Source organism: Salvelinus fontinalis, chromosome 7 (genome assembly GCF_029448725.1).
Source record: "Salvelinus fontinalis isolate EN_2023a chromosome 7, ASM2944872v1, whole genome shotgun sequence".
Lineage (NCBI taxonomy): Eukaryota > Metazoa > Chordata > Actinopteri > Salmoniformes > Salmonidae > Salvelinus > Salvelinus fontinalis.
The window spans coordinates 54,647,919-54,708,012 of NC_074671.1; the positions used below are offsets into that span (position 1 = coordinate 54,647,919).

Consider the following 60,094-nt stretch of genomic DNA (forward strand, 5'->3'; position numbering starts at 1 on the left):
CCCTTTCCTTCAACTGACACTCAGCCCTCTGTGTCAGCGTTGAACCCTCCATGTCTTCCTCCTAGCTAACAATAACTCTGGAAAATACATAACGTTGTAGTAAGTGGCGTGTTGCTAACCAAATAGTAATGCATCTCTTTACGATGTGCACACGTTTCTTCCCGTTTACTTACAATTAAGCAAGTGACAATCCCAATCCAGAGATGATTACGCAGTAGGCCTATCTGAAATACTAGTAAAAAGTTGGCTGCTGGAAAAGCGACCAAGTTCAAATGAATCGATTTTGGCTGTTCCTATCATTATGTTAACAATATCCTTCATGACATCATCATTGTGATGCAAGGCGTTGCTATTGGAGATGACAAAGTACAAAAGACTTTAAAAAGAAAACTTCAGGCTCTCTCTGTACCTTACTATTGAGCCATATTCAACCCCCCATGTAACGCCACTCCATATTGAGCCTTATTCAACCCCCCATGTAACACCACTCCATATTCAACCCCCCATGTAATGCCACTCTATATTGAGCCTGGTTCTCACAAACCACACTAATCACTTATATAATATCATTCAAAAAAGATTTTGGGGAAGAAAGTGACCCTATATCCATCATGGACCTAACTTGTTGTACAGTTTAACCTATTTTAAACACTCCAGTCTTCTCTTTGAGTGCCTCTGAGTGCAACTCAATTTAAAGAGGTACATATTTGGTACATATTTATAGCGATAATTGATTGCAATATATGTTGGGGATTAACACAGAGATGTGGTTTTCTTTCATCAATAGAATGTATTTGCCATTAGGCTGGCTCACTACAACAACTGTAACATGCCATCTCAAGTGTCAGGATGAACCATTTTCTCACAAAAAAATGGATTCAAGCAAACTGTATCTCATCAACAGTTTCTCTTGTCACCATGATTGCATGTTAGGCCTACTTAAAAGGTCATGTTAGCACACAAGTCATTTGAAAAGTAGTTATTCTACAGAAACAAAGTTAAACAGTAAGTTATATTACAACCTACCTCTCAAGTAAGCAGCGTGTTCTCTCACTAATGAAATAGGACATGAATAATCTGTCAGTGGTTAGTTGAATCAGTCTCTTTGCACTGTTCTGTTTGTCTGTGCAACAGCTAACCTCCTAGAATCAGAATCTTGTGATGTCACAATGAAGGCCCCATTGCCATGATTACCCACAGAAGCTCTCATGTCTAATCATTTTTTTACCTATTGAACACAGTCATACCTAATATTTATATTGAATCCATGTAACCACATTTTTTATTAAAATAAAATGCTCTACCTCATATCTGTGTCACTGAATTGGATTCATTACCACCAACCCGGACTGTCTTGTCTCCTTACGCACACCAGGTTCCAATTCACCCTAATTAGTATGTGTATATATGTGCCCTCTGTTCCCCACTGTCCTTGTCGATTATTGTCCCCATGTCCGTTTTTCTTGTGAGTACCTGTGCGCTGTTGTATTGGCTTTGGTGATACGTGTCGTGTCTTTGACTATGCCAGATTAATTGCTATGACATGCTATTCTATAAAATAATTTCTCCGTAATTAATATTACCTGATTGAACTAATCATGTAAATGTTAATAAACTAGAGAGGGACACCACAAAATAATATTTATAGAGCTGTTATCTTCCGAATAAACTCTTAAAGATTTAGTAAATTTTACATCCATAACAGTCACATTAATCGTCATTTTATTCAGTCTCATCTGAAAGTTGTAAATCCTTGATTATCTGCAAGAATCCTGGCTAACAAGTTGAATCAGCAATACAAAATTGGGTTTAATTATTTATTTACTAAATACCCAACCAACCACACAGAGTCACACATACACAATGAAATCATGACTTGATCACAAATTACGTCACAGAAGAACGTCCCTAGCGGGCGGAATAGATATGACAGCTTGTTACACAAAGAAAAGGGGCATGATTTTAGTGAAAGAGCGGGAGACTGGAACAGAGGCGAAGCTGTGCTATCGTAAATACAGTATCTTATGCATTCTAAATTACCGCCCATTTGAAGAGGAAAATGCAATAAATATTTACTCTGAGCTGCGCTTCAGTAGGTTGGTGGTAGATGGACCGTGTCGCCAACCCGAGTCCTCTGTCCTTTGAAGAATGTCTCTGGTGCCTTACTGGATACGTTGGAGGAACGTTGGAGGAACGTTGTGTGGGTTGGGTGCAGGAACGTCCTTCCTAACCTGCGTTTAGCTGTTGCTAACTTAACGGCTAGGAGATATCACTTCTGTAGTGAATACGAGTTCAAAGTTCATACCATTCACAATCAAAGTCCATGCGGCTGTCGGCTTAGTTCTGTAGTTATTATCTGAACCATTCTGACACCGGACCGTCATCCTAGTGTACCCGGAACAGGAAGTTATATTCTTGTCAATGGCTTTTATAGTGGAGGGAGAGGGGTGTGTCTGAAAAGTTTATAACCCATGCCTCTTCACAGGGGCGGGCCACTGTGAGCAGAGGAAAACTTATGAAAGCACAGATCTCTCATTTGGAAGCTAAAATTACATTTCACCTCTTCACAAATAATGTCATATTCAAACATTTCAATTAAACAACAATTCCATGTGATTCCGATACCTCTGACGTTTAGACTTTCCACAGTAGAGTTTATGTCATTCTATCATTGTGTCAGAGGGCAACCGAACTGACATAATATACCTTAAGTACCACCGCATATGTTCAGTTGGTCGGATTACCAGAATATAGTTTATTTCCCCCCACTTCTGATGTTCCCAGAATCTCTATGTTAACCAAGGGGTTTTCTTATGTCACATCAATTATAGTAGGGAGAGAGAAAAAGGGAGAAAGAGGTATTTATGACTGTCATAAACCTACCCCCAACCCAACGTCATGACATACGTGTGCTTGTGCAGTTGTTATTACGGGTCTCGTCTTGTGTAGTATTTAGAGGTTTACACCTTGCTCTTCTGTTTGGGTTGCATCCCTGTGTTATATAAATATTTATATATGTGTTTTTTTTGGGCTTCAACGTCGTCATTTACATTTTTTGATTTAATTTAATTGTACCTGTATTTAAGCAGGTAGGCTAGTTGTGAACAAGTTCTCATTTGCAACTGCGACCTGGCCAAGATAAAGCAAATCAGTTCGACACATACAACAGCACAGAGTTACACATGGAATAAACAAACATACAATCAATAATACAGCGGAAAAATCTATATTACAGCATGTGCAAATGAGGTAGGACAAGAGAGGTAAGGCAATAAATGGGCCATGGTGGCGATGTAATCACAATATAGCAATTAAACACTGGAATGGTAGAATGTGCAGAAGATGAATGTGCAAGTAGAGATACTGGAGTGTAAAGAGCAAGATAAATAAATACATACAATATGGAGATGAGGTAGGTTGGATGGGCTATTTACAGATGAGCTATGTACAGGTGCAGTGATCTTTGGTGACAAGTATGAAGCGAGGGCCAGCCAACGAGAGCGTACAGGTCGCAGTGGTGGGTAGTATATAGGGCTTTGGTGACAAAACTGATGTTACTGTGACAGACTGCATCCAATTTGTTGAGTAGAGTGTTGGAGGCTATTTCATAAATGACATCGCCTAAGTCGAGGATCGGTAGGATGGTCAGTTTTACGAGGGTATGTTTGGCAGCATGAGTGAAGGATGCTTTGTTGCGAAATAGGAAGCCAATTCTAGATTTAAATTTGGATTGGAGATGTTAATGTGAGTCTGGAAGGAGAGTTTACAGTCTAACCAGACACCTAGGTATTTGTAGTTGTCCACATATTCTAAATCAGAACCGTCCAGAGTAGTGATGCTGGACGGGCGGGCAGGTACGGGCAGCGATCGATTGAAGAGCATGCATTTAGTTTTACTTGCATTTAAGAGCAGTTGGAGGCCACGGAAGGAGAGTTGTATGGCATTGAAGCTCGTCTGGAGGTTAGTTAACACAGTGTCCAAAGAAGGGCAAGAGATATACAGAATGGTGTCGTCTGCGTAGAGGTGGATCAGAGAATCACCTGCAGCAAGAGCTACATCATTGATGTATACAGAGAAGAGAGTCGGCCCGAGAATTGAACCCTTTGGCACCCCCATAGAGACTGCCAGAGGTCCGGACAACAAGCACTCCGATTTGACACACTGAACTCCATCAGAGAAGTAGTTGGTGAACCAGGCGAGGCAATCATTTGAGAAAGCAAGGCTGTTGAGTCTGCCAATAAGAATGTTGTGATTTTACAGTCGAAAGCCTTAGCCAGGTCGATGAAAACGGCTGCACAGTAATGTCTCTTATCGATGGCGGTCATGATATCGTTTAGGACCTTGAGCGTGGCTGAGGTGTGCACCCATGACCAGCTCTGAAAACAGATTGCATAGCGGAGAAGGTACGGTGGGATTCGAAATGGTCGGTTATCTGTTTGTTGACTTTGCTTTCGACGACTTTAGAAAGGCAGGGTAGACTAGATAAAGGTCTGTATCAGTTTGGGTCTAGAGTGTCTCCCCCTTTGAAGTGGGGGATGACCACGGCAGCTTTCCAATCTATGGGAGTCTCAGACAATGCGGAAGAGAGGTTGAACAGGCTAGTAATGGGGGTTGCAACAATTTCAGCAGAGAGTTTTAAAAAGAGAGGGTCCAGATTGTCTAGCCCGGCTGATTTGTAGGGGTCCAGATTTTGCAGCTCTTTCAGAATATCACCTATCTGGATTTGGGTGAAGGAGAAGTGGGGGAGGTTTGGGCGAGTTGCTGTGGGGGGTGGAGGGCTGTTGATCGGGATAGGGGTAGCCAGGTGGAAAGCATGGCCAGCTGTAGAAAAATGCTTATTGAAATTCTCAATTGTAGTGGATTTATCGGTGGTGGCAGTGTTTCCTATTGTCACGCCCTGACCTTAGTTATTTATGTTTTCTTTATTATTTTGGTTAGGTCAGGGTGTGACTGTGTATGCTAGTTTTGTCCTGTCTAGGGTTTTTGTATATCATGGGGTTTTTGTAGGTCTAGGTATATATATATGTCTATGGTGGCTTGATATGGTTCCCAATCAGAGGCAGCTGTGTTTCGTTGTCTCTGATTGGGGACCATATTTAGGTAGCCATTTTCCCTTGGGTATTTGTGGGTTCTTGTCTATGTCTAGTTGCCTGTCAGCACTCATTTGTATAGCTTCACGGTTCGTTTGTTCAGTGTTCATTCTTAGATTAAAGAAGAATGTACGCATATCACGCTGCGCCTTGGTCTCCTCCTTTTGACGGCCGTGACACCTATCCTCAGTGCAGTGGGCAGCTGGAAGGAGGGGCTCTTATTCTCCATGGACTTTACAGTGTCCCAGAACTTTTTTTAGTTTGTGCTACAGGATGCAAATTTCTGCTTGAAAAAGCTAGCCTTAGCTTTCCTAACTGCCTGTGTATATTGGTTCCTAACTTCCCTGAAAAGTTGCATATCATGGGGGCTGTTCGATGCTAATGCAGAACGCCACAGGATGTTTTTGTGCTGGTCAAGGGAAGTCAGGTCTGGAGATAACCAAGGGCAATGTCTGTTCTTAGTTCTACATTTTTTGAATGGGGCATGCTTATTTAAGATGGTGAGGAAAGCACTTTTAAAGAGCAACCAGGCATCCTCTACTGACGGGATGAGGTCAATATCCTTCCAGGATACACGGGCCAGGTCCATTAGAAAGGCCTGCCCGCTGAAGTGTTTTAGGGAGTGTTTGACAGTGATGAGGGGTGGTCGTTTGACCGCAGACCCATAACGGATGCAGGCAATGAGGCAGTGATCGCTGAGATCTTGGTTAAAAACAGCAGAGGTGTATTTGGAGGGCAAGTTGATTAGGATGATATCTATGAGGGTGCCCGTGTTTATGGATTTGGGGTTGTACCTGGTGGGTTCATTGATCATTTGTGTGAGATTGAGGGCATCTAGCTTAGATTGTAGGATGGCCGGGGTGTTAAGCATGTCACAGTTTAGGTCACCTAGCAGCACAAACTCTGACGATAGATGGGGCAATCAATTAACATATGGTGTCCAGGGCACAGCTGGGGGCAGAGGGTGGTCTATAGCAAGCGGCAACGGTGAGAGACTTGTTTCTGAAAAGATGGATTTTTAAAAGTAGAAGTTCGTACTTTATGACATATTTTATTTTGGGTGGAGAAATTAAACCCAATATTACGTATTCCTGCGCCTGTCTCCTATCATTATACAGCCTGACAGAATAATCGACCCATCTAAATGGAGACAGTGGGTTAGGCCAAGCTGGCAACCACCGAGAGATAGTCCAGCATCACGATGACTGTCTCTCCAGACTCAGCAGCGCCATGGACAGCGTGCTTGCAACCATCCTGTGGTTCCGGCCCTGGACCCTGGGCCCTGGACTAGGGTGCTGTGGTCTGGGAAATGGGCGGACCTGAGGTCGAGTCCCACGAGCGCTTCACCCTCCTCTTCCTCTCTGTGTTTGATCATCCTGTGGAGGGCCGAGAGGGGGGTGAGTCCCTACTCCGACTATGCCAGGGATCTAGGACCGCCTCGGAGAGCGCCTGATGGAACGAGTCTGCTCTGGTCAACGTGTTCCGCAGCGGTCTGCGGGAGAAGGTACAGATGGAGTTAGCCTGCCGTGATGACAACCTGTCACTCGACCAGGTCATCAGCATGGCGATCCAGTTGGACAACCTCCTGCGGTCCCGGCGAAGACCTGCTATGAGTCCGGAGCCCATGGCTACACCTGCTCCGTGGCCAGAGCCGATGGAGGTGTGCTCTGCACGTTTGCCTGAGGCAGAGCGTAGGAGAAGAAGGAATCTGGGCCTCTGCTCCTATTGTGGAGAAAGGGGTCATTTTTCCTCGACCTGCCCGCGAAGGTTGCAAGATCTCCTCTCCTTTTCTGTCAACTCAACCAGTGTGTTTTCCCATTTAATTCCATGAATACCCTAGCCTCTCACTCCTGTTTGCTCTGATTGATTCCAGAGCTGACGGGAATCTTTTAGAAAGTGCACTGGCCACTGCATTATGCATTCCTTTGGTTCCCCTACAGTCACCCATTCCGGTTCGAGCCCTGGATAATCATCCAATAAGGACAGCGCTTATACATCACATCACTGTTCCAGTTTCTCTGCTGACCCATGACACACATTTAGAACAGATCACCTTTTTGATTATAGACACCCCCACGCACCCCGTTGTTTTAGGTCTCGCCTGGTTGACTTGGCATAACCCTGTAATTTCATGGTCCGAGAGGAAACTGCTGGTTTGGTCACAGGAGTGTCAGGGGAGGTGTCTCACGATGTCTGTCAACACGGCTTCGGTGGAAATTCCGGACCACGCCCCTCAAGTGGATTTACCGTAGGAATACCAGGATCTGCACCGGGTTTTATCTAAGACCCAGGCTACACGCCTGCCTCCTCATTGGGAGAACTGGGACTGTGCCATTGACCTGCTGTCTGACGCAGCCCTCCCAAGAGGACACGTCTATCCCCTCTTCTATGCGGAGACTGAGGCCATGGAGACCTACGTACAGGAGAGCCTCCAGCAGGGTTTTATCCGACCCTCTACGTCACCAGCCTCCTCAAACTTATTTTTTGTTAAGAAGTAAGATGGGGCACTGCACCCCTGCATTGTTTATCGAACACTGAATAAAGCCACCGTTAAGTTCAGCTATCCTTTGTCCCTCATCCCAACCATCATCGAACAAACGACTATCTCGAAATAACCTTTGGTATGTCTAATGCTCACTCAGTCTTCCAGGCCTTTATTAACAAAGGTTTACAGGACATGCTGGGAAGGGGCGTAGTGATTTATATAGATGAGATTTTGGTCTATTCTGATGACCGCGCCCAGCATGTCTCATTAGTCTGGTCTGTGCTGAGAAGACCGTTTGAGCATGATCTATCTGTTAAACAAGAGAAATGTTTGTTTTTCCAGCGGACCGTGTCCTTTTTGGGCTTCCTCATATCCACGGAGGGAGTGGAGATGGAGGAGCAACGCGTCAGGTCATGGCCAATCCCCAACTCCGTGAAAGCATTCCAGCGATTCCTGGGGTTAGCCAACAATTTCCGGAGGGCTTCAGCATGGTGGTCACGCCTCTTACCTCACTGCTGAGAGGATGTCCCCAGTGGCTTCGTTGGACGGCGGAGGCGGAGAGGGTGTTCGAGACAATGAAGGCAGTGGTGTGGGACATGGACTCCGACATAAGGCAGGCAACGCGCACGGAACCCGCACCTGCACAGTGCCTGGAGAACAGCACCTACATGCCCGCGGGTGTGCGGGACCGCTTCCTTAACTGGGCGCATACGGCGCCTGTGTCGGGTCATCCTGGGATAAGCCGTACAATCATCTGTCTGACTGAGAAGTACTAGTTGCCCACCTTGGCTACGCCTGAGTTTACATCTCTTCCTGCTCCCTCTGTGCCCAGTCAAAGACACCCAGACACCTCTCTTATGGAAAGCTCCTTCCCCTGCCAGTTCCACAACGACCTTGGTCTCACCTTTCGGTTGACTTTGTTACTGACCTTCCCCCCTCCCAGGGGAACACCACCATTCTCGTCATTGTGGACCGGTTTTCCAAAGCTTGTCGCCTCCTTCCTCTGCCTGGGCTCCTGTCGGCCATGCAAACCGCGGAGGCTCTTTATACGCACGTCTGTCGGCACTAAGGGATCCCGGAGGGCATTGAACACTGGGGGTCACGGTCTGTCTCACCTCCGGGTGCCGTACTCAAGCTAATGGGCAGGTGAAGAGGGTCAATCAGGAAGTGGGCTGGTTCCTGAGGTGTTACAGTCAGGACCGGCTGGGGGAGTGGGCGGATTGTCTACCTTGGGCCGAGTACTCGCAGAATTCCCTCCGCCCCTCCTCCACTAACCTCACTCCTTTCCAGTGTGTGTTGGGGTATCAGCCGGCCCTGTCACCTTGGCATACGATCCAGACCGAGGCCCCTGCTGTGGTCGAGTGGTTTTGGCACACTGAGGAGCCCTGGAACGCTGCGCATACTCGTCTCCAGCGGGCAGTGTGTCGGCGCAAGGAACAGGCCGACCGCCATCGCAGTGAGGTGCCTGTTTTCTCTCCAGACAACTGGGTCTGATTCTCCACTCTCTGCCTGCCGCTCCGCCTGCCCTGTCAGAAGCTGAGCCTACAGTTTGTGGGGCCGGTGTCGTCCCGCTGCTGGTGTAGTGCGTCGAGGAAGGTGGGAAGTACGGTCACGGATCCTCCCAGTACTACTGCTTCTCATTCCGTTCACCAGCTCCGGAGGTCTTCGTCACCGACCTTCTTGGTGTCACTGAACTGGATTCATTACAATCAACCCAGGACTGTCTTGTCTCATCACGCACACTTGATTCCTATTCCCCCTGAATAGTATGTGTATATATGTGCCCTCTGTTCCCCATTGTCCTTGTTGATTATTGTCGCCATGTCCGTTGGTCTTGTGAGTACCTGTGTTCTGTTGTATCGGCTTTCATGCTTCGTGTTATTGTGCACTTGTTTTTACGGGTCTACATCTCGCTCGTTTTTTGTGGTTGCATCCCTGTGTAATGTATTTACTTGTTTTGTGCTTCGGCCCCGACATTTTCATGATGTACTTTATTTTGGGTGGAGAAATTTAAAAAAACTATTCCGTATTCCTGCGCCTGTCTCCTATCATTATACTCCGCCAACCCTGATCTCCTAGCCGTGTCTGAATCCTGGCTTAGGAAGGCCACCAAAAAATCAGAAATTTCCATCCCCAATTATTTTCCATCTAGACAGAATAAATCCACGATAATCAAGAATTTCGATAAGCATTTCTCTACGGCTGGCCATGCTTTCCACCTGGATACCCCTACCCCGGCCAACAGCTCTGCATCCCCCGAAACAACTGGCCCAAGCCCCCACAATTCTCCTTCACCCAAATCTAGACAGCTGATGTTCTGAAAGAGCTGCAAAATGTGGATCCCTACAAATCAGCTGGGCTAGACAATCTGGACCCTCTCTTCCGCCACTGTTGCAACCTCTCTCTTTCGTATTGTCTGAGATTCCTAAAGATTGCAAAGTTGCCGCCATCATCTCCTCTTCAAATGGGGAGACACTCTAGACCTAAACTGTTACAGACCTGTATCCATCCTGCCCTGCCTTTCTAAAGTCTTTGAAAGCCAATTGAACAAACAGTTCACCAGCCATTTCGAATCCCACCGTACCTTCTCCACTACGCAATCTGGTTTCCGAGCTGGTCACGGGTGCACCTCAGCCACGCTCAAAGTCCTAAACGATATCATAACCCCCATCGATGAAGTACAGTACTGTGCAGCCGTTTTCATCGACCTGGCCGAGGCAGTCAACTCTGTCAATCACCGTATTCTTATCGGCAGACAAAACAACCTTGGATTCTCTAATGACTGCCTCACCTGCTTCACTAACTACTTCTCAGATAGAGTTCAGTGTGTCAAAACGAAGGGCCTGTTGTCTGGACCTCTGGCAGTCTCTATGGGGTTGCCAAAGGGTTCAATTCTCAGGCCGACTCTTCTCTGTATATATCAATGATGTCGCTCTTGCTGAGGGTGATTCTTTGATCCACCTTTACGCAGACGACCCCATTCTGTATACATCTGGCTCTTCTTTGGACACTGTGTTAACAAACCTCCAAACGAGCTTCAACGCCATGCAACACTCCTTCCGTGGCCTCCAACTGCTCTTAAATGCTAGTTAAACTAAATGCATGCTCTTCAACCGACCGCTGCCCGCACCCGACCGCCCGACTAGCATCATTACTCTGGATGGTTCTGACTTAGAATATGCGGACAACTATAAATACCTAGGTGTCTGCATAGACTGTAAACTCTCCTTCCAGACTCACATTAACCTCTACAGAGTACCTAACCCGGATCCGGGAGCACCCCCCACCCCCCCCACACTGATTAGCATCGCTAGCATAGCGTCACAATTAAATAGTAGCATCTAAATATCATTAAATCACAAGTCCAAGACACCCAATGAAAGACACAGATCTTGTGAATAAAACCACCATTTCAGATTTTTTAAATGTTTTACAGGGAAGACACAATATGTAAATCTATTAGCTAAACACGTTAGCAAAAGACACCATTTTCTTACTCCAACAGTTTCTTACTCCATCAGGTGCTATCACCAATTCGGCTAAACTAAGATATTGATAGCCACTAACCAACAAACAAATTCATAAGATGACAGTCTGATAACATATTTATGGTATAGCATAGTTTTTTTTTTCTAAATGTGCATTTTTCAGGTATAAATCACAGTTCTACATTGCAGCTGCAATCTGATATAGTGCTGATGCAGCTAGAACAATTACAGAGACCAACGTTATATAACTAATTACTTGTCTTAAAACATTTCAGAAAAAATACACAGCGTACAGACATTGAAAGCCCAACATCTGGTGAATCCAAACAATATTTCAGATTTATTAAATGTTTTATAGCGAAAACAAAATGTAGCGCTAAATTAGCATAACCAGGCCAGCCAGAACCAGCTGGGGGCGCCCGACCAGTTCACATGCACGACAGATATATGAAATAACATCGTAAATTGGGTCTTACTATTGCTGATCTTTCATCAGAATGTTGATCAAGGTGTCCTTAGTCCTGATGAGTCGTTCAATCCATTCACAATGGCAACTTCCCCTCTTCATTTAGCCTGGGTACTGGTCGACTGGCACGGTCCCTGTCCAAAGTTAAAAAACTCAAAGAACGGAACACGGCAAAACTCCCGAAAAAATTCTAATAATCTGATTAAACTATATTGAAAAAACATACATTAGGATGATATGGTCACATGTATCAAACAAACTTCGAGACGGAGATAGTTTTCATCCGTAATGTCAGCATAACAAAAGACAATTGCACCTCTAAAACGCGCGTTTCAGAAAACCGGAAGTTGTCGGTCACGCTAAAGAAATAGGTCTTATTTCACGTCAGTACAAGATAAACAAAAAATTTCTCCTCTGACAACTTCCTGACACCCAGAGGAAGACGAATGAAGTGTGTTTCGGGTCATAGGTGGCATGACCATATATAGGCAGAGCGTTGAAGCGAGCATACACATCTTGCAATCTTCTTCTGGCTCAGGGAAAGTGCTGTGAAATGACCTGTGTTTCACTCAGAGACAAAATTGGAACGGTTTTAGAAACCATAGCTTGTTTTCTATCCAATGGTATATGGTTATATGCATATAGTAACAGCAATAATTGAATAAGAGGCAGTTTAATCTGTAGAGGCAATTATGCTAATGCGAAACAGCACCCCCTGTATTCTCAAGAATTAAGCATCTCCTATCCAAAGTTACATCTAGAATCGGCTTTCTATTTCACAACAAGGCCTACTTCACTCATGCTGCCAAACTAATCCTCGTAAAACTGACTATCCTACCGATCCTTGACTTCAGCGATGTCATTTACAAATTAGCCTCCAATATTCTACTCAGCAAATTGGATGCAGTCTATCACAGTGCCATCCATTTTGTCACCAAAACCCAATATACTACCCACCACTGCGACCTGTATGCTCTCGTTGGCTGGACCTCGCTACATATTCGTTGCCAAACCCACTGGCTCCAGGTCATCTATAAGTCTTTGCTAGGTAAAGCTTATCTCAGCTCATTGGTCACCATAGCAACACCAACTCATAGCACGCGCTCCAGCGGGTATATTTCACTGGAAATCCCCAAAGCCAACACCTACTTTAGCCGCCTTTCCTTCCAGTTCTCTGCTGCCAATGACTGGAAAGAATTGCAAAAATCACTGAAAATGGAGAAATATCTCCCTCACTAACTTTAATGCGTCAGCTGTCCGAGCAGCTTACCGATCGCTGCAGCTGTACACAGCCCATCTGTAAATAGCCCAACCAACCTACTTCCTACCTCAACCCCATATTTGTTTTTTGTTTTTCTGCTCTTTTGCACACCAGTATTTCTACTTGCACATCCTCAACTGCACATGTATCACTCCAGTGTAAATTGCTCAAATGTAATTACTTCTCCACTATTGGCCTATGTATTACCTTAAATCCTTACTCAATTTGCACACACTGTATACAGACATCCATATTGTGTTACTGACTGTACATTTGTTTATTCCATTTGTAACTCTGTGTTGTTGTTTTTGTCGCACTGCTTTGCATCATCTTGGCCAGGTGGCAGTTGTAAATGAGAACTTGTTCTCAACTGGCCTACCTAGTTAAATAAAGGTGAAATAAAATACATGTAAAAAACAGCGTAACAATATCAAATGATTGACCATTCATAATACATGTGTTTTGCTTAATTTAAAGTCAATATGTTTTAGATATCACAACTAGCAGCCAGGTTTACTTATGTTATTTGTTTGATCTCAGTCTACCACTAACGTATAAAATACATACTGTAGGCTACCCAACTAGAATTAAACAATACTTCCATAGTCTATGCCACCTCAGTAACAAAGTTCCAAAAAAGAAATGAGGATTCAAGAAAACATCTCTCTTCAATGGCCTCAGCTATTAACCATATGATCAACAAGGTCAAATGCAGCCCTAAAGTCAACAAGCAGCTCAGCCACAAGGTTATCTTGGTCAAGTGATCGGAGCCATTGATGGGTTAAATCAGCTGTTGCAGTCGAGGGATCTTCACAGTACGCATGCTGGTAGAGAAATAAGATGTGCTGGATGTGTAATTATCTAGGCCTAAAACATTTGATTGAAGAGTAGATCAAATTAAATGTTATTTGTCACATGTGCCGAATACAAAAGGTGTGTAGACCTTATAGTGAAATGCTTCCTTACAAGCCCTTAACCAACAATGCTTTAAGAAGTTTTCAGAAAAAAAAGTGTTAGGTCAATTAAAAAAAATAAAAGTAACAAATGATTAAATAGCAGCAGTAAAATAACAACAGCGAGGATATATACAGGGGGTACCGGTACAGAGTCAAAGTGCATTGGCACCGGTTAGTCGAGGTAATTGTGGTAATATGTACATGTAGGTAGAGTTAAAGTGACTATGCATAGATAATAAACAGAGAATAGCAGCAGAGTAAAAGAGAGGTCTGGGTAGCCCATTGATTAGCTGTTCAGGAGTCTTATGAGTTGGGGTAGAAGCTGTTGGAGGTGTACCTTAATTCTGCATTGTAGTTCAATAAATTATTAACTAAGGAAATCAATATCAGCTGACTATAGAACCTGCCAACAGTGCCTATTGTTAGAAACATGTTTGAACCTGTCTGTATCCATGTTGATTTAGCCAATTAGCAACCTCTCTTTCTCAAGAGCATCAGATATTCCTCCATTCATTCTCTATCATATTCCCTCTATCATATTCCCATCTATCATATTCCCATCTATCATATTCCCATCTATCATATTCCCATCTATCATATTCCCATCTATCATATTCCCATCTATCATATTCCTGTCTATCAAATTCAGCTCTACCCTCCATCCACTCCCCCTCCCTTTCCGTCCTCATCTCAGCACAGCCCCGCTCCATCGGGTCGATTTGAAATTCAACATTTAAACAGTGCAACTCTCCCCAGATTTGTGAAAAGTAAACATTGTGTGTTTATACTGTGTTGTACAGTATGTCTTGACAAAAATCAAACAGAGAATAAACCTTTGTAATGTAATATTTTTATTCCTTTTTTCATTGCATGCAAAAATACAGTATCCCTCCCTGCTCTCTCTCTATTACCCAGTCTACTCATCCATCTTCAAGCTTTCATCCCTTCCCTGCTCTTCTATCACCCTCTCAGTTCCTTTTTCTTCTTCTCTAGTCTCTTCCTCTCCTCTTTCCTCATCTTTTCTCTCTTCTTCTCCTCTTTAACTTGAATCTTTCGCTCCATCTCCAGGAACTCAGCTTGAGCTTTCTCTCTCTTTTTCAGCTCCTCAGAACACTTCTTCTCTTTCTTAATCCTGTCTTTCATCATGTCATTATGTATCTTCAACAGCCCCTCTAACCTCGTTTTCTCTGCCTTTTCCTTCTCTTTTCTTTCCTTCTCTCTCTTTTTCTGTTCTAACTTCTCCCTCTTCTTCTCAGCCTTCATGACTTTCTTCTGCTCTTTCTCTCTCTCCTTCACGTCTTTGTCCTCCCTCTTTTTTTGCTCCTCCTGCTTGTGTTTCATCTCCTTTCTCTCTTTCTTGTCATCTTTCAACTTCTTATTCAGTTTCTTATTTTTCTCTTTTTCCTCCATCTTCAAACACGGGATTTTCTGCATGTGGTTCATGACCAGAAAGCCCACTCTTCCCAGGATGGTCTCTGCTCTCTCTGATGAAACCTTCCCATTGGAGCACTTGGAATGGGCACAGTCCACCTCACTCTTCAATCCCTCCCTCGGACTCACATCCTTGACGCTCCTCTCTTCACTCTCAATTTCAAGTCTTATCCAACAATCCTAACAGGAAGACATTGACTCTAGATGTAGTATTGTTTCAGTGTTGCACATTCAATACATATTTGAGTAATCAACATACAATGATGGCCTCATTGGACACCCCATTAGATTTTACAATACCCATAGATGTACTTCCTGAGTCCATACTAAAAGTAATACAAATGTTAACCCTAGTAAGGGGTGATGTTTTATACTATGAGCAAAGAGCAGCAGGGTTGGGGTCAATTCCAGTCAATTCAGGTCAATTCAGGAAGTACTCTAAAATTCAAATTCTCTACAACGCTTTGAATGGAAATGGAACTGACCCCCAACCTGTAAAGTAGTAGTGTAAAACAGGACACCTACCATTGCCTCTTCCAGGGTCCAGGGCCTGGGTTCATCATCATCCTCTGACCTGCATATGGAGGCTCCCACTCTAACAGGCGTCTTAGTGACCACGCAGATCAGAGGGGTGGGCAGCTCATCATTGCGGGTTGCCAGAGTTAAGTCAGCATCTGAGACCAGCTGGTGAGCGTGAGGGCAGATATCCACCTCCTCAGTAGTGCCCTTCACTTTCTGATCTGGCTGCTTGTGGTCCTTGTCATGGATGCATGCCAGGCTTGGAGGAAGTGCAAGGACAGGGCTTTTATCACCGGTCAGTTCCTCTCTCTTGACAGTGGATGTAACTGCACTTGCCTCTGTGTCAACTGAGCACTCTGTGGTGTTCTCAACAGTCTCCTCTGGCTGTTTGTGGTCAATGTTGTGGGTGCAGGGCAGCCTAAGAAGCAGAGCTGCGGGTGCAGGAGGACTTTTATCAGCCAAAAACTCCTCTTCAAGGACAGTGGACACGGAAGCGGCTGCTTCACTGACAACTGGACACTTGCTCGTACCCTCTACGGCATCCTCTGGCCGTTTGTAGTCATTGTCAAAGACAAGTGGCAGACATGAAGGCAGCACTGAGGGAAGACCTGTAGCTGCTAATGGATCCTCTCTATTAGCAACTGATGCCTCTGCGGCGACTGAGCACTCAGTGGCGCCCTCTTTCGTCTCCTCTGGCTGCTTATGGTCATTGTCCAAAATGTGTGACAAGCTTGGAGGCAGCCTTGGATCAGGGCTTTTATCCAGGTCCTCTCCCTGGACAATGGATGTGCCTACAGTCATCTCTGTGGCAACGGAGGACTCGGTGGCGTCCTCTTTTTCCTCCTTGGTCAGTTTGTGTTCAGAGTCACGGATACATGGCGAGCTTGGAGGCAGTGCTGCAGGGTCAGGAGGGCTTTGATCAGCTGCCATGTCCTCTTTGAGTTGAGTGGACACATCATTGGTTGTTTCACTGGCAACTGGACACTTGTTGGTTCCCTCTACTGTCGTCCCTGGCAGTTTGTAGTCAATGTCAAAGACTGGTGGCAGGCATGGAGGCAGCACTGAAGGAAGAATTCTAGCTGCCCATTGGTTCTTGACAGTGGCTGTACCTGCAGTGGCCACTTTGGCAACTCGGCACTCCGTGGCTGAAACAGCAGGCTGGGAGGTTTCCGGGACATTGAATGAATTGCCAATGAACCGCTGAGCCAGTGGTGGGAGAGAGAAAGGATAGAATCTGTCCTCTTCCTTGATATTAGATATTGCCACTGGAGCAACTGAGACCTCAGTGGTTCCCTCTACTGTCTGCTGTGGTGGAATGGAGTCATTGTTAAAGAAGTGTGGCAGGTATCGATGCAGTATTGAGGAAAGATGTGTATCTGTCGATAAGTCCTCTCCTTTACCAGCAGATACATCTGCAGTGGTCTCTGTGGCAACTGGGCACTCAACAGGGACAAAGTATGAAAATACAATGAACCGCTTGTCATCCTGAGCGCGTATGGCCAATGGAGAGGGGGGATGCAACATGGTTGGTATAGGCCTCCGATTGGTGAAAGCCAGTGGTGGGAGGGAGTCAATACAGTGAGCCATGAACTCAGTGAGTGGACGGTTGGTCACATCTCTCACATTCTGCAGGAGAAAAGAAACAGACATGATGAAAGTGATCACATTCAGTACATACATACTTTATGAGTGAACACTATATACTAATACATCACATATACAGTGCCTTCGGAAAATATTCAGACCCCTTCACTTTTTCCACATTTTGTTACCTCACAGCCTTATTCTAAAATTGATTAAATAATTATTTGCGCTCATCAATCTACACACAATACCCCATATTGACAAAGCAAAATCTGAATCGTTCCACATTCATTACAAGAACAAAAAAAATGGCGAATTACTTTCGTATTGAGTACTTTGTTGAAGCACCTTTGGCAGCAATTACACCATAAAATCTTCAAGGGTTTTACTCTACAAGCTTGGCATACTTGTGTTTGGGGACTTTCTTCCATTCTTCTCTGCAGATCCTCTCAAGCTCTGTTAGGTTGGATGGGGAGCGTTGCTGCACAGCTATTTTCAGGTCTCTCCAAGTCCAGGCTCTGGCTGGGCCACTCAAGGACATTCAGAGACGTGTCCCAAAGTCACTCCTGCGTTGTCTTGGCTTTGTTCTTAGGGTCGTTGTTCTGTTGGAAGGTGACCCTTCGCCCCCAGTCTGAGGTCCTGAGCGCTCTGGAGCAGGTTTTGATCAAGATTCTCTCTGTACTTTGCTCAGTTCATCTTTACCTCGATCTTGACTAGTCTCCTAGTCCATGCCGCTGAAAAACATCCCCACAGCATGATGCTGCCACCACCGTGCTTCACCGTGCCGTAGGTGCCAGATTTCCTCCAGTCTTCCTTCAATCTTGGTTTCATCAGACCAGAGCATCTTGTTTCTCATGGTCTGAGAGTCTTTAGGTGCCTGTTGGCAAACTCCAAGCGGGCTGTCATGTGCCTTTTAACAGCCTGATCGGTGATGTGCTGCAGAGATGGTTGTCTTTCTGGAAGGATCTCCTATCTCCACAGAGGAACTCTTGAGCTCTGTCAGAGTCACCATCGGGTTCTTGGCCACCTCCCTGACCAAGGCCCTTCTCCTCCGAATGCTCAGCATGGTCGGGCGGCCGGCTCGAGGAAGAGTCTTGGTGGTTCCAAACGTCTTCCATTTTAGAATGATGGAGGCCACTGTGTTCTTGGGGACCTTCAATGCTGCAGAGATTTCTTGATACCCTTCCCTAGATCTCATCCTCGACACAATCCTCTGAACTCTACGGACAATTCCTTCGACCTCATGGTTTGGTGTTTGCTCTGACATGCACTGTCAACTGTGGGACCTTATATAGACAGGTGTGTGCCTTTCCAAATCATGTCCTATCAATTTCATTTACCACATGTCGTAGAAACATCTCAAGGACGATCAATGGAAACAGGATGCACCTGACCTCAATTTCGAGACTCATAGCAAAGGGTCTGAATTCTTATGTTAATAAGGTATTTCTGTTTTTAAGTTTAATACATTTGCAAAAAAAATGTAAAACAGTTTTTTCGCTGTGTCATTATGGGGTATTGTGTGTATTATTTAATCCGTTTTAGAATGAGGCTGTAACGTAACAAAAGGTGGAAAAAGAAAAGGTGTCTGAATACTTTCCCGAAGACACTGTATATATCTATTGTCCTCTCAGATGCTCTGCACCAGTCTGTACCAACCCTGGGTCTTCTAGGCAACGAGTCAACTAAGTGTAAAAATACATGCCCCACACCCAGCATAACATTTTAGACATTTAGCAGAAGCATTTATCCAGAACGACTTACAGTTAGTGCATTCAATTTAAGGTAGCTAGGTGGGACAACTACATAATCCTGATATGAAGGTCTACGAGAGATCGCTTGGTCTTGTTATTGAATTTTTTTTCAAGACAAGGCAACTATAAGAACTGAGGACTATGTACAAAACAATACTCAGAGACATACACGATACAACACAAGAAAAGTTATCAGACAAAATACTGTTAGCTTACGTTCAATGGCATATGGCACATTTTGCCCGTATATTGACATATATTTGCTTTAATCAATATTGTTCAACAGAACTCTAGTCGACTTTGTCAAAGTTGGTCTTGTTACCTCCTCAATCAGGCTTGGCATTTTCCTCGTCTCAAACCAAATCCTCTTCATCTCCTTCTCCTGCCCCCTCTGGATCTGCCACATCAGAGCCAACCTGGCTCCCAGCTCCATCATGTAGTCTGTCTGGTTCTCCCTTTCCTTCAACTGACACTCAGCCCTCTGTGTCAGCGTTGAACCCTCCATGTCTTCCTCCTAGCTAACAATAACTCTGGAAATTACATAACGTTCTAGTAAGTGGCGTGTTGCTAACCAAATAGTAATGCATCTCTTTACGATGTGCACACGTTTCTTCCCGTTTACTTACAATTAAGCAAGTGACAATCCCAATCCAGAGATGATTACGCAGTAGGCCTATCTGAAATACTTGGAAAAGCGACCAAGTTCAAATGAATAGATTTTGGCTGTTCCTATCATTATGTGCACAATATCCTTCATGACATCATCATTGTGATGCAAGGCATTGCTATTGAAGATGACAAAGTACAAAAGACTTTAAAAAGAAAACTTCAGGCTCTCTCTGTACCTTACTATTGAGCCATATTCAACCCCCCATGTAACGCCACTCCATATTGAGCCTTGTTCAACCCCCCATGTAACACCACTCCATATTGAGCCTTAATTCAACCCCCCATGTAACGCCACTCCATATTGGGCCTGGTTCTCACAAACCACACTAATCACTTATATAATATCATTCAAAAAAGATTTTGGGGAAGAAAGCGACCCTATATCCATCACGGACCTAACTTGTTGTACAGTTTAACCTATTTTAAACACTCCAGTCTTCTCTTTGAGTGCCCCTGAGTGCAACTCAATTTAAAGAGGTACATATTTGGTACATATTTATAGAGATAATTGTTTGCAATATATGTTGGGGATTAACACAGAGATGGGGTTTTCTTTCATCAATAGAATGTATTTGCCATTAAGCTGGCTCACTACAACAACTGTAACATGCCATCTCAAGTGTCAGGATGAACCATTTTCTCACAAAAAAATGGATTCAAGCAAACTGTATCTCATCAACAGTTTCTCTTGTCACCATGATTGCATGTTAGGCCTACTTAAAAGGTCATGTTAGCACACAAGTCATTTGAAAAGTAGTTATTCTACAGAAACATAGTTAAACAGTAAGTTATATTACAACCTACCTCTCAAGTAAGCAGCGTGTTCTCTCACTAATGAAATAGGACATGAATAATCTGTCAGTGGTTAATTGAATCAGTCTCTTTGCACTGTTCTGTTTGTCTGTGCAACAGCTAACCTCCTAGAATCAGAATCTTGTGATGTCACAATGAAGGCCCCATTGCCATGATTACCCACAGAAGCTCTCATGTCTAATCATTTTTTTACCTATTGAGCACAGTCATACCTAATATTTATATTGAATCCATGTAACCACATTTTTTATTAAATTAAAATGCTCTACCTCATATCAAATGATTGACCATTTATAATACAGGTGTTTTGGCCTAATTCAGTCAATATGTTTCAGATATCACAACTAGCATCCAGGTTTACTTAGGTTATTTGTTTGAACTCAGCCTAACACGAATGTAAAAAAAAATCATCATCATTAATAAAATACATAGGCTATCTTACTACAATAAAGCAAATCTTCCATAGTCTATGCCACCTCAGTATCAAAGTTTCAAGAAATTAGGTTTCAAGAAAACATCTTTCTTCAATGGCCTCAGCTATTAACCATATGATCAACAAGGTCAAATGCAGCCCTAAAGTCCACAAGCAGCTCAGCCACAAGGTTATCTTGGTCAAGTGATCGGAGCCATTGATGGGTTAAATCAGCTGTTGCAGTCGAGGGATCTTCACAGTACGCATGCTGGTAGAGAAATAAGATGTGCTGGGTGTGTAATTATCTAGGCCTAAAACATTTGATTGAAGAGTAGGTGTCCCTGAATTCTTGCATTGTAGTACAATATATTATTAATTCAGGAAATCAATATCAGCTGACTATAGAACAGTAGTTTTAGACCTGCCAACAGAGCCCATTGTTTAAAAACTTATTTGAAATGTTTCTTATCCATGTCTTTCCAGTTGATCTAGTCAGTCAGACAACCTTTGTTGCTCAAGAGCATCACACATTCCTCCATTCATTCTCTATCATATTCCTCTCAATCATATTTCTCTCTATCGTATTCCTCTCTATCATATTCCTCTCTATTATATCAAACAGATACAATTACATACAAAGCAGAAAATATATAGAGAGCAAATGTATTAGATTGAACACATACATTTCATAATTAACAGTTGAGCTGACCTCCATTTTGTTTCACTATGGCTTTAGTCATCAATCTAGCAAGAGGGCAACATTGTATTAAGGTAGTAGTGTGTCAGGGACTGTCAGTTTAAGAAGTTTTAAATCTTAAAGTGATCTAATCAAACAAATCCTCACCGTTACATTCCACTCTCTCAATATATTCCTCTCTATAATATTTCTGTCATATTCCCCTCTATCATATTCATCTCTATCATATTCTTCTTTATCATATTATCATATTCTCCTCTATCATATTCCTCTTTATCATATTATCATATTCCCCTCTATCATATTCCCTTCTATCATATTCATCTCTATCATATTCCTCTTTATAATATTATCATTTTCCCCTCTATCATATTCCTCTTGATCATATTCCCCTCTATCAGGTTCTTCTCCACCCTCTATCCACTGCCCCTCCCTCCTCCTCTCCCTCATCTCAATGCAGCCCCTCTCCATCCACCAGAGCACGATGGAGAGCTCTTCCTCCAACCTGGAAAGTACCATCTCCTTGTCAACCAGGAAACCTTCCTTTTCCACATATTTGATTGCCTCCTGTTTAACTCTCAGTTGCTCTCTATTGATCCTCAAAATCAGCCGGGATCTGGGCTTTGAGATGATCTGACGTCTCATTTGTTTGAGACATTTCTCGTTGTTGCTCATCATATTCTAGCACACTAATGTCCTTCTTGAAGTAGCAAAAATCTGAGGCTACCTTTTTTTCAGATCCTTATGTGCTTCTCTTATAGGTTGGAATGTGTGTCCTCTGTCGTCTCTCCCATCTCTGCAGATCTCAGAGATCAGCTTACTGTCTGTCTCACAAGGCAGCTTCAGAGCCTCTCCATGTTCACGACATTCATCTTCTCTGCCGTTTCCTCTCTCGCCTGTAGCTCTCTATCTTTTAGGATCTTCCTCCAGTTTCAGCTGGTAGGCCACATTCCTGATCAGTCTGTTGATCTGGAAGTTTCTGGCTCTGACCAGAGCCCTGCCCTCTGGACAGAGCTGGTGTCCAGCATTCCGACTGTTTGGAGGCATCTCTTGCAGAAGGTGTGCTAGGCAGACAGCTCAGAGACACAGGCTCAGTGTAAATCTCTGTACAGATGGAACAGGATAGGTGCTCTGCCAGGTCAGAGGAAGCTGTGGTCATAATGGAGATGACTGTGCTCGTGCTCAGTGCGTGAGAGAAAGAGGCAGTATCAGAATACCCATATTAGCATACTAAATAGTATGCAAAAAACTATGTTTTATAGTATGTGAAATTTAGAAAGTATACAGCGTACACATGCTAGTCGGAACTAGGAAACTCTGAAATGTCCGACTTGCTGATTCGTTGAATGAGACACGTATATAACTACAACCCGTAAGCAAGTCTGACATTTCCGAGTTTCTTAGTTCCGGCTAGCACATAAACGCAGTACTCTGAATGCATCATCTAATGCACGATTGCATTGACTCTGCCATTCGTACATTTTGGTACAGTGCTTCAATTTATCTGATTAACAGCTGTTGTCAAACACGTGAGTCGGAAAATAAGTGTGAATTCTGCAAGGGTGGGCAACTCCAGTCCTCGAGGGCCTGAATGATGTCACACTTTTTCTCCAGCCCTAGCAAACACAGCTGATTAATCAAATTGCATTCTAAACCGAAGATCATGATTAGGTGATTATTGGAGTCAGGTGTGTTAGCTGGAGCTGGAGCAAAACTGTGACACCAATCAGGCCCTCATGGACTGGAATTGCCCACCCCTGTTACTAGATCAAATGCCGAAATTAGTACATACCCTGAAGCTCAGGACCTGAAGCAAGGATATGCATATTCTTGATACCATTTGAAAGGAAACACTTTGAAGTTTGTGTTAATGTGAAATTAATGTAGGAGAATATAATACTTTAGATCTGGTAAAAGATAATACAAAGACAAAAACAACCGTTTTTTTGTACCATCATCTTTGAAATGCAAGAGAAAGGCCATAATGAATTATTCTAGCCCCGGTGAAATTTAGACTTTGGCCACTAGATGGCAGCAGTGTATGTGCAAAGTTTTAGAGTGATCCAATGAACTATTGCATATCTATTTAAAATGTTGTATCAAGACTGCCCAAATGTGCCTAATTGGTTAATTCATACATTTTCAAGTTCATAATTGTGCACTCTCCTCAAATAGCATGGTATTCCTTCACTGTAATAGCTACTGTAAATTGGACAGTGCAGTTAGATTAGTAAAAATTGAAGCTTTCTGCCCATTTCAGATATGTCAATGTCCTGAGATTTTTTTTTGTTTCTTACAACCTCATGCAAATCACAGTAGCCTACGTTAGCTCAACCGTCCCGTTGACGGGACACCGATCCTGTAGTTAAAGTACACAGTCAAATTAACATTTGCTTTAAAGCCCTCACTAAGAATACTGACTGACTTCTTGTAAAGGTAGGGGCATGTGACTATCATAAAGCAAGACAGACTAAAGTTCAGTGACAGCGACAACTTTCAGTGTGGGTGTGGGGAAAAAGCTACAACACAAGTGAATAAAGGCTGGGTTTTATTACCCATACAGTATAAATAGGAAATATCTAATAAACAAATGATTCCAAATAATTCTTTGGATTGGAGATTATTGCTTTAGACTGTTGATATGAATGCACACATTCAGGACAGCAAGCACTAAATAAGTGTCTCTAGAGCATGCTCTAGAGGTTATTACAAGTAACTACACATATTACACCACAACAGCTAACATAGGGTCTCACTCCCGCTCCTCCTTTCCTCCTCTCCCTCTTGTCTCCTCTGTTCTTCCTCTATTCCTCCTCCTCTCCTCGTCTCCTCTCAGCGGCTCCAGCTGGATAGAGTGACGTCGAGGTGACCTCTCACTGGAGGGAGGGAGAGGGGGAAAAACGGAGGACGAGGAGGAGGTGGAGAGGGGTAGAGGAGGCAGAAAGCCTGGTCTAAATATTGCTTTAAAGGGAAGAGCGGGGGAGGAGGAGAGAGTGCGAAAAAGGGGGGGAGTGAGAGAAAGAGGGGAGGGGGAGGGCATCTGCGTCCGACACACCATACCTACACCTGCAACAGGTAGGCCAAGGGGTGGGACCTGTAGGTGAGACTCATGACATGATAGGGGAGGCAGGTGAAGAAGGGGTGGAGCTGGAGTCAAGGAGGGGAGGGTGTTCCTACGAGCCCCCTGCCAGCGAGAGGGAGAGCAGGGAGGAAGTCTGTCCACAGAGCACTTCCGGGTCATTGGGTCGCCTCCGATGAGATTAGATCCCCCTCTACAATGTAAAGCAGTTTGAGTACTGGGGTGTTCTCTGTATAAATCCAAGGTGGAACCTCCAGGGGCTAGCCTCCTCTCAGGGGACAGTCTGCTCTTGGCTGCCTGGAAAAGGTGCTCCTCTGTAGGAAAGAGGAGAGAACAAGAGGCCCCGGAAGTGATTTCCTTATGGTAGAGATGGACAGATTGACTCTCCTTGTCATCTCCCACCTCTTCCTCTTGCTCGGCCTTCTCCCTCCTTTCCTTCTTCAAGCCGTGATCAAGATAACCTTTTTCTCCCTTTCCTCCTTCCTCTCTTCCCTCTTTCTCTTCCTCTACCTTCCTCTCCCTCCTTCCCTCTTGGTAGACCTTGTTTAGTCGAGCCAGATTGTGAATAGCTAGCCATGGTTCAGACCACTGTCGCTGTCTGGGAGGGGTGATACAGGACTGGTCCACTGGACTCAGCTCACATGGGGAGAATCTGCTGCTGCTGCCACTCCCCCTCTTACCTGGGATGAGATAAGAAAGGATGAGACAGGTTCCTGAGTTGTTTAACACCTTCCTTCCCTCCCTCCCTCTAACCTGATCCTCTGAAATTGAACACGTTCTCTCCCTCAAGTGAGTTAGGTGAGCCCGTCTTGATGATGATGTCAGAGGGTGACATGCAGGTGACAGGTGATGCATCGGGAGACGGCAGAACGTTCAGGTAGCGCCTCGTCACCGGCCCTCCGCTCACACCCATCTCCGTGGTGATGATGATGATGTCACGGCCTTTGGCACGACATGCGTCCAGTAGCACCTGGGGTATGTAATGGTCAGTTATAATAATTTTACCACACACACAGTCTTGTATAACTAACCTTTTGGACACACACAATTCAGTCCCATTCAAAATACTATTTCCCTAACCCATACTCTTAACTCTAACCCAAAACCTAATTCTAACCTTAACCCTAACCCCCTAGAAATAGCATTTGACCTTGTGGGGACCAACAAAATGTCCCCAGTTGGCCAAATGTTTGTTTGTTTACAATTCTTGTGGAGACTACTGGTGGGGACTACTGGTTCCACACACACACACACACACACACACACACACACACACACACACACACACACACACACACACACACACACACACACACACACACACACACACACACACACACACACACACACACACACACACACACACACACACACACACACACACACACACCCCCCTCTTCTCTCCTGACCTGTAGTGTAGGCTGGTGCTGTGCGTTGATAGCGTAGACCATAGCTGAAGCTCCAGAGTAGTCCTCCATACTGGGGTCAGCTCCAGCTGAGAGGAGAGTAGAGGCTAGCTGAGCTCCAGCCCTCTCCATACAGGAATACATCAGAGCTGTACGGCCTGACCGGTCCTGGGCATTAGGGTCTGCCTGGGTGGGGAAAGATAGGATGGGGTTAGGATGTAGGTAGGCACACACACACAGTGGGCCTGTTTAGAATAGGATAGAATCCCACAAGGGGAAATTAAACCTACAGAGCTCTCATTTATAAGCAGACAGACCTGGTTGTCTAGTAGGTATCTGAGCAGTTTCAGGGTTCCAGGTCCAGTGGGTTCCCCTCTCAGGGCTTTACACGCAGCCAGGAGAGGAGTCTCTCCTCCTGGGTTTCTCTCGTTGACCTGGGCACCCCCCTCCAGGAGCAGCCTAACGAGGCGAAGCTTCCCCAGCCTCGCTGCTCCAATCAGGGGACTGCCGTCTGGCAGGAGGTCCTGGGGGACCGACATGGTCTGGAGGAGAGGAAAAGGTAGAGAGATAGTAAGAAAAAGAGAGAGGCAGTCAAACAGACAGGCGAAAGTCAAATAGTGAGTTAGCATCCAAACGTACCTGGGTTGTCTGAGGTCCTGGGTAGATTGTTAAGGTTTCACTCCAGACGAAGTGGAGATCCACACATCACATATTGGCAGCAGACAACTTCAGCCGACTGGACACCGATACACATCCTCTTCTCTCTCCTACTTCCTCTCCATCTCACTCCATTCTACCTCTCTCCTGTACGAGGAGGGTGGGTCCTGTCTCAGGTGAAGGGCAGGCGTGGGTAGCGGTGAGCGTTCAAAGTTGTCAATGGTTTTCAGCTCTAAATGTCACCTGTTGCTGAGTCTCCACACTACAAAGGCACTGGGAAGGACTGATAGAAGTCAGCTTTGAACGGCCTTCATCTGGCAGACCACCGACTGAGTTCAAACAGCCCAGAGGGGTGTGTGTGCAGAAACAGCACTCTAAATCAAATTTTATTGGTCACATACACATATTTAGCAGATGTTATTGCGGGTGTAGTGAAACGCTCGTCACAAAAACAAAAAAATACTGCAAAGTTGCTTAGGAGCTAGAAGCAGAGGTGCCATGTCTGTCGGCGCCATCTTGTCAGAACACAGAATGGTGATAAAAGACCTGTGGACATGGAGGAATGTTTTTACTGGCTGTTCTGCCTTTAGATAGGCCTGTAAACACACAGACACGTCCTTTGCCTTCATCGTCAGCAGTGCGAGAGAGCAAACTAATTGAGGTGATGGGAACTAGAAGCCTCTAATAAAAAGGTGCTGAAAGAACTAAATGTCTTGGCAAAAGTAGTGAATTAATTTTATTTGTTTTTTTGAATGTATCTACAACAACGAGAAGGACACAGGGGAATAAAAACTGAAGACTCTGTGAAAAACCCAAAACAAATGACATTTATTGTTGATGCAAGATCTCCCACCTTTTATTTTCTCCCCCCAATAAGCAACTTTATCAGTCTCTCAAGAAACTTTATTACAACAAAGAAAACGTACAAATAGGAAACATTTTATTACTACACAAGACATTTAGGAGTGGAAACTAGCCTATCAGGAAATACAAAGCAAACCCAGGAAGCAGTTCTTCACAATGTTTAATCCAGATTGCCATGATACCGTGTTGCCCCCTTAGATTATGGTCCCCCTGCTTTTGAAAAGAACCTGAATATGGCAATATTCCAACCAAATGTCATGGGATCATTTATATATACAGCACTGCAAGAGATAGGTCAGCGTTCTCTTTCAGTTGGATCTTCAAATCAAAGTATCACCCAATCTAAAAAGGGATTAACAGAATTTAAAACACAGGATCATTGTAAAATGGACTAAATGTTCTGAAAAACAAACTGCCTCGTATTCAATACTGCTTTGTCGTCAGAGAAAAACATGGTCTGCGTCTCAAATCTAAAGTGGCTTCCTCTCCTCACGTCATCTCCTTCATCTGCACAGATCCAGCTTCCACGTCAGTGCAGGTGAAGGGAGAGGAGGACACTACTTTAGACTAGCGAGATGGATAAACCCAAGGAACAGTAACATGTTTCCTTACCCGCTGTCCCCTCCTTTCAACCCTCCCAGTATGAAGCAGTATTATACGTCACCATAGAAACACAGAAATGCCCAACAATGTGACAACGTTGATTTTACATACAGGAGAGGAGTTTGCACCGGTGCAGAGTTTGACACCTCGCAATCAGAATGGAAGAACTAGGGCCAGGAGGTTTCCCTGAACAGGTCACAGTCAGGAAACACAACTTGAAAAAGGTAGAGCCATAGAGAATGATAGAGGCCTATAGTGGCCAAAATGCGTTTTTTAGCATGGACAGCGCCATTGACGGCTTCCACCATACTAAAGTAGTCAAAGCAGTCAACCGGATGGGAGTTCCTATGGGTTGGAACCTCAATGGCGCTGCCCATGCGGTCACAGATATAAAGAGTCCTCCTCTTCCGTATGGGCAGAGTGGAAAGGTCAAATGAAGGTCATGAAACGACAAGGGTCACAGGAGGTCGGTGCACCTTAAATTGGGGACGACGGGCTTGTGCTAATGGCTGGAGCCCGAATCAGTGAAATGTTGCACACATCAAACATGGTTCCACGCTCCATTCCAGACATTATGAGCCATCCTCCCCTCACCAGCCTCCACTGACAAGGACATATAAAACACTCCTAGCCCTAGTTATGTTAGGTAAATATCTCACATTTTAAAAACAAACAGTTTCACGGTTCGTTTTCCAATAATTATCCTCTTCCAACAATAAACACTTTGCACTGGTGCAAACTAGGGCACGTTCCAAATGGCACCCAATTCCCTATGTAGTGCACTACTTTTGGCTTCAGTAGTGCACTATATAGGGAATTGTGTGCATTTCAGATTTGCCCTTAGTGAATATGGTTCAGAGTTGAATCTATACAGCAGTATCTCAAAATACACCAGAAGCCTTTCCCCCCCTTAACTCTCTCTCTTCATATCATTAAGAAACTGTGTTAACATCTTTCCTCAATTCAAATACAGAAAAATCCTTAATAGAAAACAATCATTTTCTTTTCATCTATCGTTACTAGGGACAGGAGATTTCCCTAACAGCTTGACCTGGCCAGGAAATCCTCTGGACTCTAACGTTAGTTGTAGTTCCTAACTACATAATGATCCAATAAAGAGTGTTCCTCCTGGCCCTAGTTGTGTCTGCGTTGAACAGTGAGGTACTGTACCAACAAAACAAAAAAACACACATTGTCTCTTTCAAACCCAGTTGGTCTGAATCAACTCATTTCTCATCAGTAAATTGGTTGTGAGGGAAATATCAAAATGTCATGATATCAAAATTCACTTTACAGTATTTACAAAACAAACCAAAAGACAGATGGAGACGTCACAAAAGGAGAGAGAGGTGGTTGGGAAGGTTGGATGGTGTAGGTAGGCCGATTGGTTGGTTGGTTGTGTGTGAGTAAGGACAAATGTTGTCCTCTTGGGGGGGGGGTCTTGACAGCCAGTTACCATGGCAATTGCCACACCAACTCCTGATTGGCTCAGCTCTGTTACAAGAGTCCTTTAAGCATCCAAGCAGAATAATTTCACAGAAGAACTGCCCTCTGGGTAAAAAATACAATTAAAACAAAAACCAGACACTTCCAAGATGTCTTCCTCTAGGAGATGGATGCTGATTGGTGCCGAGTGATTCCGGAGTGTGCAGATAGAACAGGTTGACAGTAAGTTTGTCTCAAAGGAAAATTAAACAAATAAATACAACTGTGCCTCCTCTGCATGTTCAGGGTCACTTAGTCTACTACAGAGAAAACGCCTTCTCAGGGGGATGGAGAGGGACATTACTATTTAAAGTACCATGATGCACCAAGGTGCTGTTCTCTGACTAGGCAAAGAGGGGGCAGTAGATTGTGTATATCCTGTGGGTTTTCCTTAAGGAGACTAGTGAAGGTTCACCGTCCTGTGAAGTTACTAACGAAGAGGTCATCAGTGGGTGCATGCCCTTTCAACAACAACAAAAACTCCAGAAATTAAATCCTACATTTTAAAATAACCAGAATCATCATAATATTATTAAATCATAACAATAAAATATTATAAAAGAATAGCAATAGTACATTACATACAGAGTAAATGGAAAACATCACAACACTTGTTTTTTTAAATGTATACACAGAGTGAACGAGGGGGATGGGGGCTAGACGACACTTCCATGTCTACGTCTCAAATGACACCCTATTCCTCTAAAGTAGTGCACTACATAGGGAAAAGGGGATCATTCGAGATTCATTCCCTGTTCCACCCCTGTATCCATTAGAAACAATCAAATCCACTAGAAACAATAAAAACATCAAAAGAAAAGTGAATGCCAATGTAATGTTTGTCGAGCTTCCAGACAGTTACTGACAGAACCCTACCATGCTGTGTCCTGAAGGGTGTCCATGTTATCCAGTCTCTCCATCCTTCTTCCTCTCATCCCCGCTCTCATTGTCCAGAGCCTGACAAGAAGTCAGAGAGGCAGGGGGCGGGGTTAGAGAGTAGGGACTTCCTGTGTCTCTGTTTCCTGTCTATGCCACAGACAGCGTCGGGAAGCTCCGCCTTCACTAGAGGCCCAGCATGCCCCAGGGCTGTCCTAGAAGCCTGGGTAGCGGCGAGAGTTCCGAGGGGGTGGAGGTGAGGTGGGAAAGGCAGAATGAGTCCGATCCAAGGTGAGGGGTTGGAAAAATCCAGGTGGAAAGGTACAAAAACAAAAATAACCAAAAGAAAATACAAAAATAAAGAAATTAAAATTACACACTCATCGTCATGTTGGGTGAATACTGTGAAGAGAGAAAGGGAAGGGGGGGGGGGGGGGGGGGGGGGTGGCAGACATGAGTGAAAAATGTAAACGCTCCAACATTACATACCAGGTCACCCACCCTGGTTCTTTAGGGGTCAAGGTATAAGGGTCAGGGGTCATCGGCCAGCAGTACTCACACTTTCACTTTGGAATGGGTTGAGGAAGTTTCCACCCATCTCTCCATCGTCCCGCGGCGTCCCGGGAGGGTTGCTCATACCCCCCATGTTGTTAGGAGAGTTCTGGAGATAGATAGAGAGAGAGTAAGATAACTCTACAAATATGTCGTACCACCAGTTATTTGACCAGCAGCACCAAGACATGTCCCTCTGACTGTAAACCCTTTGTCTGTTTGAGAGATTCAAGTCAAATGTTGTAGAAAAGGGGATTTATATTCACCTTTGGCAACCCGTCCATGTCCCCAGAGCCTGAGAGACCATGAGAGAGAGATGAGATTCAAAACAGTTCATCCATGCACTGAACATTATGTCACCCTTACGACTGCATTATAACAGGTTTCATAACCCTGTCATAGCACCCACCTAGTGAGCCGTTCATGTGGTGAGGTTCCATGGCTCCCATAGCGCCCATCGGTCCATCAGGCCCCGGGCCCATAGGGAACTGGGAGAGAACACACACACACAGAAGATAAAGATGTCTCAGCGAAACTGGACCTTCAGACTGGTTTTATTGCCCTATCTAATCAGCAGGGGATAAAGTCATACTGTATTGTGGTGTTACGCTGCATGAAGTCAAGCGGTGGAATACGACGTGTTATGTGACTCACGTTGGGTCTGTTTCCTCCTGGTCCTATAGGGTTCATCATAGTGTAGATGTTTTCACTGGAGTTGTTGGAGTCTGGGGGAGACAAACACAATAGCACAACATTAGTCCAGAGAGAGGGGCAACACACATAGTGTCTAAATATAGTACTGGTGCTGGGTGGACATATTTAATTGACGTACCACCTGGGCTGGGCATGATGGGAGTTCCGGGCGGCCCCCCTCCTCCTGGAGGACCCTGGGAAACAGTTCAAAAAGGTCAATAAGAACAGTGCACACAATTTCCCATTTCAACAGCTAAGGAACCGTTTTATAACTGACGTGTTATTGAACACTGACGGTTGGCTACTCACCACATAGTGGCCTGGAGATGAGGAGGAGTATTGTATCTGTGATGAGAGAAGGGAAACTAGAGGTTACGGTGTCATAGTTACCGCCAGGAGAGATTCTCAACTAACCAGTAGTTCTTGCCTCCAGCAACAAGAGGGCAGTATAGTACATTTTCAAGCCATCTTAAATAATAATCATTGTAATGAATCATCTAATCTATGGCAAATTGAGCGAGGAGGAAACAACTTACTGAGTTAGCATTGGGACCAGGCCACGGCCCTCTACCACCAGGTCCCCTGAGAGACAGAGACAGAGACTGTAAGTATAGGGAAACACTGCCATAAACCAAGAAAACAACAGTTCAACATTCATGATGTCGGGGCCTTCGATATTCAACCATGAAGCTGGTGCTATGGGATAGACTGTATTTCTCCCTACGGAGGGAACACTTACATGTTCATCCCAGGCATAGGACCACCCATGGAGTTAGGAGGAGGTCTCATACCCCCATAGTTCTACATAGTGAGAAGAGATACAGTGTCAAAACTATAGAGTCTGTGTGTGTGTGTGTGTGTGTGTGTGTGTGTGTGTGTGTGTGTGTGTGTGTGTGTGTGTGTGTGTGTGTGTGTGTGTGTGTGTGTGTGTGTACACTTACCTGTGGACCCATGGGCCCCATTCCTCGTGGAGCGTTCATTCTCATTGGCCCGCCCATATTAGGATGTCCTATAGGAGAAAACATAAGAACGCAGTCTTAACACCAACACACACTGGTAGTTAAAGACACTATGCGATGGTCTAATACGGATCATTCGATTCACTTAGCAAACGCTTTTATCCAATGAGATGGTCACCTCCACACCTAATCCACATATGGTCAGTCTGAACCTGGAAGGCAGGGTTAATGGCAGGCAACAGACTAAACTCTCCTCTAACCTCATTAACTGGGACCCCTGTTGGGTTAAACAGTAATCTCTCATCTGAACCTGTAATCTCAAGCCAAAACTCAGAGACCCACACTATCCTATCTTCCCCTCAGATGACCCCTAGATCTGTAAAGTCCTGGGGGAACCGGCGTTCTCAGAGAGGAACGCCACTTGAAAAACTGCAAGCTTACATAAACACAAGCGTGAGTAATGTGCGTGCGCGCGTACACACACCCCTACCTTGTGGTCTGGTGGGGTCCATGCTGTTTGGCAGGAGAGGCTGAGAACCAGGGATTCCCCCGGGAGGCTGAGGGAAACAGATGGACGAGAGAAAGGGCGATCGTGAGTATGGACCACCAGCACATACTTACCTGAAAGTACATGTTCAGCTGTATAGGTGAGCGTGTGGTCCATACCTGATTTGGCATTCGGAGAGAGGGGCGGGGTCCACCTGGAAACCTTGGCGACATGAAAGGCTAAGAGAGACAGAGAGAGTTTGTCATTCCTACTGAAAAGGAGTTGAGCAGACAGATGGACAGAATGTGAATGGAGGATGTGGAAGGGGGTGAGAACACAGAAAACTAAAACAATGAGCAGGCTAATTAACAAGGTATTTTACAGAGGAAGCTTGTCTTCAAGGACGCAGGCTTTGCTCTCATCCCTTAGCCTTACATGTAGTGTTACATGTAGAGCATTGTGTGTGTTTTGTCTGTCCTGTGCACATGTGCATCTGTGCACTCAGTGTGTAAGTCCACAGTGGCTCATCTTTTGTTTTATTGATAAGGTGTAGGTGGAGTGTGTCTGTGTGGAGGCTAAAGCTTCAACCCCCCCCCCCACCCCCCCGAGAACAGCTCCAGAGGAGAGTCAATTATTAATGTGTGTGTGTGTGTGTGTGTGTGTGTGTGTGTGTGTGTACCTGTCCGTGTGGTCCCATGCCATGGGGGGGCTGTGCGTGAGGAGACTGCTGGGAGCCTGGCGGACCCTGAGAGAAGGGAAGAGTGACATCAGAGAGAGGGAGGAGCTAACAGTTACACCTGCAGGAGCAAGCCAATCAGGGATGTGGAAGAGAAGCTGGGCAGTAGCCAATCAGAACACAGAGTGGGAGAGGCCGTTTTTCCTAATCCATGGTAAGAGGGTGTCTTCACCACTAGAGGGCAATGTTGACACAGCTAAAACACACAGCTCAGAACAACAGTGGATCAGAGGAGCCGACAGCATGTTGTCACTGTCCACCCCACACTGTTCAACATCAGGACATGCAACTAGACTGAGGAACTGCTTGAATGTGCATGAATGACTTCAGATTTGTTTTCTTAGTTGTGTGTGTGGGTCTTCAATTTTTTTTACAATTATTATTAGCGAACAAACACCAAGCACACACACGATAATAGCAACACAGGCATATTTGCAGCAAACAGCTCTTGCTAATGATAAGGCCACTTGTACAAAAAGGACAACACAAGCACAGACACCCTCCTCCCTCACTTGTGTTATAAATAGCACTTCCGTGCCTCTCCTCTTTTCTCGCTCCCTCACTATTCTCTTGCCATCTCCCACTTTCACCTACTTCCTCCCTCCCATTCTTTCATTTCAGCTCTCTCGCCCTCTCACTAGTTCTCTCGACAAACAATGAAGTGGTAGCCACAGAAACAAACACATTGAGGCCCATCTCTCTCCGTTCCACCTTATCATCGCTGCTGCCAAATGCCAGGGCTGTCCATCACGCTGTCTGGCTGTGTGTGTGTGTGTGTATATATATTAGAGGTCGACCGATTAATCGGAATGGCCGAATAATTAGGGCCGATTTCAAGTTTTCATAACAATCGGAAATCTGTATATATTTTTTTACAACTTTTTAAAAAATCTTTATTTAACTAGGCAAGTCAGTTAAGAACACATTCTTATTTTCAATGACGGCCTAGGAACGGTGGGTTAACTCCCTCGTTCAGGGGCAGAACGACAGATTTTTACCTTGTCAGCTTGGGGAATTCAATCTGGCAACCTTACAGTTAACTAGTCCAACGCTCTAACCACCTGATTACATTGCACTCCACGAGGAGCCTGTCTGTTACGCGAATGCAGTAGAAGCCAAGGTAAGTTGCTGGCTAGCATTAAACTTATCTTATAAAAAAATCAATCAATCATAATCACTAGCTAACTACATATGGTTGATGATATTACTAGTTTATCTAGCGTGTCCTGCGTTACATATAATCGATGCGGTGCGTATCGTTGCTCCAATGTGTACCTAACCATAAACATCAATGCCTTTCTAAAAATCAATACACAAAAGTATATATTTTTAAACCTGCATATTTAGCTAAAAGAAATCCAGGTTAGCAGGCAATATTAACCAGGTGAAATTGTGTCACTTCTCTTGCGTTCATTGCACGCAGAGTCAGTGTATATGCAACAGTTTGGGCCGCCTAATTTGCCAGAATTTTACGTAATTATGACGTAACATTGAAGGTTGTGCAATGTAACAGGAATATTTAGACTTATGGATGCCACCCGTTAGATAAAATACGGAACGGTTCCGTATTTAACTGAAAGAATAAACGTCTTGTTTTCGAGATGATAGTTTCCGGATTCGACCATATTAATGACCTAAGGCTCGTATTTCTGTGTGTTATGTTATAACTAATTCTATGATTTGATAGAGCAGTCTGACTGAGCGATGGTGGGCACCAGCAGGCTCGTAGGCATTCATTCAAACACCACTTTCCTGCGTTTTGCCAGAAGCTCTTCGCTGTGCTTCAAGCCTATCAACTCCCGAGATTAGGCTGGTGTAACCGATGTGAAATGGCTAGCTAGTTTGCGGGGTGCGCGCTAATAGCGTTTCAAACGTCACTCGCTCTGAGACTTGGAGTAGTTATTCCCCTTGCTCTGCATGGGTAATGCTGCTTCGAGGGTGGCTGTTGTCGTTGTGTTCCTGGTTTGAGCCCAGGTAGGAGCGAGGAGGGATGGAAGCTATACTGTTACACTGGCAATACTAAAGTGCCTATAAGAACATCCAATAGTCAAAGGTTAATGAAATACAAATGGTAGAGAGAAATAGTCCTATATTTCCTATAATAACTACAACCTAAAACTTCTAACCTGGGAATACTGAAGACTCATGTTAAAAGGAACCACCAGCTTTCATATGTTCTCATGTTCTGAGCAAGGAACTTAAACGTTAGCTTTCTTACATGGCATATATTGCACTTTTACTTTTTTCTCCAACACTTTGTTTTTGCATTATTTAAACCAAATTGAACATGTTTAATTATTTGAGGCTAAATTGATTTTATTAATGTATTATATTAAGTTAAAGTGTTCATTCAATATTGTTGTAATTGTCATTATAACAAATACATAAAAAGCCGATTTTTTTAAAATGTTTTTAAAATGTTTTTAAAGGTCCTCCAATAGTCGGTATCGGCGTTGAAATATCATAATCGGTCGACATCTAATATATATATATGAGAGAAGAGGACTGAGGGATTATTGGAGGTGGAGAGAAAGAGGGGGGTGGAGAGAAAGAGAGGGAGGTGAAAAAGGAGTGTGAGGAGATCTAGGAAGAGAGAGAATAAAGTAATGGATGGTGAAGATGATTGGTGGAGTGGAGGGAGGGATGACAACAAGAGGGAGATTTACCATGCGTAAAGTGAGGGGCGAGGGAGGTAGCAAAAGAGAGGGATGAATAGAGGGAGTTTTACCTGGAAGAAGCCAGGCGGCATGGGTCCTCCTGGCATGCCATCATTAGGAGGCATGTTCCCCATCACAGGACTGGGGGCTGCTGCCGCACTCTGCAACACACACACACACACACACGTTAAAAGATGAAGCACACACACAAACCATCCGAAACCCTGCCCTTTCCACTTTCTGTTAAACTGACACACACACACCTTGTCTTTATACATTTATGCTAATTCTGCCCATGAACAGGCCACTGAGTCTCTGGGGACAACATAGGGTCTCCCTCCATCTTGCTCTCTTTCCCCGGCTCATTCCCCTTAACCCTTTCCAAACATCTGTACTCCTCCTCTCCTCGCACGGCCCTAACCTCACCTCCCCCTCCCACGGCCCTAACCTCACCTGCCCTACCCCCACCTCACCTCACCTCTCCTCCCCTCCCACGGCCCTAACCTCTCCTCTCTTCCCCGTCGCTCTCACTTCCTTTTGCTCACTCCCCCTCTCTCATCTCTCTTGCAGTAGCTAGTCGAAGCTGTTGCTATGGAGACTGGTCCTTTGCTCCCTGTCCCTCTAGCATCCCCCTCTCAGAGGGGGAGAAGAGGGAGGTAGGAGAAAGAGACCGAGAGAGAGTGAGAGTGACGAGTTTTCAGTAACAACCTCTAACCAGGCCCTAGCCACTTGTGTGGATATGAAATAATTGGATAGAGATAGGCAATATGGTGAAAACTCTACCTATCATACCAGAGGTCAAGGTTCGTATAGAAATACCATTAACCAGGCTACTGGCATCATGCTTGACATATCGACAAAACAGACAAACCCTACACATCAATGACAAATAACTGTACATCAATACAGCTACATGGTTGACTATCACTCACACACACAAACAGAAATAAATATCAACACACGCCATCCCACACACACAGTGACAGGAAGCACCACAGGGGAAGGTTAACGTCTGGCTCAGCCTATAGGAATCCACCACCATGAATAATGAATCAACAAATCAAAACTGATGATTTGATTGGGCGCTGTGGTATGTGGCTCACCGATACTGAATGGAATTGATCTATCCAGCCCACACACACAGAAATGGACAGATCAATGGTGCTCAACACATTATTGACCTTTTCAATGGTAAGACAAACAAACACTGGAAGATGGAGAGAGGGAGCGAGAAAAAAAAAGGGGGAGAGAAGAGTGGTAAACCCCCCCCCCCCAAAATGAGCGAGGGAAGAAGGCAAGGAGTTACAGGAGAACTAAATAATTAGTTTTCTATGGATTTAGAAAACAGCATGTCTGACTGAGGCCACAGACACGCACACAGACAGAGATGCACGCTCCCCCTGCCAGAATGCTAGACATGGATATAGACACACACCTTGTGTGTTTGAGTGAGCATCTGGTCCTCGAGACTGGCAAACTGGCACTTCACTCAAACAGTTGCCAGCCAAGGCAGACAAAACAGAGCACACAAAGCATGCACACACACGGTTAACCAGCTCTCTCTGGCACTGAGGACGTGAAAGCCCCCCTTGCTCTGGGCCAGATGCCAGGGCTGCAACACACACAAACCCACCCACAAATCCCTGGCTTAACCCCGGCCCAGTGCTGGGCTTACTGGATTAAGACCTCCATTCCATTATCTCCACACACTGACGATAGCCACACACACACACACACACACACACGGGAAGAGGCGGGACGAAGACACACACACACTTGGGCCGGTCACTCACGTAATCATGGAAGGCCTTGGCCTCGCTGGAGTGTTCGCAGTTCTCCCGTCTGTCCGGCGCCGCGCAATACAAATCCCAGAATACACTGCAACGGGAAATAGAGGAAGAGGGTTCATGTCAGGGAGCACCTGATGAGCCAATAGAGGCGGTAAAGAGGTCAAGCGAACTCCACCAAAGCAATTGAATTGCCATGGAAACGCATGAAGGACCGTGGGGGAAAGATCTCGACTCTCCTCATTGCCCCCCAGCAAAATTAGCCTACATCTAAGCTATTGTTTACATGTGTATTTCACACTATGTTGAGGTAGAAATCTCAATATAATGCTTGTATGGATGTCAACCCCAACACATGTTCATGTCATCGTTACAAATCAATCGCATTATATAGTTAAAAACAACTGACCACCACCAATTTCTGTATGCTAGCTATACTAACCAGTTTATACGAACGGGAGTTAGCATTTAGCAGTCACTTCTAAACGTTACTTGGAGAAAACAGCTAACAGATATCCAAATCGGACTTAAGTAACCACATTGTGGGCCTGTTACAGTAGATAAATGTCAACTTTGTTAGAACGTGTGCCAATCTGGTCAACGGAACATCTGCCTTCCACTGACTCCTTTACCACATCTATGTACAGTACATAAGTTATTCACCATACTACTCTCACACTCTGGCATGCGCTCACACACACATACGTATGTATCTGAATGTAAATGGTACGGAGTGGTAGTATTCTAATGGAATAAACAAACGCGTGAACACAAGACGATGCGCACGCACGAGGCCGAGATACTCACCACCACCACGAGTGCAGGAATCCAGGAGGCTCCCCTAAAGTAATATTCTTTTCCCATCGTATCTGAAAGAGAGAAAGCAACATGCTGTCTAGTTCTAAACTCAGCAGGAGAGGAGACTGTCAGGGTGGGTGTGTGCCGGTAGAGTACGTGTGAAACTCATTCCACTGAGGGCTGAGCGTCTGCAGGTTTTCACTCCCCCTTTGTACTTGATTGAATTAAGGTCACTGATTAGTAAAGAACTCCCCTCACCTGGTTGTGTAGGTCTTAATTGAAAGGAAAAACCAAAAACCCGCAGACACTTTGCCCTCCGTGGATTGAGTTTGACACCCCTGGTCTACAGGATAAGAACACATAATCAGTCTGTCTCAGCCAAGCAACGCTGTCCCTCTTTCGCAACCGCACTCTCCCATACGCTCCTTCTTTCCCTACCTCTCAGTCAATGTCCTCAGACACAGTTAAACCTCGTTCTACCCCTTCGCTCTCTCGGTCTCCCTCTACCACCATCTAGGCTACCGCTACCTGTCCACATCCCTCTACCCCAGTCTCCCCCTCTCAGTCATTCTCCACCTTTCTCACTCTAGTCCCTTACTTATTGGGAAGGACCAAAGTTGGCGACCACCAGGCTAGAGGTAGGACGACGTCAGACAGAAAGGTGTGTGCGTCTTACCTCTGACAAGAAGGTCTGTGCAGACTTCTGTGCTCCTACATGCAGCAGGTACTCATATACGTACAGCGCTAACCTGCAACAGAGGAGAACAGGACCTTGCATTAGCAAAACTATAGAAAAAGCCATAGGAGTTAGCATTAGCAAAGATCTGGTTGAGGATTACACAAACCTACTAGAACAACAAGGCTGACTGCGTGAGCACGGCCGGCTGCAGGCGTAAGCGGTCGCTTAGGGCCCCAGGCCGCTAGGTTGTTTTTGGGAACTCAGTCGGGGCCTCAACTTACTGTTCTGATTTAGAATAGTAGAATACACAAGGTGCAAGTTCGAAATTTGGTTGTGCGTCAGCAATTTCTCTTGTTATGTCAGTCACTAAATTACCCATGTCAGCTAACAATTTGATGATTAATTTACCAATCTAAACTTGTAGTAATCATGGCCAAATACCGACCAGGTCTTTCGCACTCAGATATCATTAAAACTCTTTCCAGCCAGAGCATTCTAATGTCATAATAATAGTTAAACAATGGTTTAAAGCCATAATAACACCGCCGTCCAATCACCAAATGTATTTCCGTAAACTGCCATTTTCACAAAATCTACAAGTAGATATATTAATGGTTTAGGGCTTTATGGGCGGGAACTTGTTTTTTTACTTCAATGAAAGGTCACGGAGCAAATCCTCCATTTGCCTCAGTGCCCTGGTAGATGACTGGAAGGAGAGTGGATCGAGTGCAATTTTGACAGCTTCAAAGTAGAAACCACCAGGTGGATCAGATGAGGAAAGAAAGTTGCTTCTCCCTCCGTTTCTGACACTTTTGGGGCCATTTCTTTCTAGCTGGCAAAACAAGTGAGCTAGATTTTCTGTGTACTGTCAAACATAGCTAAGTTTGTCACTGGTATGGGCTAGTAAAAGTCAGCAGGTAGACTAGCAGTTAAGAGCGTTGGGCCAGTAACCGAAAGGTCGCTGGTTCGAATCCCTGAGCTGACTACGTGACAAAAAAATATATTTTGATCTGACCTTGAGCAAGGCAATTAACCCTAACTGTTCAAGTAAGTCAGTCTGGATTAGAGTGTCTGCTAAATGACTCAAATGTCAATTAAACCAGATTGACCACTGTGCTCACACTGGGTTTACTTCACTTGCAGTGAAATATAATGTGAGCTTGCCAGATCAGGCTGGTTTAGGAGATAGTCTGCTTGATGCCTGTCCCCCTGCCCCCACAGGTACTAGACACTCCCCAGCGTTGCTCCCCGGCTTTCCAACGCCCCTCCCCAGACCGTTTCCACCCTTGCCTCTCCCCTTCTGGTCCCCCCTCTTACCCCCCACTGGCCTTGCCTCCTAGTCCTACCAGACACCGGCTGCATACCAGCTTCCAGGTCCACCGCAGCTACTCTGAGATAGCCGACTCCTCTGCCCACCAGAGGCCCCCACCGTGGCTCCTCCATAACTCTCTCATGTATGTTCCTCACCCGTGTATGTTGTCTTTTCCTGTTCCCATATATCCTGCATGCCAGCCTGCCTACATGTTTGAGACATGACTCTCAAGGCCTTGGAGATGTAAAGGACATGTAAAGACTAAAATAATGTTGGGCTTTTAAATTGTTCCCGTTCTGACTCCTCACGTGATAGGCCTGTGTAATAATGTAGAGAAAAAAAAAATGTAAGTTGTAAAAGCCAATCAATTGGTATTATGCCTTTATCATATTCTGTCATTCCAAATACATTTCGATGACAATATCCCTAAGATGAATGTTGTATTTAATGTTATGGCTATGATGGTGATAACTAACTTTGTTTTTTTACAGGTTTGAATGAGACAATGCACTCCCTAACATTATTCGTCCAATAAAGTTAGTCTTATTAATATTATATTACTTGTTTATGCCTTTGCTTATCATGTCAGACTAAATTCTATTTGTAATTTGTTTTGGAGCAGATGTGTGGAATATACTACGCAGATAAGTGTCTGATCAAGGAACATTCTATAGAATTATTTTTTTAAATACCATTGGTCACTAAAACAACTTGTTCACAGTAAAAGGTATTTCTATTCTTATGTGAGATTTTCAATCCTTACAAAACAAGAGACTCAATATGCTCTAAGTTTTTCTCTATCTTCATTAGAAAGTGTTGTAAAGTGCAGTAATTTGGGGGGAGGAAAGCATAGATTTTCATGTAAGATACTTTCTTGACTGATTGTCATTTGAAAGGGCAGTTTCTCAACATTCCAAATAGGTATCATGTTTTCATTATACTCATGAATGCACGCCGAGGTCAGGGTTAACATGGAAAGGTTTAACATGGCATACATCATAAAGTGTAGAACTGCTGGAAATTTGCTTCAAAAACTACAATATGTAACTTTTGGGCGACCCGACAAAAGTAATAGAAACGTGAGTTACAGATCTGTCACTCATTGAAAGCCTAAGAAGTCTAAGAAGAAGTATCTGTTCTATGTGCACTATTTCGATGCTTCCCATTTAAATTGTATTTTTGCATCTTTTACTTTCGTTTTTGTACACCAGTTTCAAAGAGTTGAAAATGAAATATTTTTGGTTATGGAAACAATTTCACAGCAGTCTAGATGGTACAATGATTCTCTACACTATACTCGCTTGTTTTGTCAAACGGAAGTTAGGCTAACTATTGGAATTAAGAGAAATTTCTGCATAGTGCCTCTTTAAAACTGCAAACATTTCACCCCATGGCAAAATGGGTAGAATTGCAGAAAACTAACTGTAAAACTTCTTTCCCATACATATTTGGCCATGACCTAAATGGTCAGAAAGTTGACTTCTTATACCTGAATAGCAAAACATCCAGGAGATTAAGGTGCTCAAAGTTGACCCATTTTACATACCATGAGACATCTTTTCTAGTGATGAAGACATGGCTAACGGTTGAGTTTGATATATATATTTATTTTTTTAAACATTAAAATTATTTTATAATTTCTTGATAAACTATATTTTTTATATTCGCATATGTTGTAGTTAAGACCTTTCATCATCTGAGGTTTGTGTTGTGCCTGCCATCAGTTGAGACGCAACAGCTTGCGAATACAATAGAAGTAGTTGATTCGGCCCATATTATTTGAAAATATTTAAATACTTATTTTCTGTGTATTTGAGTAACAAAATATACATGTATTTGAATCCAGGTCTGGTGTGTGTGTGTGTGTAGTCATAAGGGCTGTCTCACAGGACAGGATCATAAATAGCTGAGGGGTGTTCCCACCCTGTGATCACAGATAAAACAACTGGTGAGACAGGACAAACACACTGCCAGAGAAGAGTACGAACCCTCTTAAGAGTAGGAGGTAATTGTGAGGTTGCAGCTCTTCAGACAGGCGAGCCTGTGATTTATGAGCCAGGACGTCAGAGGTAGTGGTTCTAACACACACACACACACACAAAACTGTCTGCGGCTGCCTGGTGGTGTAGTAAAGTTTACTGTCAGTCTTGGGTCAGTTAGGCCTCTCACACACACCTGCACAGGGCAGTCAATGATTTGAAAGTCACTTAGCTCTTTGAGACTGCTGGTTTAGAGTGTGGGTCTCTCAGCACACACACACACAAACGGATCAGCGTTCACGGTGAATAAAGTAACGCTGCCTATACTTTCAATGCATTTTTCCCCAAAAGGTGGGGAAATGTAGCCAGGACACCAGAGTTAACATCCCTTCTCTTATGATACGTGCCATGGGATCTTTAACATCCCATCTGAAACACGGCACTCTACACAGGGAAACGTCCCCAATCACTGCCCTGGGGCAGTGGGATTTTTTTTATTTTAATTTTTAGACCAGAGGAAAGAGGGCCTCTGCTTAGCTTCAGAGGCAAGCCAGAAGGGGGATGCATGGTGGTTAAACTGCCTTTACCCTCCACTACACCACTGACTTTGGTTAGTGTAGGTCTACTCTCTCACATACACACCATGTCTTCTTCTGACCGTTTACAGAAGGCTATGGTTGACGATCAAACTACTGACCTCCCCCACAAGGGCACTGATGAAATGTTTATGTGTGATGAGAGGCCTGTCTGTGTGTGTGCGCGGGGTGGGGGGGGCTACATGCACCTGGTCTGCTGCATTATTTAAGCTCACGCATTGAGAGGAAGAGAGTTTCTTGAGCTGCAACACTGGGGAGATGTTTTGATGGGAAGGTAGTGTCTCTGCACACACGCACAATTACTCAGTCAGCAAAGGGACAGCTCACTCCTTCCTCAGTCCCTTTCTCTCTTACACAAACTTCCCTCCTGATGTTCACCACCAGTACACCTAACATCCTGCCTGCGGCTGCAGACAAACCCCCCCCTTTAAACATGGATAAGCCAGCCCACCGACACACACTCTCCTTCTAACAGACAGAGAAACACACACATTGCTCCAGCTCAGAGCGACCGCACGCACACACCGCATCTGACTCACGGCACAGAGCAACCGCTTCAGTCAGACACTCAATAATTCAACACAGAAGAGGGAGATGAGGACTTGGAAGAGAGGAAGGGAGAACTGAGCATTGGAGAGGAGAGGAGGGGAAGAAAGGAGAGGAGACAGAGGAGGAGAGGGAGGGGAGGTAAGGAGGCAGAAGAATAGAGACAGAGGGGAGGAAAATCAACAAAAGTTTGCCTTCTGAGCTAAGCTAGGGTCTGCCCTGAGCTCAAGTTCTGAGGTTGATTCATAAAATCAGTTAGGCTAGATTGTAGAGATGAACATAATCATATCAAGCACAGCAGCGACATACACAGAAGGAGCAGACAAATGTGTTGACAATTTATTTGCACATTCAACGGACAAGGCTTAGAACAGCTTTTATTTAAATATGGACTGAAATGTGTGGGGGAAAGTATGGGCAAATAATAAGGCATCGGCATTTGGCAAGACACGGGAAAAAGAGTCATCTACAGCTTGTCAGTAAAGTTCAAATAAATCAGTACGAATAGCCTAGTAGTTGTGTTGTTCACAGTGCATACTTATGAGTATCTGGTTCTGCAGGTTATACCATACACATTTGGAATCTCTTTAGAAACCAAATAACACATGTTGAGACAAACATGTTTAGGAACGAAACATAAATGCAAGAACACAGTAGCACTGGGTGGATAAGATAAAGTTACTGTCGTACTAGCAGCCAGTTTAGCGGAACATCATCCTGTACGGACAAAACGGTATCCGTAGCTAGCAGACAAAGGGATAGGTAAGCTACCGCTATCTGAGCTAGCACACTACCTCGTTTATAACTCAACTATTCGGCTAAATGCTCAGCATAGTGGCCAATTTTAAATGATAGAAAACCTCGTTTTATAAAGGACACGTATTTTACTCTTTAATAAGAGCTAAACAAACTGTTTGGACACAAAGTTGTCATACTTGCCGCTAGCTAGCTTCTAGCATAACCGTAACAGTAACTCGTATGAAGAAACACGTTCATACAATGTAGAGTGATTTCGAATAGTTACTTTTTGGGACGTTGGACACTCCTTTGTTACATTGAAACAAAACCGGTTACATTGGTTTCAACTTTGTAAACGCTATAAGTCAGCTACGTTATTTCATCATAAACTAATCCCAGGCTTCCTGAAACACACAAGCATCTTCACGAATGCATTGTTCCCAATACCCAGAGAGGTAGGGATTCTCTTTTCTACACAATTCTAAAATGCAACATATTGCACAGACAGTTTTAAAAACAAACAAATTTTCCAATGGTGTTTAATATCTCTAATGTCATACCTGAAGTGAATAATATACTGTACTGGATGAGAATGACATGAGTAGGAATTACTTTGGTAACGTTGGTAAGCTAACGTTTAGCTAGGCTAGCAATCAACCCCCAATAACTGCTTGCTTGTTAGGGAGGGCTACAAGACTTCACCGATGCAAGAACACAACCTGAAAAACAAAGACCCTAAACAACTACGGAGAGCATATCGTATCCTAATATGCACCCTTTCTATGACAACAAGCGAGGTGGTGTATGTGAGCTTTGGAGATAACAGTAGATATCCTAGCATTAGTGTCTCTAGCTGGTGTTTGTGACATTGCACTATTCCCACTTACTTTTCTCTTGCTTGGTTATCTGAGGGCACAACAGCACCTTTCCCCTTGGCGTACATCCTTGAAGCTGGTTTCGATACTTTTTATTCAGTCCGGTTCCGACACCTGTCAAAGAAAGCGACCACTTACGATCTCCATAGTTACACAGCAGTAGTGTTCTCTCTCTCACTGTGCCCCGGTGTCTTTTTTTTCTAGCAGGCTACATCCATCCTCAACATTGCCGATCCGAACAGGGGCTGCTGCCGTCGCGGGGAGCTTGAAACCGTCTGTTGGTGATCTTTTTTTTCAGTCGCTGTTCCAGGGTTTTACCCACGCTCCCCCTGTTATGGAATGGTGGGGGCTTCTTAAAGGGATAGATACCTTTTTTTGGTTTATTTGCCAAACTAAATTATGATAGACTGGTCAGTGTTCTTCATTCCTGGGCGTGGAGACCCACATGGATGTGTGCATGGTTTTGATCAAGCACAGCATTAACATGCCTCTTTTAACAGTACCCTACTGTGCCCACATTTAACTGTGTGCTCTATAAGGTATGTTCCAGCCAGGAATGGTATATAACAGCTCTGTGTGTCCTGTTTAGATATAGTTCTATGGCTGTGTTTACACAGTAAGCCAAATTCTGATAATTTTGCAACTAATTGGTCTTTTGACCTATCACATCAGATCTTTTCACATCAGATCTTTTCCAGAGTTGATCTGTTTGGTGAAAGGACCAATTTAGTGAAGAAAAAAATATCAGAATTGGGGTGCCTCTCTAAACACAGCCTATGTGTCATTTGAGGGAATAATTAATAAAATGTGTACATCTATACCAAGTATGAAGTTGAGGGTTGTGTGTGTGTCCTGTCCCTTTAAGAATGTGTGTGAGTGCGTGCATTGCAGTGGCTGGGTGTGTGTGTGTACAGGACCGAAGTGATCTGCTTAAATGTTGCTCATCTGTGGAAGGACACACTGACTGCATGCATGTGTCATTCTAAGGGTTAGCCACCTCCACTGTTTTCTAAAGGACACACATACACAAACACATTGTCCAATAAAGGGGGAAAGAGAGAGTGCAAAGAGCTAGGACACAAACACAGTCCAGCTAGGCAGAGCTGTCAGTGTGCTTGTGTTTCTCCAATAGGGAAGCGAGTGAGGGAGAGTGTGTTTGTATCTACTCAGCTCTAGACCACAAACTCTATCACTGTCTCATCATAGCATCAGTATCGATTGGTCTGAGCCCACATACCTCTCAGAACACACATACTGTTGAGGGAGTGTGCCTGTGTGTGTGTATGTGTGTATATTTCTGATAGGGTAGGATGATTCGTTATGGTAATTATAAGTCAACTCCACTCCTGGAATTCAGAGGTATTCACCCTAATGTACACACGCACACATCTCACACACACTCCAAACAGGTTGTGTTCAGTCGAGCCAGACCTGTATTTTCAATCACTCCAGAGAGGACCACAGAATATTACATTCACATGTTTCATTGCTAATTGAATGAGGCCGTTTAACTCACCAATTAGGCTGTTTGTTGGATTTCTGGATCAGTACTCACTAGATTCCTATAGATGGCTTCGTCTCAAAGACTTGGGCCTCGTTTCAATGCTGTAGTAAGAAAGAAGGAGGTTACTGGAGCAGGGCTCTAACATGAGTATGTCAATACCACAACCTAGCTAGTAGAGAGTGTGGGAGTTTCAGTAGTAGCACATTGAATCAATGTGATGAACTTTTTTGCTTCTCACACTTCCTGATACCTGATAGTTCTACTATCTCTCAGAATAGCTAACTACAGATCTAGGATCAGGTTACCCGACCTCACATTCTAATCATAACCATTAACAGGACTGAAAAAGTGTCTGGCCTGGGACCAGCTAGGCTGCATTTACACATGCAGCCCAATTCTGATCGGATTATTTTTCCACTAATTGGTCTTTTGAGCAATCAGAAGAATTGGCCTGCCTGTTTAAACACAGCCTTAGAGTTAAGGGAAAATGTCTACCTGCTCCTGTATCTCTCTAATCTCTGTTTTCTCTGAATACGTTCTATCTCTATAGAAATGTAATCTCTCGAAAGATCATACTGCCTGGTTTCTCTGCGCCCTTATTTTAACTGTCTAAGGGGAAAACCACAGACAACCACTGCCTCTGTATGACGCTGCCTCTCCTTGCTTTTTCAGCCTCTTTTTCTCTCCTCTTCTTTCCTCTCCCCTTGTCTCCCATTCATTCATTCTTCCACCCATCTTCTCCATCCTCCCCACTCCTTGTGCAAGCTGCAGACAGGTATATCAGTTGTAGGTGTTTTGCAACAATGTGTACCTGGACTGTATTTACACCTTACCTGCTCATGCTAATTACTCGCTAATGATTACCTGCTAATTACCATGTAAGGTCATGAGTTTTAGCACCACAACATATAGGTGGACCATATTTCCAGAAACTAAAATGGCAGGCTGCTGTTGTTTTATACTGAACAAAAATATAAATCGCAACATGCAACAATTTCAAAGATTCTGTTGAGTTACAGTTCTTATAAGGAAATCAGTCAATTGAAATAAATAAATTAGGCCCTAATCTATAGAATTTACATGGCTGGGCAAGGCCGCTGCCATGGGTGGGCCTTGGAGGGCATAGGTCCATCCACTTGGGTGCCAGGCCCAGCCAATCAGAATGAGTTTTTCCTCACAAAAAGGGCTTTATTACAGACAGAAATACTCCTCAGCTCCCCCTCCCCTCAGACAATCCCGCAGGTGAAGAAGCCGGATGTGAAGGTCCTGGGCTGGTGTGGTTACACGTGATCTGTGGTTGTGAGGCCGGTTTGACGTACTGCCAATTTCTCTAAAACAAATTAACATTGAATTATCTTGCAACAGCTCTGGTGGACCTTGCTGCAATCTGCATGCCAATTGCGGGCTCTTTCAAAACTTGAGACATCTGTGGCATTGTGTTGTGTGACAAAACTGCACAATGGCCTTTTATTGTCCCCAGCACAAGGTGCACCTGTGTACTGATCATCCTGTTTAATCAGCTTCTTGATATGCCACACCTGTAAGATGGATGGATTATCTTGGCAAGGGAGAAGAAATGCTCACTAACAGCGATGTAAACAAATTTGTGCACAACTTGAGAGAAATATGCTTATGTGCGTATGGAACATTTCTGGGATCTTTTATTTCAGCTCATGAAACATGGCACCTACACTTTACATGTTGCGTTTATATTTTTGTTAAGTGTAGATATGAATCGTATCAGCGTGGTTGTAATCAGCCAGTGGAAAACAAAGGGGATCCAGAGGGAGAGAGAGATGTGGGAATTTGAGCGAGTTGACTAATATTCTGAGAGATTAAAGGAGAGAAAGAAAGGGAGGGAGAGAGAGATTGTGTGTGTCTGTATAAAGAGGTCAGACTGGGCTTATGAAACTGTCTATGACCGAACCTGCCCTATTTCTGACAGAACACAACTCTGTACAGTCATATCATAGGCACACAAACACACACACACATGCACAGGCTTTGGGATCAGAATGTCAAATATCACCACTTCAATTTCAATGTAAAGTTTTGATACTGTGTGTCAATAATGGCAAACTTTTAAACAGTTGGAGCAGAGTCAAGTACATCTGACCTAAGAGCCCTGAAATAAAAACACATGGATGTTAAATAGGATCCAGATTGCATGTCCTCTTAAAGAAGGGTTTTAACAGTCGCACGCACGCACTCACACATACATACACATGCACTCACACACACCACCCAGAACACAGGTTTTTCATTAAAGGAACACAGACTGTGGTGTGATCTGCTACTACACAGACAGTACACTGATGTTCTCAGCTTTTAACATTCTTTTATTTAAATGTTGAATTCAATCAAACTCGTACTGCAATGGTTATCTGGTAATGTCTTGATATTGCTTTATTTCCCAAATTGCTAAATGGTTTTAGGTCAAATTACCACATAACTACTTTCCCAGGTATGTTTGTTGACTGAATAAATAATGCTCTATTCTATACCCCCTCCCAATCTCTCTCTAAATATTCTCTCTTTGTCGCTTTCCCTCTCTCTCTCTCTCCCCTCCCCCTCTCTCTCCTCCCTCTCCCGTATTTCCCATTCTCCCTCCCCCTCTCTCTCTATCCTACTCCTTCCCCCTCTCTACCCTTCTCCCCACCCTCTCTCCTTCTCCCTCCCCTTCTCCCCCCCCTCTCCTGCTCCCTCCCTCGCGTTCTCTCTCTTTCACCCTCTCCCATCTTTCCTCTTCTCCCTCACCCCTCTATCCCGTTCTCCATCCCCCTTTCTCTCCTTCTCCCTCCCCCTTTCTCTCCTTCGCCATCACCTCTCTCTCTCCTTCTCCCTCACCCCTCTCTCTCCTTCTCCCTCACCCCTCTCTCTCCAGTAGAGAAGGTTCTGCTTGGCATTATGTTTGTCTTACCTCTGCTCTTGGTGTCACATGCAGTGTTATGTACGTACACACACCAAAAACAGGGGCTGTGTGTGTGTATATAGAGTGTGTTGTCTGTGGGTTTTGATACATGCGTTGTTGACAGTCTCGCCCCTCTGCCAGAACTACAGGGCCCCTCTACCCCTCTGTGGGCCTCTAAACCTATCTTTCTTTTCTCTCTCTGTCTTTCTCTTTCTTTACCGCTGTCCCTCTCCCTCTGCGCACTCCATACCTCCTGCTCTCCTTCTCTCCTGCTCTCTTTCTCTCCCTGTCCCTTCTCGCCTCTCCCTCCATTCACCACCACATCCACCTATCTCTAACACACACGGTGGCAGGGCTGTACTCTACCTCCCCAAGGAGTAGTGTTTAACTCACTGACGAGGGGTTTAAGGCCGAGGATGTTGTGAGTGTGATGGGGGTGGGGAAAGTAAATTGTTTAGTGTTTCTGTGCTGACTCCACATATGATCCCCATTAGCTAACGGGGGTACATACACACACTCACGGTGAAGGATGACGTTAATCCAGTGTTAGCCATAATGGGTCCATTCTAGCTGTTCAGCAGTATCTACTGCAGACATCACAAAGCATTTGTACATACCTGCTCTATTCTATTAGGTTCTATTACGTTCTATTCAGATGTGGTGAATGGAACATTCATCTTTATATTTTGCTTTAAAGGTTTATCAATTGGTTAATCAATTGTTGTCAAAATCTAATTTAGATTACAAAGGTTCTAACGATTATTAGGTGTCGAAAGAGGTGAAAACAACAATTTGTTTTATAAAAACAATCTAATGTTAATGCACATTCTTCTAGTCAATGTCTCCATACCAAGTCCAGAGTGTCATGTTTCAGATGTAATTAGAACTGAGTTGACAGCCCGTGGCGTTCCAAAGTTAGAGCCCAAAGTCTGATGGAACAAGTGACCATATAGTAGGCCATTTTAAATCGTGTCAGTATGTCAGATTAGCTCAATCGCCAATTTCTCAGCCTCTGAGTATCACAGAAACACAAAACTTTGAATGAATAGCAGACAAATGTTCATAACAAGTGGCTGGATGAAATGTGTCAAAATATCTGTTCAAAACAGGAAAAACATTCAAATGTATATTTTGAAAGATCAAATGTGACTATAAATGTGTGCATTTCTTTATTTAAACCTTTTACTGCAGTGGGCTAAATCAGAGTCACACAGAGTGTGTAACGATGTTCCTCCTCCTCTCCATTTTCGGAGAAGGAGGAGTATTGAGGGAACCAAGGCGCAGCGGATTGTGAAGACATAATGATTTATTGAAGACACGACAAAATAACAAACACGACGTAGACAGAAAACGAACTATACTTGAATAAACTACAAAACAAAATAAACGATGAAAACAGACCTGGACACGATGAACTTACATACAACGTGAAGAACGAAATGAACAGACTACATGAAATGAACAAACCGTATACAGTCCCGTATGGTGCAAACATTGACACGGACACAGGAGACAACCACCCACAAACAAACAGTGTGAATGCCCTACCTAAATATGACTCTTGATTAGAGGAAAATGCAAACCACCTGCCTCTAATCAAGAGCCATACCAGGCAAACCAAAACCAACATAGAAACGAATAACATAGACTGCCCACCCAAAACACATGCCCTGACCATAAACACATAAAAACAACATAAAACAGGTCAGGACTGTTACAGTACCCCCCCCTCAAGATGCGCACGCCGGGCGCACAAGCACAAAGTCCAGGGGAGGGTCCGGGTGGGCAGTTGACCACGGTGGTGGTTCCGGCTCAGGACGCTGTCCCCTTACCACCTTAGTCACTCCCCTCTTCTGTCTACCCCTTCTAATGACCACCCTAAAACCACTTTCCCCTAAATAAACGGCCAACACCGGAACAAGGGGCAGCACCGGGACAAGGGGCAGCACCGGGACAAGGGGCAGCACCGGAACAAGGGGCAGCACCGGAACAAGGGGCAGCACCAGGACAAGGGGCAGCACCAGGACAAGGGGCAGCACCGGGACAAGGGGCAGCACCGGGACAAGGGGCAGCACCGGGACAAGGGGCAGCACCGGGACAAGGGGCAGCACCGGGACAAGGGGCAACACCGGGACAAGGGGCAACACCGGGACAAGGGGCAGATCCCGGCTGAAGGACTCTGGCAGGTCCTGTTTGGACGGCTCTGGCAGGTCCATGCTGGCTGACGGCTCTCGACGCTCATGGCAGACTGACGGCTCTCTACGCTCATGGCAGACTGACGGCTCTCTACGCTCATGGCAGACTGACGGCTCTCTACGCTCATGGCAGGCTGACGGCTCTCGACGCTCATGGCAGGCTGACGGCTCTCGACGCTCATGGCAGGCTGACGGCTCTCGACGCTCATGGCGCTCTGACGGCTCTCGACGCTCATGGCGCTCTGACGGCTCTGGCTGCTCATGGCTCTCTGACGGCTCTGGCTGCTCATGGCTCTCTGACGGCTCTGGCTGCTCATGGCTCTCTGACGGCTCTGGCTGCTCATGGCTCACTGACGGCTCTGGCTGCTCATGGCTCACTGACGGCTCTGGCTGCTCATGGCTCGCTGACGGCTCTGGCTGCTCATGGCTCGCTGGCGGCTCTGGCAGATCCTGTCTGGTTGGCGGCTCTGGCAGATCCTGTCTGGTTGGCGGCTCTGGCAGATCCCGTCTGGTTGGCGGCTCTGGCAGATCCCGTCTGGTTGGCGGCTCTGGCAGATCCCGTCTGGTTGGCGGCTCTGGCAGATCCTGTCTGGTTGGCGGCTCTGGCAGATCCTGTCTGGCGGGCGGCTCTAGCGGCTCCTGTCTGGCTGACGGCTCTAGCGGCTCCTGTCTGGCCGACGGCTCTGTAGGCTCATGGCAGACGGGCGGCTTTGCAGGCTCATGGCAGACGGGCGGCTTTGCAGGCTCCTGGCAGACGGATGGCTCAGATGGCGCTGGGGAGACGGATGGCTCAGATGGCGCTAGGGAGACGGATGGCTCAGATGGCGCTGGGGAGACGGATGGCTCAGATGGCGCTGGGGAGACGGATGGCTCAGATGGCGCTGGGGAGACGGATGGCTCAGATGGCGCTGGGGAGACGGATGGCTCTGGCCGGATATGGCGCACTGTAGACCTGGTGCGTGGTGCCGGAACTGGAGGCACCGTGCTAATGACAAGCACCTTCCTACTAGTGCGGGGAGCAGGGACAGGGCACACTGTATTCTCAAAGCCTACTCTATCCCTGATGCGTGGTACCGGCACTGGTGACGCCGGGCTGAGGACAAGCACATCAGGATTAGTAGGGGGAGAATATACAGTGTGTACAGGGCTCTGGAGACGCACTGGTAGCTTAGTGCGTGGGCCCGGAACTGGAGGCACCGGGCTAAATACACGCACCACAGGGAGAGTGCGTGGAGGAGGAACAGGGCTCAGGATACGCACTGGTAGCCTAGTGCATAGTGTAGACACTGTAGGTACTAGGCTGGGGCGGGGAGGTGGTGCCGGAAATACCGGACCGTGGAGGCGTACTGGCACTCTTGAGCATTGAACCTGCCCAACCTTACCTGGTTGAATGCTCCCGGTTGCCCGACCAGTGCGGGGAGGTGGAATAACCCGCACCGGCCTATGTAGGCGAACCGGGGAAACCATGCGTAAGGCAGGTGCCATGTATGCCGGCCCGAGGAGACGCACTGGAGACCAGACGCGTTGAGCCGGCCTCATGACACCTGGCTCAATGCCCAATCTAGCCCTCCCAGTGCGGGGAGGTGGAATAACCCGCACCGGGCTATGCACTCGTACAGGAGACACCGTGCGCTCTACTGCGTAACACGGCGCCTGCCCGTACTCCCGCTCTCCACGGTAAGCCCGGGAAGTGGGCGCAGGTCTCCTACCTGCCCTTGGCCCACTACCCTTTAGCCCCCCCCCAAGAAATTTTTGGGAGTTACTCACGGGCTTTTTCGGCTTCCGTGCCAGACGCGTTCCCTCATAGCTCCGGTTCCTCTCTCCGGTAGCCTCTGCTCTCCGCAGTGCCTCCAGCTGTTCCCATGGGAGGCGATCTCTACCAGCTAGGATCTCCTCCCATGTGTAGACACCCTTTCCATCCAACACATCGTCCCATGTCCATTGCTCCTTCTTCTCCTGTCCCTTTCTCCTTTGACTCCGCTGCTTGGCTCTGGGTTGGTGGGTGGTTCTGTAACGATGTTCCTCCTCCTCTCCATTTTCGGAGAAGGAGGAGTATTGAGGGAACCAAGGCGCAGCGGATTGTGAAGACATAATGATTTATTGAAGACACGACAAAATAACAAACACGACGTAGACAGAAAACGAACTATACTTGAATAAACTACAAAACAAAATAAACGATGAAAACAGACCTGGACACGATGAACTTACATACAACGTGAAGAACGAAATGAACAGACTACATGAAATGAACAAACCGTATACAGTCCCGTATGGTGCAAACATTGACACGGACACAGGAGACAACCACCCACAAACAAACAGTGTGAATGCCCTACCTAAATATGACTCTTGATTAGAGGAAAATGCAAACCACCTGCCTCTAATCAAGAGCCATACCAGGCAAACCAAAACCAACATAGAAACGAATAACATAGACTGCCCACCCAAAACACATGCCCTGACCATAAACACATAAAAACAACATAAAACAGGTCAGGACTGTTACAGAGTGTTTCTTGGTAGTCTTAAACAAATCTACTTTGAAACTAAAGTACACCTTCACACACATGGTTGTGGGCTTAACAAGAAGACACCTGTACCATGTCAGATATAGAGTTGAAATGTATTACATTTTGAGTTTGCGTCCCAATATTACACTTCATATACATCACAGAAGACTGAAATATAGCAAAACCGTTTGACATAGAAAACCGGATTTTAGGGTTAACAATGTAGCAACATGAAAAACATCATCAACAACAACAACCACAGAAGCCCCATAGGGGATAATCAGATCTTAACTACACTAATGCTTGATTGGTCCTGGGGATTCACTGTATTCTTTTAATACACACACACACACACAGTGAGTATGTGTGCTATCTTCCAGTTCTTGAGCTGTGTTGAAGCATTGTGATTATTGTGTGAATGGCTACATAGGACCTGTGGAGTCAAGTGTCACTAGTCCTTCTCCCTTAACTGCTACCACTGTTCATTTACCAGCCATATGTACAGTACAGGATATGGGGAGAGAGAGAGACGGGGAGAGAGAGAGCGAGAGAAAGAGGGAGAGAGAGTTTTCCATTATTGAGATTAATTGTCCAATATATTATTATTCTATCTCTTCTGTTTGTCTTTTCTTATTCTGGAGAAAATAAAACGCAACATGACAATCATAGTTCACATCCCTAAGATGTGCACTGGCATGGAATACACTGGCGTTACTCTATTATAATGTCATCATTTATGATAAATGTGTTATAGCATAGGCAGGCCTACATTTTCACATGAAATGATATAGGAAAGGTGGATGTGGTAGACTAGAGAAACAAGCAAGAAAACATTAAAGCCTTTTTAAAAAGATGGCAAAATACTTTTCATTCAGTAGAAATGGGCAGACATGTCAACACGCTTTCTCCCTCAGTCCACTAACATTTTCGTTATCTAAAATGTACTAATTCCCTATTATGGCGGGGGGAGGGTAAACTGGTGACTTCAACAGCCGTTCTGTGACCCAAAAAACTGTCAGTCTTTGCCTGGAATAAATTGTGGAATATACTATTTCCAAGAACAGGGGGGGGCATATTTGACAAAACATTGAATTCTTAACCAATGACTGCTCAACTTTAATTCGGACTACTTTAAAGTCTAAAATAAACAACAAAGAAGACGAATAGTCTTACTTTTTATTTCGACGAGTTTTGTGTATTTAAAGGGGTTGGTTAAAGAAGGACGTAACATCACAGACCCCCGCCATACGGTGCTGCGTTTCGAGCGGCCTCATAGTAGAATCAATTCAGCTAGGGGGAGCTTGAAACTGTCAACTGATGCTTTCCTCGGAGCTCTGGAGAAACACAGTCAAACTGAATACAGTCAGCTAGTGGGATATCAGCAACACCGCACAAATTGCACACACTGTCGATCACACTCATTAATCTTTGCTTTTCCTTGACCGATTATCAAATGAAGAATTATGTTAAGTTAAATAACAGTGTAATACAATAACTACATGAAGGCTATACTTAAACTCTATGCAGAGTTTAATATGCTCAACACTTCAGTCATATACACTGAAATGGACTGCATAACGCTCAACACTTCAGTCATATACACTGAAATGGACTGCATAACGCTCAACACTTCAGTCATATACACTGAAATGGACTGCATAACGCTCAACACTTCAGTCATATACACTGAAATGGACTGCATAACGCTCAACACTTCAGTCATATACACTGAAAGAGGGTTTGAAAACATGTCTTCATATGCTAGGATGCAAAATGAATATGCCCACCTTCAGATCTCTCATAATAAAAATTGATCAAAATTCCAATTCAACTAAAAAGGAATATCTGAAATGATCCCTGATCATAATCCATATAACCTGAAGCCTCTTTCTCTATTGTGTGAAGTTGAAGGTATTGTAATAGTTGGGGGGTAACTAAGGAGGTGGGGGCGATACATAGCAACCATCACATCTACATGGAGCCTTGTGATGAGTGCGATAACTAGTACACACTGTCCCAAATGGCACCCTATTCCCTACCATACTCTAGTGCACTACTTTTGACCAGGGCCCATACACTATGAAGGGAATAGGATGCCATTTGGGACAGGCCAACATGGATGGTCTTACCTGGTCACTGTATCCAGGCCACCACCACACATGGAGCAGGTTGAACTGGCCAGGAAACAAACTATATGCTTTGGAGCTTTGAGCACATACACACTCTCTCACACTCTCACACACACACACGCGCGCTGTACTTATGTCAGTCATGTACGTACATTACTTTGCGTCACAAGAAACATGGCTTGGGGGAAAATCAGGCGCACTATTCCATTGTGTGTGTATGTGTGTGTGTGTATCACCCATATGCATCAATGTAATCTGTGTGTGTGTTGTGTGTATATATGTGTGTGTCGTTGTGTGTGCGTTACCACCAATGTCACCTTCATGGAACACTATACATGGAGCATCCTTCAGAATGTAACAGATAATGTTTGCAGGCAGAGATATTGATAAGGTCATCCCTTCCCAAGGTCACTTCCACATGTATGCGCATTCCATTTCAACCTCTATATATCATTCAGAACTATATACATTCTATATGATCTGTTTCTATGTGTTTAAGACGGTTGAAACCTAGCTCTGCTTTCTTTAAGGACACACTGCATAGACTGAAGCAAGAGGTCTCTATGAACCAGTCAGATCAGGAACAGTCAGTGTGTGTTGCGTGTCAGCGTGTGCCATGTGTTTGCCATGTGAGTCATCCTCAAGTGTGAGGGTCTAAGTAGTAAGATCCTCTTCTCCTACTCTCCACTCTCCTCCTTTCACCTCCTCTCTCCTCTCCCTCTACTCCTTCCACCTCCTCTCTCTCCTCCTTCCACCTCCTCTTTCTCCTCCTTCCACCTTCTCTGTCTCCTCCTTCCACCTCCTCTCTCTCTACCACCTTCCACCTCCTCCCTCTCTCCTCCTTTCACCTCCTCTCTCTTCTCCTTCTACCTCCTCCCTCTCTACTCCTTCCACCTCCTCTCTCCTCCTTCCATCTCCTCCATCTCTCCTTGTTCCACCTCCTCCCTCTCTCCCTCTTCCACCTCCTCTCTCTCCTCCTTCTCTCCTCCTTCCACCTCCCTCTCTCCTCCTTTCACCTCCTCTCTTCTCCTTCTACCTCCTCCCTCTCTACTCCTTCCACCTCCTCTCTCCTCCTTCCATCTCTCCTTTCACCTCCCCTCTTTCAACCTCCTCCTTCCACCCCCTCCCTCTCAACTCCTCCCACCTCCTCTCTCTCCTCCTTCCCTCACTCCTCCTTCCACCTCCTCCCTTTCTACTCCTTCCAACTCCCCTCTCTCCTCCTTCCACCTCCCCTCTCTCCTCCTTCCACCCCCCCTTTCTTCTTCCAACTCCTCCCTCTCTCCTCCTTCCGCCTCCCGGCTCTACTCCTTCCACCTCCTCTCGCTCCTCCTTCCACCTCCTCCATCTTTCCTTGTTCCACCTCCTCCCTCTCTCCCTCTTCCACCTCCTCTCTCTCCTCCTTCCATCTCCCTCTCTCCTCCTCCCTCTCTACTCCTTCCACCTCCCCCTCCCACCTCCTCTCATTCTTCCACCTTCTCTGTCTCCTCCTTCCACCTCCTCTCTCTCTACCACCTTCCCTTCCACCTCCTCCCTCCCTCCCTCTCCCTTCCTCTCTCTTCTCCTTCCACCTCCTCCCTCTCTACTCCTTCCACCTCCTATCTCCTCCTTTCATCTCCCCTCTCTCCTCCTTCAACCTCCTCCCCATCTCCTCCTCCCACCTCCTCTCTCTCCTACCTCCTGTCTCTCCTCCTTCCTCCTTCCACCTCCTCTCTCTCCTACCTCGGGTCTCTCCTCCTTCCACCTCCCCTCTCTCCTCCTTCAACCTCCTCCCCATCTCCACCTTCCACCTCCTCCCTCTCCTCTCCTTCCACCTCCTCCCTCTCTACTCCTCCCACCTCCTCTTTCTCCTCCTTCCACCTCCTCTCTCCTACCTCCTTCCACCTCCTCTCTCTCCTACCTCCTGTCTCTCCTCCTTCCACCTCATCTCTCTCCTCCTTCCACCTCCCCTCACTCCCGCTTCCACCTCCTCCCTTTCTACTCCTTCCAACTCCTCTCTCCTCCTTCCACCCCCCCTCTCTCCTCCTTCCACCTCCCCTTTCTCCTTCCAACTCCTCCCTCTCTTCTCCTTCCACCTCACGTCTCTACTCCTTCCACCTCCTCCATCTCTCCTTGTTCCACCTCCTCTCTCTCCTCCTTTCACCTCCTCCCTCTACTCCTTCCACCTCCTCTCTCTCCTCCTTCCACCTCCTCCTTCCATATTCTCTCTCCTCTCCTTCCACCTCCCTTCTCTCCTTCCATATTCTCTCTCTCCTCTCCTTCCACCTCCTCTCTCTCCTCCTCCTTCCACCTCTCTCATCTCTCTCTCCTCCCATTTCCACTCTCTTTCAGTCAAATATAAACACTTTTAGTGCTCATCGTTCCCCTCTTATCAGGGACCGATTCCGATCTCAGGTGTGAGACCTGGGACACCAGGTGAACGCTGCCCTGGCTAGTCAGTGAAGTGAGGAACGAAAACCAGCAGTACTAGAGACCTGGAGGTTTGGATGTGAATATGCCTGACCCTAAAGACTCCTACTGAACACACACAGAGATAACATCAGCTAGCACAGAGGGGGAGGGGTCGCACAGGCACATACACAGAGAGATAAGTAAACAGTTGTCTGACGTAAACCAGTGGTGACTAACGCTGTGACGTCTACTAAACAGTCATATGACCATGGTTAGAATACAGAATGAACAACACGCTTGAATGTGTCCTGTTGTTATGTGTGACTGTTATGTGCCCTGTTGTGTTCTCATCCCTCTAGTCTTTGGTAGTAGTCTTCCTCCACCTAGTGGTGGTTAACCAACATGCTCCCACAGTGACTAGGCTCTACTGCAGCTCAGCAAGAGAAATTAAGCACACGCTTTAAT

The 60,094-nt window shown here is 45.2% G+C and overlaps 2 protein-coding genes across 5 annotated transcripts; both read right to left on the bottom strand.

Moving 5' to 3' along the window:
• Window positions 1-24,160: 24,160 nt before the first annotated feature.
• Window positions 24,161-27,404, bottom strand: LOC129859727 (ankyrin repeat domain-containing protein 34B-like). Of its 2 annotated transcripts, XM_055929827.1 has the most exons (5): window positions 26,750-27,404; window positions 26,428-26,652; window positions 26,114-26,296; window positions 25,458-25,674; window positions 24,161-25,384 (listed from the first exon to the last, which is right to left on the bottom strand). In XM_055929827.1, the coding sequence occupies exons 2-5, from the start codon at window positions 26,647-26,649 to the stop codon at window positions 24,378-24,380; spliced, it is 1,629 nt and encodes a 542-aa protein (XP_055785802.1). In that variant the 5' UTR covers window positions 26,650-26,652; window positions 26,750-27,404; the 3' UTR covers window positions 24,161-24,377. The 2 variants fall into 2 exon arrangements, with proteins under 2 accessions (XP_055785802.1, XP_055785801.1); XM_055929826.1 differs by lacking the exon at window positions 26,750-27,404 and having other exon boundaries at window positions 26,428-26,742.
• An 86-nt stretch (window positions 27,405-27,490) lies between these two features.
• On the bottom strand, window positions 27,491-46,279 carry LOC129859728 (single-stranded DNA-binding protein 3-like). 3 transcript variants are annotated; one of them, XM_055929830.1, is made up of 18 exons: window positions 46,002-46,279; window positions 39,941-40,013; window positions 39,274-39,335; window positions 38,473-38,557; window positions 36,751-36,840; window positions 33,966-34,031; window positions 33,466-33,525; window positions 33,290-33,356; window positions 32,782-32,849; window positions 32,580-32,641; window positions 32,377-32,422; window positions 32,150-32,185; window positions 31,983-32,034; window positions 31,802-31,872; window positions 31,557-31,635; window positions 31,414-31,442; window positions 31,155-31,256; window positions 27,491-30,818 (listed from the first exon to the last, which is right to left on the bottom strand). In XM_055929830.1, exons 1-18 carry the CDS (start codon window positions 46,055-46,057, stop codon window positions 30,663-30,665), a joined length of 1,260 nt encoding a protein of 419 aa, XP_055785805.1. In that variant the 5' UTR covers window positions 46,058-46,279; the 3' UTR covers window positions 27,491-30,662. The 3 variants fall into 3 exon arrangements, with proteins under 3 accessions (XP_055785805.1, XP_055785804.1, XP_055785806.1); XM_055929829.1 differs by having other exon boundaries at window positions 31,980-32,034; window positions 46,002-46,278; XM_055929831.1 differs by having other exon boundaries at window positions 30,725-30,997; window positions 31,980-32,034; window positions 46,002-46,278.
• Window positions 46,280-60,094: the final 13,815 nt, after the last annotated feature.

Bases quoted from the DNA above. Each gene is read 5' to 3' on its own strand.
- LOC129859727 (XM_055929826.1), bottom strand. From the start codon at position 26,739: ATGCTAACTCACTATTTGACTTTCGCCTGTCTGTTTGACTGCCTCTCT. The intron at 26,297-26,427 runs GTCTGTCTGCTT...TTCCCCACCCAG, and splicing joins GATACCTACTAGACAACCAG to GCAGACCCTAATGCCCAGGA. The intron at 25,385-25,457 runs GTTAGAGGGAGG...ATCTCATCCCAG, and splicing joins GTTCAATTTCAGAGGATCAG to GTAAGAGGGGGAGTGGCAGC.
- LOC129859728 (XM_055929829.1), bottom strand. From the start codon at position 46,057: ATGTACGCCAAGGGGAAAGGTGCTGTTGTGCCCTCAGATAACCAAGCA. The intron at 38,558-39,273 runs GTGAGTATCTCG...TTCCCGTTGCAG, and splicing joins TTCCTGCACTCGTGGTGGTG to TGTATTCTGGGATTTGTATT. The intron at 36,841-38,472 runs GTGAGTGACCGG...TGTGTGTTGCAG, and splicing joins CCAAGGCCTTCCATGATTAC to AGTGCGGCAGCAGCCCCCAG.